Genomic DNA, 70,175 nt, shown 5'->3' on the forward strand with positions numbered 1-70,175 from the left:
AGTGAATATCTGTTCCATTTAGTAAAAAAAATGAAATGAAATCTGAGTTTTACGTCCCACGATTATGCCGGTTAGGCTAAAGGAGACGGTGATGATGAGTAATGAATGAAATGGTGGAATGAAGAAAGTGGGAGGAAAAGGAGAACCCCGAAAAAACCCACGCACACGGTGTTTGTCTACCACAAAGTTCACTTGGGGGTGGCGGGGATCGAACCCGTAACCCCAAGCACCAGAGATGAACGCTCTACCACTGAGCCACCGCGGCCCCCTTCCATTTAGTAAGTTATCACAGTTTTGATATGAAAGTAGTCTTGTTTTTGTCAGAAGCAAGTTCTTTATCATTGAAGATAGAAACAAGTTTTTTTAAAAATGTTAGATGTAGAAGAAAAATCAACAAATAAAGATAAAAGAGCTAGTTGCACTGGGATTGCAAACTGATACATTGAGATTGAAGCTCGATAGTGAATTCTATAAAAAGGATTACCATCTTTCCTCTGCAGGTGTGTTTGCTTTATCTTTCACTATCATAATAGATTAACATTTAAAGAAAAAAACAGACACAACGGAATTGCATTTTTAGTAAGTATTTAAGCCTTTCTGAGTGCGACTGCGCTTACCCTCATCTTTGTTGTTCATGCTGAAGTAGCATACTTACAATCATGACTTTTAAGTTTTGTTCTTTCTGGAGAAAGTGGAAGGCGGCAAATTAGGCCATTGCACGAGGCGACAAATTGACTAGGACCTGAATAAAGGATGACTCAATTTGAAGTAATGCAGGGTGTTTCAAAATTAATATTAGGGTTTTGAAACTTTGTAGTATCTATTACAATTAACTTACAATTATAAATATTATATCAGATGAAAGAGTAGCTCAAACAGTTTTGTACGCACACATGTACGTGCATTGTTTCTTCTGTCTGCCGTTAGAAAGAGCAAGTAGCAAAGATGAAGACTGTGTTTTAATAAAGACTGAACCTGTACAGTGCAACCGTCTGTGTGAAGAATATTAAGGAGACGCTTGCAACTACGCCTTTATTGTTTGCAGTTGCTACAGATCTAAAACCTACAGACTACGGTTTACGTGCCAGCAAGTGAAATATTCCTGCATAACAATGAAGATTTTCTGGATCGTGTCGTCTACAGTGATAAATCGATTTTTCACCTAAGAGCTAATGTGAACACTCATAATGTTTGCATCTGGCCGTCAGCAAATCCTCAGGAGATGGTACAATTGAAACGAAACTCCCCAAAATTGAATATGTTTTGTGCCATATGGGCCTTTCTCGCCTATCGACTAGATGTGTGCCGTGTGATGAATGAATCTCACATTGAACACTTGTAGCAAAGACTGTTTGAGGTGCTCTTTTACTTGATGCATTGCTTATAATTGTACGTAAAATGTAATAAGTACTACGAAGACTTAAAACCCCAAAATTTATTTTGAAACACCCTAAATTTCTCACCAATAGTGTTGGAACTAAGATGTAAAAAGGAGAGAAAATTTTCCTTATAAAGTTATTGTTTACAACGATATTATTATTAGTCGAGACTATAACTACAACAACAACACGAGTTAGTAGTGAAAAAAATGTAAACAAATGTGTACTCGGTGGCCCAGGTGGCCAAAGTGGCACACACAGGAGTGTCACTTGTTTAATTCGCTCCAGTGTGGACACTAAGTAAGATATCGGGATATTATTCTTGCAAAATGTGGTTGCACTATAGTTTATCATATTAATTTCTTTTTCTTCTGGTGTCGAATTTCCTTCTCAAATTTCACCCCAGTAAAAAATTCGAGAATTTTCTAATTTCGAATTTCCTTTACTTTTTTTTTTCCTGTAGCTTCCTTCGTTGTAGAAAGACATCCTTAAGACTTGCCAGGTAGATACCTCGGATGGATACCTAACTGTTGACATCAATTGGACGGGCCTCCACGCAGTGTTGCCAATTAGGGAAATTAAAATTCTCCTATATTTGGGCAAAAAATTAGAAATTTTTGTTTATAAATCCGTACCTATACGTCCGAGTGCAAGTCAACTTGCGCCAATCGAACATTTGTCCTTACTTAACAAATGAAAGTACAGATCGTTACAATGGGTTAATTAGGGGACGCACGTAAAATTCGTATTTAGGTTCTAGCCCTTGATTTTTCTAGTTTTTCCTTACTTTTCTGTTTACCGTAATATAGTTTTGGTAATTAGAAGCTTTGTTCCTTAAATATCGCCATAATACTTGTAGGATATATTAGTGGTGTACCAATGTTTAATTTAAGATAGTTTGCGTCTGTCCGGTTGCAGTGTTGCCAGCTACAGAATATTTTAATTCCAGATTTTAGGGGGAAATATTGGAAAAATTATATGTTTTGTCTATTATTTCACTCTTGTTGGCTATATCGGAACAAACGTACCAGTATCTGGAAGTCTCGTCTTTGCTCTACACAACGCACTGTAGAAAGTTTCAATAGGATAATTAGGGGAAGTACAGTTGAGGTTTACAGTGGACCTTGTTCTCTAATTGGAAAGATAACTGTGATTTTTTTTTAAAGGTAGAATGAGATATTTTTTATTTACATGCTTACTTTATTAGATATCGTCACAAAACTTGTAGGATATATTAAAGGAATACCAAAGCTTATTTTAAGATAGTTTCTGTGTGTCTGATAGTAGTGTTTTTTTGCTAGCCACAAAAAATTTTAATTTCAGATTTTAGGGGCAAATTTTGGGAAAAATTCCCTTTTTTATTTCTATTATTTCCTGCTTGTTGGCTACATTCGAACAAATGTACCAGTGTCTAACAGCCTCATCCTTAGCCTACACAGCGCACCATAAAAAAAGTTTCACTAGAATAATTAGGGGAAGTACAGTTGAGGTTTGTAATAAACCATGTTCTGGAAATGGTAAGAAAATGGTGAATTTCTGAGGTAGAATGAATTTTTTTTTTTAATTTCATGCTTACTTTGTTATACATCGCCATGATACTTGTAGGATATATTCTTTGAGTACTACGGTTTATTTTCAGATAGTTTTCGTCTGTCTGATGGCAGCGTTTCCAGCCAAGACAATTAATTCCCACTATTAGGTGAAAAATTCGGAAAATTTCCTTTTCCCCTCTATTATTACCCTCTTACTGGCTACATTGAAACAAACGTACCACTACCTGAAAGCTTCCTCTTTTCCCTACAGAACGCACCATAAAAAGTTTCAATAGGATAGTTAGAGAAGCTGTACCCCGGCATATTTGATTTTTGCCTCTGAGGCGTAAAAAGTGTCAAAATTTCATGTGTATGACAGAATTTTTTCTTTCCCTCTTTGAATGGAAGCCAGCGACTTCAGGATTTCCCTGTACCTTGCCAACACACCAAAGATTTGTTTAGGTGACTTGAACCCATATAGCAGCAGTGGTGCTAGATACAAAAAATTTTAGAAATTCGGTTAGGGATTTTTTTGTAAATTTTCACGCCTACATTTTCCTCAATAATTTCCCACCCGTTGGTAACACTGCAATGCAACTTACACCAAAGAATATCCACATCCATTTTCTTAAAAACAAGGCCTTAACCATATCAATCGAATGAATAGTTTTTGAGCAATAAGTCACTAACTGGAAATGTAGGAAAACGCCAAAAATGGCCTGGGACCGAAAGGAATAATCACACAATTTTGCTCGTATAGGTTCAAAGAAACAAATGATTTGTAAGTTACGAGGGCTTCGACTCAAGTTATGTTGATTATTTCAATAATCTGCAACATAAATCAATAAATAATAGTTGCCAGAAAAAAAAACAGACTTTTGAAAAAAACATGAAAAAGAACAATGTTTTTTATTGAAAAAAAACTTCACAGAAAAAAACAGTTTTTTTTTACAACACTATGCACATGTGGTGCCAACTCCCTCCAGCGACCTACAAAGGATCATTACGTCCATGCCAAGAACATTCGCCGTTGTTATCCGTGCCAAAGGTGGACATACGGACAATTAGGTAGATAGTCATAATATTCTGGCTGATGTGTGCGTATATTTTAACTCGTATATTTTGTCTCGACTCGAATTTCGAGACGTCTCGACTCGAATTCGAGTCGAGTCAAGACAGAGACTGTCGAGTCGAGACAGAAACATATTTTCGAGTCGAGACAACATTATCTCGAGTCGAGTCGAGACAGGCTTAAATCTCGACTCGACTCGACTCGTGCGCATCCCTATAAGCCGTCTTGTTGCAGTAGATCGGGAAGCAGGGAAATTCGCTATGTATCTCAGTAGCCGGAAGGTCGTGTGTGGTCTCTGCTATGCAACAGCAATGAGCCGATTATCTTGTTCTTATGTTGTTACACGATTTCTCCCACTACCTGGACGTCAAGCATATTCTCCAGTTTATCGATATCGCTTTACCCTGTAACCGCTTTCCGGATCTGCCTCCCTACTGTCCTACCAATGAGTACTTTCAGGAGATCTGAACTTACCTGGTTAAGACATCAAAGAACATTTCCAAAAAGGAATTACAGACCTTTTCCTGGGTCGCCCTCCGGTCTCAATAATGAGATGAGCATTAAGCACCGAGAGGTTAGGATGTCTCGTCTCGAAACTATCACGGACGTGCATCTTGATACTCAGACCACAGCACACACAAACATCATTCATACATGCAACAAAAACACGTTGAAAAAATGACACTATACTTATTTATTAAAACACTATTTTTAAAAATGTAGAAGAAAAACACAATCACAACACTAAACACTGAACATTTAACTATTTCCACCAACAAAATTACACTTCACATTTTATTAAATTATAGCCCTTTGTATCACATATATATATATATATATATATATATATATATATATATATATATATATATATATATATATATATATATATATATATATATATATATATATAAATGAAATATTACAACTGGAGTTTCACTAGAAATACTTTTCTCACACCATTAGCTGATACACATGGGGGATTAGCACTGTGGGGTAATCCCACGAAATAGTTTTGTAGCTGCTGCAAAATCCGCAAAAGTTGACTATGATTTCCAGCAAATGAATGTGTACAGCCTCACTACTAATTAAAGCCTTGGTATACCTGATCACTACTTATTCATACTCACTAATTAGGGGCTAGCCATCGTAGTGGAAGTCCTTCACCGGCTAAAGAACGTGTACCCCTTTACATACTGTTATATCAAACGCAACGAATGTGTTGGTTACCTGAAGACGTGGAGTAAACTCCTCGAGTTACGAGGTCCGAGCTGGATTGACCGACTGGTCAATGTTGTCAGTTCATTCTAAAATGCAATCAGGTTAAATCACCTGTGTATGTGCAAATTAACTGTTAAAAGAATTGGCATTAATCTACAGTCCAGTGGCCATGATGCACAAAACATTGCGATAACTTTGTTATGAGAACTTTAAGATAAAAACTGATTAAACAATACGGTTATCGCCGCTGTGGCGGGGTTGCAGCTGATCTGCTAATATTTCCGTAAGTGATTGAAGAAAGCACTTGATTTAGTTCCAAGCACTGCCTATGACCTAGTCTTTGATGAGTAAGGAAGAAACACTGAGAATCGAAGTAAGAAAAAAATGAAATGAAATCTTTTAAGTTTTACGTCCCACGAATATGCCGGTTAGGCTAAAGGAGACTGTGATGATGAGTAATGAATGAAATGGTGGAATGAAGAAAGTGGGAGGAAACGGGAGAACCCCGAGAAAACCCACGCACACGGTGTTTGTCCACCACAAAGTTCACTTGGCGGGGGCTGGGATCGAACCCGGGACAACAAGCACCAGAGGTGAACGCTCTACCACTGAGCCACCGCGGCCTGAATCGAAGTACATCTATCATATATATGTTTCAGAAAATGAACGTGTTCTTTTATACGTATATGTACAGGGTGGTAGGAAACTCCACCGACAAGATTCGGAAGGTGATTCCCGACACCGAAACAAGAAAAAAAAAGTCCTGTTGTACTTTTCTCTAGGACACATAGTTTCGGAGCTACATGATGCCGAAAATGTGACAAAATACACTTTAGAGCGCTATATCTTCTCTATTTCGAATGATAGAGGCAAGGCGGCATGGTCACCTCAAAGGAACGAAACCTGCTCTATTCAAAGATGGGTATATCGCAATCGTGAAATCAGTGCACAAGAGATTCCCCAAAGGAGCGTAGGGACTCCCGGATAAACTGTCAGGTCAAGATACGTCAAAATAGGCGTGAATGGATAAGTTTCCCACCTGGTAACCATAATTAGTTGTACCATGCCGAGATCTCAAACAGAGACGAAATTGTGGACTAGTCATATTCGCTGTGTGGTTGCATAAGGGTCTTCACCACAGCGAAAATTAAACTACCGCTAATTTTACAGTTTTTCTGTAAAATGTTCAAAATAAATACAAATATTGGGAAAGCAAAAACATAGTGTGCTAGATATTATGATTCTGCATGTGATACCGTCATCACAACTCACTTATCTGCTTTCCATTTGCAACTGCCGAAAGATTTAGCATTTTTTGCGGGTTGTGTAAATAACGGCACACCCAAAGAAGATAGATGAGTTGTGATAACGGTATCACATGCAGAATATTATCTAGTGCACTATGTTTTTGTTTTTCCAATAATGTTCTTTGTTTTAAAGATATTATAAAAAAAACTTTAAAATTAGCGGTAGTTTCATTCAAGGATCTGGCCTTACAACAAAATCTTGAAGCCATACGTCACAGTTTTGCCACCTCTACTCTGCCCACTCCGCTCAATAAGATCGCAAGGTTTTGAGCCAACAATCATGGCAGAAATGAAAGTAACCAATCAGACATGCCGATGCTCGGTTGTTTCTTGGCTTCATTAATTTAATAGGATGAAGATACATATAGGCAGATCCTCTATTTTATACATCCTTGGTTTCATTTCGCTATGGTGAAGATCCATAACCACCAGGCACTGATGATAACCAACAATACAGTGGTGTTAATTATTCCTGCCAGGGATACTATGTTATTTTCATTATATAAGCCGGGAATAAGCTTTTACGTGAGGGTGATTTCCCCTGCACCCCCTCGTTTATTCGAACACTGCTGACAGCAAAACATTGACTACTTTTGGGAACATTGCAGAGGGCCATAGCTACCATACGGCTAAACCACACTACATACGTACTTCGTTGATTTGCCTCGAGAGGACCCCAATTTGCCAGTCCAGTTCATTCCGATACACAAGGAGTTAGCACGGAAGAAACACTGAGTGCACAACCAACAAATAATACATCACCATTGAACAGACCTTACCTTGTTTGTCCAAGTCATCCGTGAAGTTGAAGTGGGCAACTACTACGTTGTGTGTTGTGAATCACGTTCATAGTGCAGTGTGTTGTGACAATGGCCCATTACACCAATCAAGAACAGGCCGATATGATTTTTGTTTATGGAGAAGCACATGGAAATGGTAGGCAGGCAGCCCGATTATACAACGATCGAGTGCACAACCGACAACGATCCGCTTGTGACGCTTTACGGTAAGAACCAGACACGTTTAGACGTGTGCGCCGGTCTGTGCGACGACGTCTGAATGCTTGTGTTCAGAGTGGCGGACGTCATTTTGAGCATCTCCTTTAATGTTGCCACAGGTAAGACTGTTGTAAGATTTCTGAAACCTTTAGTGTCATTCTTTGTGATACTTATTCATCACGGACACCAGTACGAGCTGTAGTGTATCATCCTTGAAAATACGGTCCATGTTTGCCTGTACGCATGCTTACTTTTGTCCATGTCTTCCATGCCTGTTGCCTACTCGGTAGGGTCTGCGTACTCTGCTTGTTGCGGAACCGCTGCACCAACACCCATGTCCGGCAGTGTTCTCTTGAATTGATCCCCACTTTTTCACAAGGCTATGGGGAATCCCTTTTTCCAGCTCTCACCCCACAGTTCGTACGTAAGCCATACGTAACACGTCATAGTACATACGTCTGTTTCACTTTTCACTGCCTCTACCATGTCTGCTTTGCGAAATCTCCTTCTTCCTGTATGGACTCCCATTGCGCAGTTCCATCTGCTCCATTCAGTTTGCACCACCATTTCCCTTGAGTATGATTTTCTTTCTCATTTTGTGAACCGACGTCACTATCTCAATTCGATCGGGAGATATTCTACTCCCACGGTGTGTGGGCAATCTTTTGCTCGGATCCTGCTGGAACACGCCGCCTCTTTCGACTTCTGTTTATGACTTGTTTCCTTTTTTCCAGATGTGGAGTCACCTCCCGAAGTGTATTCACCCACACTTCATATCCACTTCATTGTTGGTCACCATCAGTACTTGGTGGTTATGCAACCACACAGCGAATATGACGCGTCCATCAATTTGTCTCTCAGATCTCAACATCTAATTATGGTTACCAGATGGGAAACCTATCCATTCACGCCTATTTTGACGTATCTTTACCTGACAGTTTATCCGGGAATCCCTACGCTCCTTTGGGGAATCCCTTGTGCACTGATTTCACGATTGCGACATACCTATCTTTGAATAGAGCAGGTTTCGTTCCTTTGAGGTGACCATGCCGCCTTGCCTATATATATATATATATATATGAATGAACCATTAAAGACTCCTTTGTCCTATTGCGTAGAAGAGGAATTGTTCGTAGTTCCCACCGAAGAAAGAAATTATTTGCGTCGCAGAAATAAAGTATAAATCGAAGAATAATTATTGTCTTTACGAAATATACAGAGCGTCCACAAAAATTCTATAACCTGGTCACGGTTATAACCCATTGTTGATCAGTCCTTGTGGGAACTCCAACATTTATCGCGGCTTATGCAACGCTAAAGCCGGCATTTACGAGGGCTAAAATGCGATCTTTTGGATTCTCAACCATTATTTACAACAACGTGGTTTAAGCCACGTTGTAACTGTGCGAATGGCATAGGTACACAATATATTGACAGAATGCCAGTCTTAGCACTGAAGCTGCCCTTAGGCGAAAAATCACGTGGCATTTTACTTGTTTCTATGCTTTGTAACATAGTATTTAAAAAAGACAAACAGAAACAAATAAGAGCATACTTAGGTTCCCTTGGCGCTCTTCTTCCCATTGCCAACGAAAGGGTTAATCAGTAGGTTCATGTCTCATGTAGCCTCGCTCCTGAAAGGGATGTCCAAATGAACTCAAGTAAATTTTAAAAAATGAAAAAGTTTTGAACTGTTTTGGCGTATGCAATTCTACGTTAAATGATAGGAAAGCATCGTCAGAAATGCAATACCCAAGAGAGCAAACCTTTAAAGGAGGGTTTTGTCTCATGAAAAATACACCTATTGAAAGTAGCTGAAAAAGGTGCGTAATGCAGAAATGCAATTTTATCGCGTGTCAACTTGAGGCTTCTGGAAGCGCAAGTTCTGACCACACATATTAGCATACTTGATCATCCTAATATTAAAACCAATTCATATTTCATAACATTCACAGACGGTACGATCAAGCACTGAATCCATGGAAAACTTATAGTCTGCAAGTTCGTAATAATTATATAACTTATAGTTCGTAATAATTATAGTCTGGAGAAAAAACCTTACTTTTGGACCAAACCAAAAATTTCAGTATGTCAAATGTTTTTCAGCGGTTTTTACCTCATTTGAGGGTGCTGAATCTGAATCTGCCGGATGTACAAATGTACACCTTGAGCATTTTGAGTAATTCAAGATGGCGGCCAATATGGCGGCTGTAAAAGTGATAGGAAGATTGTTGTATATTTTATCAAGATGGGTGTCAAATTATATGTTTTTTGGGTTACAGATTCCAATAATAATGTCAAAAATGTTATGAAATTGATACAAATCGAGATATTCAATATGGAGCCCAATATGGCGGCTGCAAAAGAAGTTTATATTGTCATTTCTGAAAAATATTTTTTAAAAAAACATTTACTGACATTAGTAATAATAAATCGTAAATATCTTAATTTTGTGCTCACAGATGGCAGCATTTTCATAGAATTTAGGAAAAATATCTCAGAAACAAAATAACAGATATTTAAAAGAAAATGTTATGCATTTAGTTTCACCAAAATAGTAGTTATACTCCATAAATCTGTCTGGTACTCATGTCTGGTAGTGGCCTACAACAAATAATGGACTCTGCTTTTGCAGTTACTAACAGAATGTTGTCAGGTAAAACGTTTCCTCAGAGTGTGAGAGCATTACGTCTGGTTGTTGAAGAGTTACTTCGACCACTTATCTCTAGTACACGTCTTCAGAACTATGATGATATGATGGCATTACTGGAAGAAAGAGCAAAGAGCAGCCAAACCTGCAAACTTTGGTTGGATGTTGTAATTAAACCTGTTTTCATTATGATGCTTTACGTACGTGCAGAGAGAGAAGGTGATCTTCCGTTACATTTAGTTGCTGTATGGTAACATTTAGTTGATGTTACCATATTTTTTTTCCTGCTGGCCACGTTAATTACGCTAGATATAGTCTTCTTTATCTGCGGTCAATGGAGCGACTTCCAAGTGAAATACTAGAACGATTTATGAAAGGCGAACATGTTCTGCGTCACAAACCAGGTATCTGGAATACTATATGGTCAGACATGTTCATTGAGAATACATTTATGCGTTATGGCCATGGACCAGGAGAAATAATCGGACTTACACTAAATCCATCAGCAGTGAAGCGATGGGCTTTCAGCCTTCACACCTGCAGTCGTTTAGTAAATTATCTTTATGTCATGAGAGATGCGAGATATGGAAATAACTAAGCATAAGGAAAAAATGCCATCTCGAGTAAAAAGATCCTCTGAAGACCGATGATCACCCAAAAACTATTGTGAATATTCTGACAGGGAAAATTTGTTCCCAGAAAGTGAATGTTGATAATGCTGTTGAGATAGGTGAGAAGGCGTTGTGTTCTTACGAAGAAAAATTACCAATTGGTTTTCACGATCCAATCTCAACAACGGTTCGTAATGTTTCCTGCGATGACGTCAAAAGAACAGCTAGTATTGGTGTCATTGACACAGAACTCTTGTACACGCGTGCAATGTGTCTCACATCTACAAGAGGTGTTGATGCTACAGGAATGATTTCATATAAGCTTGCCGCTGTCCCCACATCTTTGTTTGATGAATATGGGACTCCCAGGTTCTGCAAAAGTAAGTCAAAACTGAAACAAATATTACATGTATGGAAGTCTATGAGATCGTACAAGCACGAAGATGCTATCATACTTGATGGTTGTGCTGTTTTGTGAGTGATCAACTGGTCATCTAACGGAACTGTTCTTGACTTCATAAAATTGTATCGGTCATATATGCTTGAAAAATTGAACAAATGCAACGTGTACCTGATATTTGACAAATACAAGGAGTACAGCACCAAAGGAAGAATAAGAAGAGTCAGAACAGGATCAACATGTAGCAGGTATCATAAATAGTCTTTCAACACGTCCTTGCCCTCCCAACAAGTTGTGCTGAATGTTACGAAGAATAAGGTACAACTAGTACAGCTGATCTGCAAGTATCTAATGACAGAAGGGTTGCCATCAGATTCCACCAAAAGCCTATTTATTACTGGACCTGACGATGTTACAACAGAAATAACTGCTGATTGTATCAAGGAACGTCCAGATATGAAAAACACGAAGAGGCTGATGTCATAATTATCACACAAGTAGTGATGTAGCCAATCAGCTGGACAGAAATTGTACAATAAAAGTAATTAGTGATGGCACGGATGTTCTTCTCCTCCTGATGTACCACTACCACACACAAAAACTTACTTGTAACATTTTTATGGAGGCGCAGCTCAAAGTCAGAGAGGAGTTATTGCCATTGGATTGTCTGTGTCCAAACACCGTGATAATGTTTCAAACTTACTAGCACTTCATTCTCTTCCTGGCTGCGATACAGTTCCTACTCTTTATGGCATTGGAAAGCAGAAAGCAATGGAAGTACTACAAAGTGGGAAGGAGCTTCAAAAGCTTGGAAATAAGACATCACAACTTGAAGATGTGATTCAGGAGGCAACTGAGTTTATAGCTTCTTGCTATGGTAGTAGGATAACTGGCCCTACAATGTCTGATGTCAGACGAGATGTCTGGCTAAAGAAATTGTCAAAGAAGACTGCCGTACATATGCCGAACTTGAAGAGCTTGCCACCAACTACGGAGGCATTCTCTGAAAATGTAAAAAGAGCTCATTTCCAGTCTTGAATTTGGAAACAAGCAGATAAACCAGACCCACCAGACATGGATCCGATACGTTTTGGGTGGTATTGTGATGAGCTGAACAAAACATTGGAACCAGTTATTGTACCACCGGGAACTGTGATGGCACCGAAAGACATCTTGAAGATGGTGAGTTGTGGCTGTTCTTCTGAAAACATGTGTAAAGGACGTTGTGGCTGTGTGGCAAATCATAATAGTTGCACTGACGTCTGCAATTGTGAAGCCTCTAAACGATGCCAGAATATCTTCACACGTCAAAATACTAGGAATCTAGAAGACGAAAACATGGATACTTCTTCTGACGAAGACTGACAAGTGACTGATCTGTGATATTTATTATTTTGTTGTGGAGCAACATAGAAACATCGGCATTTTGTATTGTAAATGTGGCCAGCAACATAATTCTTGATTAAGAAAACGTGCAGGAAAAAAAATATAATAAAATCTTCAAACGTAAGCTTGTGTTGTTTGTTTTCTTTTGCACACAGAAGGGAATGGTTTTGTAAATAAATATAGAGAAGTCCAAAATGTGGAAAAAAAATGTTCCGGAGCGCAAACAAGATGAGTTGCGGTGACGGAGAAAGTATCAACACCCAATCCAAAATTTCAGTGTATCAGATATTGTTCTAAGTATGTACCTAGCTCGAGGGTCGCGAATCTGAATATTCCATATTGAATATATTGATTTCTATCAATTTCATAAGATTTTTGAAGTAACTATTGAAATCTGCAACCCAAAAAACATATAATTTAATACCCATGTCGATACAATATTCCAAAAATATTCTTGTCAATTTTACGGCCGCCATATTGGGTGCCATATTGAATATCTCGATTTGTATCAATTGCGTAACATTTTTAACATTATTATTCGAATCTGCAACCCAAAAAACATATAATTTGATACCCATCTTGTTAAAATATACAAAAATATTCCTATCAATTTTACAGCCGCCATCTTGAATTACTCAAAACGCTCAAGGTGTACATTTGTACACCCGGCAGATTCAGATTCAGCACCCTCAAATTAGGTAAACGCCACCGAGATACATTAGCCATTCTGAAATTTTTAGTTTCGATGGATTTCCTCCAGGCTATTAACAAGTGTCTGCACTTTTTCTATTAAAGTTCATAGTATAGGCTAATACAAATTGTCACCCATGTAGTGTGCTAATGTAATTCGTGATTTTTTAAAATAAAAGTATATTTTTCTTTTTTTAAAAAAAGAAAAGAAAAGAAAGAAAGGAGTGAGGTGGACTCGAATTGCCGCGTAGAAGAATGCAATTTACAACTCGCCTCGCAACCCACCGGCCAAACACTTAGGTTATGCTGCTTACATTTTATTCATTCTATTTAAAGTATGGGTTAATCTTAAATTCGCATTGCCGATTCGGGTTTTCTAACGTGACATGAGCTATTATATTGTAACTTAATTTGGATGTAAAATTCTGACTTAATTAGCATTTAAGGATTTTGCAGTACTATGTGCATTAAAATAATAACATAAATATAGTGAAATCTCAGTTTCAAACTTCATGTCTGCCTTGATTCCAAATACCTTTGTTGTTATTTCTTTGTTCACTCAGTGTCGGTAGGAGCCGAAAGTTGCTATTGATTTCTATTTTTTGCTTATATCATCTTATTTCCCACTATTTTGCATAAAAATTTAAAGAAATATTAGCTACTAACTTCTTTCTCCCATGAACACACAAAGAAAAAGTAATACATTACGAAAACAAAATTATTGCGGGAAAATGTAAGTTACAGTATACGTGCCATTTTTTCTGAACATGGTGGTACAAGTAGAAATTTGGTTCAGAGGAAGATATCTATCAACGGAAGATTTACATAATGAGGAAGTTCAATATGTAAGTAAAACTGTCTTCAGCACAAAACGAAATCGCAGACAAATTACATAATAATTCTTAACATTTCATAGGATTTTTCACCTGAAATTATGTAACGGAATCTTTTCCTTGTGTTGTTAAACATTTTTAAAAATTAAATTTGAAACCAAAGTACAACAGAACAAAAGTTTAAAACTGGCTGGTCAAATTATTAAGACAAGAAAAGAGAAAAAGGGGACTAATTGATAACTCGCCGTAATTTATTACCCAGATTTGGAACCTAAGCAAAAAGTTATTGTGCAGCAGTGGCGTAATCAGGAGGTAGCCTAGGCGGCTCAATCAGTTATGCCTAAAAGGTCATATCTCATATACAAATCTGAGTTGTTCGTTAGCTACACAAATTTATACCACTGGCTTAGCATACTTCTAGGTAACTGTAGGAAAGATATCATAAGATATTCAGATTTTTCAACTTATTAACGTCTTCAACCCGTGTAACGTGGGTTCCTGTCACCACGGCATGGCGCGTCCTCAGGTTGCGGATCGAGGAGAAGGCCTCTAGATACAGAGGTTAGCTGCGAATATACTGAATAAGCAGTCGCGGACAGACGACTAGGAGTGGTCCTCCAGCTTGGGGGTTTGGGTAAGGCTAACACCCTCATCCTGTAAAAAAAAGGTACTTGTTCAGAAACATTCACAAAAGCCTCGGACAAGGACTGATAACTTGGCACGACATCAGCAAAAGAAAATGGACATGAGATTTGGAACATGGAATATTAGAAGTCTTTATAGGGCAGGCGCGTTAAAATCTGTAACGAGTGAGTTAGAGAAATACAGGATGGATTTAGTAGAAGTTCAGGAAGTTAGGTGGGAAGGAAATGGATCTGAGAATTCCGGAAATTTTACGTTCTTTTACGGGGAAGGAAATAAAAATCACCAGTTAGGAACAGGGTTTTTCGTTCACAAACGAATACTACCAGCTATTAAACGGGTTGAATTTGTTACTGACAGACTTTCTTTTATTACTCTTAAGGGACGGTGGTGTGATATTATTGTTTTAAATGTACATGCTCCAACTGAAGATAAGGGTGACGATATAAAAGACAGTTTTTACGAAGAAGTGGAACGGACATTTGACCAACTCCCGCGATACCATATGAAGATTCTATTAGGGGATTTCAATGCGAAGGCAGGACGAGAGGATATTTTCAAACCGATTATAGGGAACGAAAGCTTGCATAAGGAGAGATTTAATTTAAAGAAATTAGAAGAGAGCCAGGTAAGAGAGGAATACCAGATTGAAGTTTCGAATAGATTCTCGGTTTTAGAAGACTCGGAGTGCACTAGTGTTGAGGATACTTGGATTGAAATTAGAGATAGCATTAAAAGTTCAGCAATAGAAAAATTGGGACACGCGGAAATACGTAGGAACAAACCATGGTTCGACCAAGAATGCATTAAACTAGCAGAGAAGAGAAAACAGGCAAATTTACGGTGGCTACAAAATCCGAATGAAATAACTACACAAAATTTCGCAGATATCAGGCGGGAAACTTCCAAAACTTTTAGAACAAAGAAACGGGATTTTTTGAAAGCTAAATTAAGGAACTTGAAGATAATAGTAAAAATAAAAATATTCGGGACATGTATAAGGGGATCAGCGAATTTAAGAAAGGCTATCAACCTCGTGCTTATATATTAAAGAAATCTGACGGGACAGTTCTCACTGATACGGATACCCTCTTAAATAGATGAAAAGATTTCTTTGACGATTTGCTGAACACGCAGCCAAAAACTAATGTGCGTGGAGAAAAGGAGATACACACCGCAGAACCGTATATTGCAGAACCCAATCGAATAGAAGTGGAAGCCGCTATAAAGAAATTAAAGAAACACAAATCTCCGGGGGTAGATGAAATTCCGGCTGAATTAATTTTAGCTGGAGGCGAAAAATTGTGGAACAAGATACACAAACTCATTCTCCTTATCTGGAACAAGGAAGAATTGCCACAAGAGTGGAACGAGTCAATCATTGTTCCAATTCACAAGAAAGGCGACAAAACTGACTGTAATAATTATCGAGGCATTTCTCTTCTGTCAACATCCTATAAAATCCTTTCAAATATTCTTAGCTAGATTGACCCCATACGCAGATGAAATTATTGGAGATTATCAGTGCGGATTTAGACGAAATCGATCAACTATCGACCAAATATTTACCATTCGCCAAATACTCGAAAAGAAGTGGGAATACAATACCCCGGTACATCAACTATTTATTGATTTTAGAAAGGCTTACGACTCGGTTAGGAAACATTATACAACGTTCTTACAGAGCTTGGAATACCGAGAAAGCTAATTAGATTAATTAAGACATGTTTAAGTGAATCCCAAAGTAAAGTCCGGGTAGGAAAATTTTTGTCCACGAGCTTCCACGTCGAAAATGGCCTGAAACAAGGAGATGCGTTGTCGCCATTATTATTTAACTTTGTGCTGGAATACGCCATAAGGAAAATCAAAGATAGCAACCAGGGCCTAGAGTTGAACGGCATTCACCAGGTTATGGCATATGCTGATGATGTAAATTTAAAGGGGATGATAGGAGAACAGTAGAAATAAATGCAGAGATATTATTAAACGCTTGCAGGGACATGGGTTTCGAAGTAAATGCAGAGAAAACTAAATACATGGAAGTGCGTCGGGACCGTAATACGGCAAATTGTGGAGGCGTTAAAATATTAAATAATACTTTTAAAGATAAAGTGGATAGTTTCAAATATTTAGGATCAATATTAACAGACGAAAATCATATTCACGAAGAAATTAAATGTCGACTAAAAGCAGGGAATTCGTGTTACTATTCGGTTCAAAATCTCTTGTTGTCGCGAATTCTGTCGAGGAATTTGAAGCTTAAAATATATAAAACGATAATCATGCCTGTTGTTCTGTATGGTTGCGAAACATGGTCGCTTACTCTGAGGGAAGAACATAGACTGAAAGTGTTTGAGAACAGGATCCTGAGAAGAATATTCGGACCCAAGAGGAACGAGAATGGGGAATGGCGAAAGCTTCATAACGAGGAACTACATAGTTTATACGGTTTACCCAACATTGTTAGGGTCGTCAAGTCTAGGAGGCTTAGGTGGGCAGGTCATGTAGCTAGAATGGAAGAAAGTAGAAGCGCTTTCAAAGTCTTGACTGGTAGACCCATAGGAAAACGACCATTAGGAAGACCTAGGCGCAGATGGGAGGATACTATTAAGATGGATCTCGCAGAGATAGGAATACAAAGTAGAAACTGGATCCAATTAGCTAAGGATAGAAATCAGTGGAGAGCTTTTGTGAACGCGGCACTGAACCTCCGGGTTCCATAGGCCATAGAGTTAGTTAGTTAGTTAACGTCTTCAACGACTTTTTAAGTGTCGGTGCATGAACTGTTGTACGAAAGAGCTACAACTTTTTGTATTTTGTCCGATCAGCGCTAGATACTTCATAAGCTGGTAGCTTATATTGTTAAAAGTTCGTGATTATTAAAGAAAATATTGGTAGTTGGCAAGATAGATGCTACCATCCCTTATTTTCTTACTTCAATCCGAATGTACGTCATGATTAGAATTTTCATCAGAAAAAATATAATACTCTATATACTTTCTTCTTTCTACATTTTTTTACAAATAATAATCAATACCAAGAACTTTGAGTCACGTAAATATATGCTACTGAAAGTTTTAGAAGACATGTTTTCAGAAGAATCTTATTCAATTTATTCTTTCGGTTTCCTGGATGCTATTAATTTAAAATGCGCAAGAGTTGTTTGAATATGATGAAATATCGTATGAAATATTATGAAAATCGCTCTTCCTGGTAAAAGACTGTTACTGTGAAATTTAAAGTTTGCATTGTTATTTTCACTGCTATTTATGGAGTTATTTGTTATTTATCTCACGAATTATTTTAGTAGAAATATATATACACATAATGATACGGAAAATAAATTACATGTCTTTAGCTACTTCGCTGAAAAGATAATTGTTTTAAGGATCCTATCGAAAAAGCCACTCGTTACAGGCGCAGCAAAATGTATTAACCCATATCAGTTCATCAAAGTTTTACATTATTTTCTATGTTCTAACATAGAATAACTTCACTGTTTCATGAAGCTTATAATACTGCCACTGCAAGAAAATGTGATTTTACTTTATTTCCTGAAACCCTGAATCCTTTAGAACATATTTTACCACAAAACAGCATAATGTTTTCGAATATTATTTCTTGCACCATGTTGATTTCACTTGTTTTTTTGATGGATCGAAAGGTCGCAAACAATGGCACGTCATGGGGACACTCGAACTGGCAGTGAAATAATTAACGAAACATGTGAAACAGACGATTAGTCATCACAGTCTATTCTTACGTATGCTATTAGTTCTACTGCCATCTCTTTCTCTTTTTTAATCGTTCTAGTTTAAAATATAAATCATGCATCAACTCTGCGACTGAAAACTTCCATATTTTTACTATAGTGTTGTTTCCATTGTACATTAGGGTGTATCGAAAAAACATTTTTTTTTCGAAATCTTAGTGGCCATTTTTGGCCAGATGTGTTTAATGTAACATAGAAAAAATTCAAATAAATACCTCAATTTTTTGAGGTGCCGCCATTGGTTTGAAATTCGAAAAAATATGACGAAACCGTATATTTTTAAAACTAGTAAAATATTTATTATTTTATACAGTATTACCTTTAGTAATAATTGTTTTCCAAATAGTCCAAATATAATGAAGGAAGAAATTTAAATTCATCAGCTATTGTTGATCAGGTGCTGCCATCGCTTTGACTTGGGGGAAAAGCGATAAACTTATATTATTTATGTGTACCAGCTGTCTTTCCTGCAACTCAATTATCGAAACAAATAAACTCACCATACTTAGAAATAACAATCAGTTTGAGATTAATATTACATTTGAGTGTTGTGCTTGTATTAGTTTGGTAGCGTTGACCCATGATACTATTTTCTTGCTTGATCCTATTATTTACAAGCCTGTGGTTTTGTACATATATGTTTGTGAGTGCGCAATTGTTTTGATTGTATCAACATGGAATTGAAGAACAAGACTCGATTACGGTCAGAGGCCATAAAAGACATTATTCACGAAGACATTATTCTGGGTCTTTAGAAGAGTTTTGTTGTGTTCAACTGCCTACAATAGAAAGTGTGTTGAACAATTCCTGTGGGGAAGGGAAACAAAGAAGAGGAATTCCAGTTCTAGAAAGGACCCGCCAGCCAATGACATTAATGTATAGTTGCTTCTAAAATAATTCAAGTTTGGAAGAAGTCATCTATATGTGGAAAAGCTATTTTAAGTCAACAACGTATTGTTGACTTAATTCCTCAATGTTACGAAAAAGTTCGCCAGCTCCTAAAATCAGTGGAAAAAAAAAAAACTCAAACCTACATGTGATGCTAAAATAGTACAATTTCAAACATTTTCCAGAGAAACCTTAGTGTAAATGAGCTGATCCATTAATTCATTGTAAATGTGAAAAAGAAAAACGAGTGTCGAGGTTAGAAGTGCCATTTCTTCTTGATCAACAAAAAGAAAAATGGTTATAGGAGGAATAGGCAAAAGTGAATCAAAACGGCTTATGAAGCGTTATGAAAGCCAAAAAACTTGGAAATGAACATTTAAAACGATGGTAAGAGGGGCCAAATTCATACGAAGGACAAATTGGAATGACTTTACAAAACTGTGAGTCATTACCACTTGTTAATTTTGAACCTGTAGCTGTTAGCTGGATTCAGAACTTCAGTGCTTTGAATTTAAGCACGAATGAAAAATATCTTCTGAATATTTGTCAAGCTATTTCGTTGGGCCATTGCTTTGCAAGTTTGGCTACTCAAAACCCTGAAAAGCTACTGTATATCAGGTGAGATAGGTAACAACTGGTAGTAGAATTTTGCGCCTTTACATCGGAGCGCAAAATCCGTCAACAGAGATCAAGATTATGGTTTTCTTTATAATGAATGTTTATACTCCTGTATGATTCTATATTAAAAGCGACTATTGTGCACACAAGGAGTTAAACACTTATGGAAACTTATGTCATTTTCTAGATCTATGGATTCAAATACTAAATCAATCATAGATCTAGTTATAATTCGAAATGCATGGTTTAAACATCCCGAGAATTTACTTCTGGCAATGATATAGGACACAGATGCGAACATAAGAAGGTTCGGTTGGAAAATAATTTTGAAAGCAAGATCATCCTTATCTGAGATTCGAAAATTGAAATTGCTGAGAAAATTTGAAATTGCTGAGTTCAAATTAGACGCGAAAATCTACATTGACATGATAAACTGGTCTGAGTGTGTCTTGATAGAGTCACCACTAACATAACACCTAAGCAAAGATAACCTGCAACATAACATAAAAATTACCGTAGTTTCAAGTGAAGAAATGACAAGTTTTCCTTGCCATATTTAAGTTGTAGAGCGCATGATAAAATTAGTCACAGAAGCGGTTAGTTCTGTATGTGGTGAGACGCTCGACATGGACTTATTTTTTAACAACCTGAAAGTCTTGTGAGCGGATACCACAGTTCACAAAAAAAATCAGAATACAGATTAACAATACAACATTTGAGAACCAGTAACATGCAAATACGAAATTAAACGTAAGTCCAAGAATGGGAGGGAGAGCAGAACTCGAATTACACCCAATTCTTCTTTCGTGGTGAGATCTGGGTTATTTGAAATGTAATCAATTTACTTAAAAATAAGCTAAGAGCTGTAGGAACTATAATGTTGTATCTAAGCAAGTTTTTTGCAACTTTTAAAATGTTATACGTTTTCCAAATCTATAAATAATTGAACATATTTTATTTGATTGATTTTTGACTCCATTGTGTCTGATGCCTAACAGAAAAATCATAAACATATTTAAATATTTTTTACGGAATTTTTAGAAATATACATTAATATACAAGATCATTGACTTTTCACCCCACAGTTCAGAGGGATGGCGGCAACTAAAAAAATCGAAGTAGAGTCTTGAAATCTTTTTACAATATATTGGAACTGTCTGGAGAACAATTATTACTACGTAAGAGGAACATAGTATTAAGTTATAACTATTTACTTTTGTCTTTAAAAATCTACGATTTCATCATTCTTTAAAACTTTCAAGCCGATGCCGCACCTCAGAAAATTGAGGTATCGATTTTAATTTTTTTTCTGTTTTATTAACCACATTTAGCCAAAAATGGCCACTAAGGGTAACAAGATTTCGAAAAAAAAAAAAAAAAAGTTTGTTCGGAACACCCTATTGTATATGTACAGGCAACCAAATTACGGCATACATATAGTAATATTATCATTCAATTCCCAACCCTGTCTTTTACAAAAATGCAGACCTAAGGAAATTTGTAAGGATTTTGTTTTATTAGTCTCTACAAGGCAGTAGCTTTTTGGGACCAGAAGTGTACAACCCTAAAATATCACATATTTTTGTTATTTTTACTTTTAAACAGGAATAAATTATTAAGTATGTCCTTTGATACTGTCTCCAAATTACGCTTTAAGAAGAAAATTTGATTTGCTATAGTCAGGAACTTTTCTTGCAAGAGATAAGATGTTATGTATATGGTTCAATACCACTGATAATGAATATGCGAAAAGTTGCAAAGTGAAAAATGATACAAATCACTTGCGATCACTACAGAGAAATGAAATGATATCCATGTATTATCTACTAGAACACTGTCATTTATGTATAAGTACAGTGAAACCAGTTTATGTTGGTCGTCATTAGTTCCATTAAAAATGGCCATTTTAAGAGAAAAATGTATTTTGAAGCAAAAACTTATATTATAGATCATAATATACATATACTTGTAAGTAGTACTAATGCAATAACTAATTACGTATTAATTTATATTTTAAAAATAAAAACAAATTTTGCTACTTTTGTCACTTCGATTTAAACTTAATTTCAACGTGGTATGGCAAGTTCTACAAAATGCTACGGCACATTCTTTATTCTGCGTCATCTATGACAATGAATGTAGCTAAATTCGCGATTTACAGAAGTATCTATACTGTCTCACCCCTCTAAATAGATTAACACCACAAGTGGTCCTGATGTGCGTTTAGGAACAGTTACACCCTGCTAATGGTTGTTGGTCAACAAGTAACAGAACAAAACAGTTTATCCTGTAAATCTTTTTCTTTCTTTTTAACACTTTGTAACATGAATTCAATCGGTATTCGTTGTAAATTTCACGTACGCTTCCCAAAAGGTAAATGATTCGAACACATGATGAAAACAAAGGATATCCATAGCTCAACACATACATGTGGACTAGACTACCGAAAGTCTTGCAATATACAGAGCGATCGAAATGTCCTCAAATCCGAACTTGATATATATATATTTACAATTTTCAGCACGATGTGCTATGTTGCAATATAATACGAGTCGAAAGTGGTGTAGTAGTCTTGACTACAGACCTACACAGCAGATGACACTGGCACTAGTAGTCGTGGCGAAGAGAAAAAGTACGTGCGATGTGATGACCGTTTCAATTACGTTAATTGCAAGGATGAGTTTGTTACTAGAAGAGCGTGTCAAAGGCGTACTTCGAAACGAAATCGTACATTATAGCAAACGCTCAATTTCAGAATCGTTTCGGTAAGAAAGTGAGTAAATCAACTATTTATGGATTAATCGACAGGCACCGTAAACTCGGTAGTGTGTGGAATAAGGCTAGAAGTGGGAGGCCGACCGTTTTGATGAATGAGGTTTTGAACGACGCTGCTGCACAATTACAATAATCACTACAGAAAAGACTTCAATGGTTATCGTAGCAAGTAGAATTATCATGTGGCTCACTCCGAAGGGCAACATTATGTTTAAAATTACATCCACATCACGTGAAAGTGGTATAGAACTGTGCCCAGGTAACAATGATAATTGAATGAAATACTGACAGTGGTTTCAACAATTCATACGCAAATAATGTTACTGTAGTTGAGAACATATTCTTCACGAACAAGGTCTAGTTACATTTGACGTGTCATGTTAATCCACAGAATACTACATATTGGACCACTGAAAACCTACACATCTTACGCAAGATTCTCCTGCACTCGCAGAAAATTGATGAGCTGTGCCCCGTTCGCGAATCATTGGACCTATTTTTCTCTCGAAAATAGAGTGAACTCAGATGCGTACCAGGACATTATTGAACAGTTTGTAGCATTTTTGGAGTTGGTGAATGAGATACATAGTTGCTACTAGACTAATACATCAGGTGAAACATTTGAAATTTTTTTGGTAACGTTTGATTTCAAAAAAATTGTGGGCGGTAAGGCCATCTGATCTGACATCACCAGACTTCTTTTTGTAGGATTATTTACAATAAAAAGTCTACGAAAATAATCATAGGGATTTGCATACACTGAAAGATCACTTACTGCGTAACAGTAATTGGTGTGCCTACTTTGCGTCGCTGGGCACGAAACATGTGGTGTCGTGGCCAATTGTGTACCGTACAATAAGGTGGACACTTTCAGCATCACTTGCACACATGAAGTAACATTGTTTTACTTGTAGGATGTCTTACAGTTCTGGTTCGTGGGCTTTTCGATCACTCTGTTTATATACTAGGTGACAAAACAGACATAAAATCAATAAACAGTACACCAGCCTTCTGTATTTTTGGAAAACTTATTTTCAATGGACATGTCCCCTGCTTTCTCCTTTTTATTAGATCACAACGTCCAATATACAGAAGTAAACTTAACATTAACACAGGAATAATGTTGCTTTAATGCGGCAATATTGATAACTAACACATGTTTTACGGGAAACACATTACTTCTAGGTAACTCCTTGAACTGATTACTATAAATGCTAAAGTTCACTTTTTGTTTTATAACTTATAACTGGAAACGGACTGATTTTCCATCCTGTTTTTATTTTACAGGGTGTCTACTGGAATACCAGAAAGTAAATTCATGACCTTTTCATGACTTTTCATGACCTTTTTGTTCAAATTTTCATGATCATGGTGATAAAAAATTACCATTAGTAATAATAAACCCCTACCATCAGTGATGCATCGGTTAAGATGAAGATCACATTATGTTCTTATTTGTCTAATGTACATAATGTCGATTAGCTGACAACTAATTTTAAAATGCAACAGCAATTTAAAAGGCAGTAAACAAATTTTTAATTGCGGTTCAAGTATGGGTTTAAGGCTTACCAGGTTCTATAGATTTTAAAAAAAATCTTGTGAACAGTCCCGTTACATTCAGCTAGGTTTTTTATCTGCATTTTATGTACTCTGAATTCTAAATTTATAATTTTCGTTTACAAGAAAAGACTAATTACGTAAATATACAATTCTTTTCCATCGTGTCATATTTGAAATTAGCGTACATAAACATACTGATAAGACATACTGAATTTGTTCATAATGGAACCTTCATCCTGGATGGGGTCTGATGCCTTCTTTCTTCTCTTTTTTCAAGGGCACTTTTACAAATATTTTTTTCTCACAGTCTGCATACTAGTATCACATCAAAACTTAAAAAAAAAACTTCAAGGTCATACTCCACTCTCTAGGAGTAAGGTTGGGAGGGGGCGAGATTTTAAAAGTAATAAAAAACGACCGATATTAGAGTTAAATTCATAGTTTTCGAGGTCTCTGAGTTTAACGATATCAGTTTTCATGATGTTCAAGTTCATCGTCACCCCTTGGGGTGGGGGTAGGAGAAGATGACTTTTTCAGATAAGATAGCTAATTAATAACTACTGTAATTAGAGCGAATTAAAAACATTAACATATTTTCTCGTGCTTGCACGGAACTATGCGGGTTGCTAGTCTTAAATATCGCTTATTGTGAATCTTAAAGAAAGAATCTAAAATTCTGCCGCCTTGTGCTCGAGCACAGAATAGCACTTACCTAAATACGGGCCTGCTCTTACCAGTGAATCACTCTATACTGTATTTGAAGTTTTAATTCTGAATATAATTATCCATCTAGCAGAAATTTGTCTGAAATTAAGCACTCAGAGAACTCCCAAAGACAAAACAAATTATAAAAGAAACTCGTTTTAAAAAAAATAGATCATCAAATTTAAAATCTGCAAACTCAAACGAATAATATTATTTGCATAAGTCTAAAGTCCCAAAAATACACAATCTACATTTCTTAGAAGTAAAGAAATAGCAGATCAGAAAGTTGGACAGTAAAAAGTTGTTACTGTATTACAGAGACTAGAAGATGAAATGGGGAGCAGCTAGGAAGACAGTAAAGTACCAGTTAGCCAGCACTAACTGGTGAGAGAAATTCTCACAATTACTGACCTGATACAACTGTTTCAGTACATGCAGTATGAGGTATAAAAGTATGAAGTATAAAAATATACTCTGAGATTTCAGATTTTCATGACCAGTTGGGTAAATAAAGGACTTTTTCATGGCTTTCATGACCACTAAGCAAAATATATGACTTTTTCATGACTTTTATGACTTTCATGACCAGTAGACACCCTGTTTTATTTTATTTCTTTTTTTATTTATAGGCCCGCTACATAATCTCTGTTGCCATTTTTCAGTACTCGTGTACATACACATCCAGATGTGTACAAATTATTATTAAAATGGGCAACTGAAACACAGTTTTAGAAATAAATTTTTATTTCTCTAAGTCTAAGTACACATGGGACTAGTTATTGATACTATATTATGCGTCAGTACTTTACATACACTCCCTCCTCGTCTACTATTAAGACAGCAATCTTGTTGGCACATTTTCAACCAATGTTTTCCATAAATTCGAAAATTTAACGCCTTCTCTTTGGGGAGAATTGTTTCCGATTATCAATGTTGTGTACAATAGCTTTATTGTACCAGGAGACAAACAGGCAAATATAGATTAACGTAGTTTCTAGTGTGAAATAACGTAAATAAATATATAGCACGCATTTACTACATAATATAATATAATGCTCAAAATGAACTGTCATTTGTTTCGTGAACATTAAAAAGGGATCTGAGAATCTCATGAAGTGTAAACGAAACACAACAGGCATATCAGAGACTACAGTCATGCTCCAAATGGATCTAATACCACATCTTGCCCTGAAAAGGCAATTTTGTTAATATAATCTGTCCGCGTCTGTAAATACGTGTATTAATTGGAACAAAGGAATCCCAAAGCAGGATCAGAAAATAGTGACAATATAATCACACTATAAGCACTTCCGTTAAACAGATAAAGTAGGAAGAAAAGAAAGTATTTCATATCTCCCACGATTATGCGGTTTAGGCTAAAGGAGACAAACGATTGAAAATTAAATAATTACGAAATAATTGGTAGAACGAGAAAGTAGGAGAAAACCCTGAACACGATGTTCTACACCACAAATTGACAAGATCTAGGATCGGAGCATGGAGTCTCACTCCAGAGGCGGGCGCTCTACCACTGAACCATGACCCCCAGAAAAAATAGATAGGAAAAGTAACAGACCATGTGAAATATGGTCACGTGATAGTGTTCTCAGGTCAAAAGTATAATTGATGAAGGAAGATAAAATTAATGGGATGAGTTGGCTGAAATGGCGCTCACCAGGATGCTTCACAACTACTTTTCTGCTCATTAATTTTTTTTCTCTCCAAGTCTTCCTATCTGATGAAGCATTTAGTAAAAGAGAGTGTATCTAATTATTACAGAGATGAATTATACAGTAGGTGCAAAATTTTGGTTAAAAAGGTGCAAAAAAATTTTAATTTTTTTTGGAAATTTCAAATATTCATAAAAACAGTACCTAAAGTAATTGCATCATTATTAAGTCTGTCTAAAATAAGTCCCAGAACACAATGTTTGAAAATCACAAGTCCAGAAATTGTTAAAACAAGTAACATTTAATACTTCGTTTTTATTTTATTTTATATTTCATTGAGGCTACATCTCCTGTCACTATGTATGTGTACAAAACCAATCAACAATACACGTCTCTGATTGCCAGTTTGATATCACTTCTCTTCACTTCCTCTCAGTAGCTTGCAGCTAACGTGACTGAACCGAAGTGAAAGTAATGTAATTATGCACACATTCGGTGTTTCTTGCTTTGCTAGTTATTTATCCCAAATCTTCGGATCATATATCTAAAGAATATCTAAATAATACTTCTAGATGTTTATGGAACTTGCAACTGTTTAAATATTTTGTAGTTTACACAACATTGTAAGAATTAGCGTGCTTGCTTCTGCATTATATATCCAAAAAAAAAAAAAAAAAAAAAGAAAAAAAAAAAAGAAAGAAATCTTTATTAGATTTCCGTCCCATGGTTATGCCGGCTAGGCTAGAAGAGACGGTAATGATGAGAAATTAATGAAATGGTGGAATGAAGAAAATGAGAGGAAACGGGAGAACCACAAGAAAACCTACGCAACGGTGTTTGTCCACCACAAAGTTCAGTTGGTGCGAGCTGGGATCGAAACAAGGACCTCATGCACTAGAGGTGAACGCTTTACCACTGAGTTACCGCGGCCCACTTGCATTACATATGCAATAGGAATAAAATGCGAAGAAAAAGTGCAAAACTATGCTTGCATTGAAAAAGTGCAGAAAAGTGCGACTTTGCAAGACAAGCTAATTTGATCATTTTAATAGGGAAAAAATAATGTGCAACACCTGAAATTCCTAATAATGTTTTCACTATTTTCTAATGAGCAATCCCTTTTCTATTTCTGCTTTGGGATTCATTAATTTGATATATATATATATATATATATATATATATATATATATATATATATATATATATATATATATATATATATATATATATATATATATATATGTGTGTGTGTGTGTGTTTGTGTGTGTGTGTAAGCTGTTCCAATTATTTATATTAATACAAAGTAAAGTTATAAATGAACCAAGTGAATGCAAGTAAGTTATAAATTACCAAAGAAGGTTTTGATATCCAACAAAATTTACCTTTTCTTTGAATGTTAATTCATAATACAGGTACGTAAATGAATAGATCTCAAATGAGTTCCTTCTCGCCTGAAACAACAGATTGATTTTTATTAATAATAATAATAAATCAATATTTAACCCGCCCTTCGTAAAATTAATTCGTTCACACACAAAGCACTTCATTCATCAGTGTTAACTTATACTGACGTAGCCTAGGAGACCTACTCACAATTTATTCTTTCACTGTCACGATTTTTAATTTGTATTAATTGAATCGGTTGTCCTTGTTGTTTAACATACACAGATTCACCTACAACTACAGTCGGCATCTCACTCTCGTAATACGTAGCTGCAGAACCGGATATATCGCATTCTGATACTGGAATCAGCAAAGTGTGTTTATTTTCTTTTTCGGTAATTTCTTCAATATCAGTAACATCAGTGAAATGAACAGGTCCATCAATAATGACATGCTGGACTTCCTCCTCATGGCTTACATCACTTTTTACGGAATCGTTCGCAATGCTGGGAAGGTAATCCGGGATAATAACATGTTCTTCGGAGCCTTCGATATAGATTTCAGTTTGTCCATCAGTATGACTATTTTCTTGAGTAGCGGAATCGTTTGACAACTTCTGTTCAGGCAAAACAACAATAGATTGGTTTACTATTATTGTGTCGCTTAAATGCTCCATTGTTTGCATGTGATTAAACAAATGAGGTTTTCTCATAAATCCAGCTCCACAAACAGAACATTCATATGGTTTTTTATCACTGTGCACAAAACGGTGGGCATTTCGGTTATCTTTACTATTAAACGCTTTCCCACAAATTTCACATTTAAATGGTTTAACTCCTGTGTGAATGATCATGTGTTTTTTAAAATGTCCCGGATACACAAAACTGGCTTTACATATCTCACACTGGTAAGGTCTTTCGCCTGTGTGAACGCTTCGTGTATGGTAATCGAGCAACCGACGTCTCTTAAAGCCTCGTCCACACTCTTGGCATATGTAGCGACGATCATCATAATGAGTGGCTCGTTTGTGCAATCGAAGATTGCTGCGTTTTCCGAAACTGGTACCACATATTTCACACTGGAAGGGTTTCTCACCTGTATGGGTACGTTCATGATCGTCCACTTCCATTTTTCTAGTAAACGCCTTACCACACACACTACAAATAAACGGTTTATAACCAGCATGAATCATTTTATGGATTTTTAAATTATTCGAAGACGCGAATTGCTTTCCGCATGTTGGGCAAATATAATCAGTTTGTCCTGTGTGAGTTTTTTCATGGGTTTCACGGCGCTGGGCTGTTGAGAAAGTTTTCTCACAATAAGAACATGTAAACTTTGGACGATAATCATCTTTATGTAATCTCATGTGAGCACTGTAACTTAATTTTGTTGTAAATTGTTTCGAGCACTTCACACACTTATGCGCACCTTCTATTTCCATATGCGTTTGAACGTGTGTCTCTAGCGTTTCTTGATCAGTACAGTTCTCTCCGCAGAAAGTGCATACTAAACTTAAATCGGCACCATGCTCAGAAATATTATGCTGTTTGAAATCTTTTGAGCTTGTAAAATCTCTTTCGCACAATGTACATTTAAACTCACCTTCTTCACATTGCTCGTGTTCAATAAGATGGTACCTTAAATCAACCTCCTCACCAAATTCCAAACCACAAATGCGACACACGTGTAACACTACTTCATGATCCCTCTTTAAGTGTTCAGTGACAAAATACAACGAAGAGAACTTAGAACGGCAAATTAAACATACGTATTTATTTCCTTCTTTATTCACACACTTTTCATGTGTATTATTATCGTATATATGAGTCACTATATAACTGTTATCACCAACTTCACTCGGCGTGGTTTTTATTACAATAACTTCAACTTCTTTTTCTTTTATAGTCACACTACTCTTCGTGGAAATTTCCTCCGTATTGGTAGGCATCCCGTCAGCTAAATTCTGAAAGAAAAAAGTCAATTGAGTTATCTATCTTTCTTGTAAGATGTTCAGATATATTTAGGAACTTTACTGTTTATTATACTTCATGGCAATATAGACCTTTATTTCCATAAATTTACTCTACTAAAATATGCGCATGCATTGAGTACCGTTTATCCGCATTTCCGGTTTATACAAACCTAATTGTTGCTTAATAACCGTTTACCTGCCAATGTTCCCAATTGGGAACATGCTTTTAGAAATCCTATTGTGAGGTTGTAAAGTAACGATATGGACGAGATTTGGCCTTTTATAAAGAAGGAAGGTTGAAGCAGTTATTTTAGCTGAAATATTTAGTTGCTGAATTAATTTTAAGACTTTTAAAAAGAATATGAATTTTATGATTTTGGCACTCTTCGCCATACCTCTGGTGAACGATCTGTAATTCATGTACTATTACTATTTTTCATGAAAATGTCTGAAATGTTAACTGAGAAATGTCATTCTATATAATAAATACCACTGCACTTGTATACATTTAAAAGATGAAGAGTAACATACATTTCAAGGGTAAGGGGAAAAAAGAAGGAATGTCACAGAACTGCATTTTCGAGAAAATTGCGTTTTAATATTGAAAAGCTGTACAAAATGAATAGGGTTAGTCAAATCTTTTGCTCCTTTTTACATAGATATTTCTACGTTATGTATACATGACATATACAGTCAAATAGTACCAAGAGTCATCAACAGATAGGACAAAGCACGCGTTAAAGCACACACATGGACATTCCTTGTTTTTTTCCCCTTACCCTATGTTCCCAAGGGAACATTGGCTGTTGCAGTTTATATTCCCAAGCTAGAGTTGACGAAGGGGCTTCTAAGTTTTACGTCAGAAAGGTGACGTAATTACTTTGTTCTTCAACAGTGCTGCCTTTATTACTAAATGTAGTAGTGTTTGTTATTTTTGTCGACGTGAATTTGTGATAGTGAATGAGTGTAGTAATCAACTGTATGTAACAAAGCTTTCGCAACCTACAAGATGCTGCAGAATATTTGATGACTAGTGACTCTGAAGCACAACGTGTCTTCGAAGATGACGTAGATTTATATCAAATTCCTCCAGATAAAGACGGTCGCCTCACAGAAGACAAATGACATCATGTTGGACGAAGTAACCCCTACAGAAATTATGGACAAACCGATTTGCACGTTGGCTATAAATAATGAAGGTATGGGCCGCGTTGATGTTTTTGACAAATTATTGCCAAGTTACCACTCTAAACTTCGCTTCAAAAAATGGTGGTGGAACCTATTTTCTAATGGCTTGAATATTGCTGTGACAGCTAGCTGGCTTATGCATCGGGAACTACATAACACTAATGAAAGTGAATATTTTGAGTTCAGGAAAAAAAGTTACAATGACGTCTTATGCGCCGGATGAGAATCACATCAACACCAGGACCAAGAACAATTTCTCCATCACTTAGGAAAATTGATGGACATTCCATAATACAATGTGATTAAGGACGTTGTGTCCTTTGTGGAAGAAATGCTTGTTTGCAGCGTTTAGAATATAAGCAAAGAATTCACATCTATTGCTTTCCTAAATACCATTAAATTGGCGCAATGTAAAATGACTGTTGCATTTCTGTAAAGATTATAAAATTATATTGAATTTCCAATTGTATTATATTCACACTGACATGCTGTTATATTGTACTATATTCAAAACTACATTCCATTATTCTTCACAATAAATACGTATACTCAAACTTTATCCTCATTTTAGACTCATGACAAAATAAAGGACAAAACTCATGTAAAAATATATACAGTAAAACCTGTCTTCAACGGACCCTTTATTAAACGGAACGGAAATATTTCACGGTCCCGTGAATTTTGGAGAACAAAACGTGTAAAAAGTCCCTTGATTAAGCGGAAACTGTGTTACGCGGACAACGGAAAGAAAAATAAACATTTAACGGAAAATTCTGAGTTCCGGACTACAGCGTTTAGAAGATGTTTAGACATTTTGTGAGACATATACATTACACTGTCTGCGATAAAATGTTCGTTCTTTTGTTAAATATTTCCGGGCAGTGTTGACCTTCCCCAACCACTACTCATATTCACCCCTACAAATTGTCCTTAATCCCCGCAACTTAATCAAGAATCATACGGAATGTCGGAAAGAAGAAAACGAGATAGAGGAAGAAGAGAAATACGATACCGAGTTCGAAGAAGAGTGTAGAATAAATACATATCAAGATGCTCTCAGAAGTTTAAAGGAACTGCAAAAATTTGCCTTACGGAAAAATGATTCTGATTCACTTAGTATAATTTCTCAGGCTAAAGTGTATGCGGAAAGTCAAGCAGCCAAGAAACAATGTACACAGAAAACCCTGCTTGGCTATTAGAAAGATAAGAAAACGTGTGCATAGTATATTTTGTATTCATTTTATATATATATTTTTTGTGTGTGTGTATTTATTCGTAGAAGAAAGAAGTACTGTAATCGAACAATGTACGTACAGCAATATATTTTCTCAGTATGCCCCTTTATACGCATATATATATATATATATATATATATATATATATATATATTAAAAAAGAAAGGGCTACCTCCACTAAGCGGAAACCTGACTTTAACGGAAATTTTTGCAAGTCCCGCTCGATTCCGCTAAAGACAGGTTTCACTGGGAACACGATGTATTTCATACATGTAAAACACTTTTTGTAAATAAAAGCATATAAAGATCTATATTAACTTCCATTTAAAAGGAAACAAGTAAACTTTTTGTTAAATATTCAATTCCTTCTAAACTCGGCAGGTAAACGGTCAATGTATACGTTAAAAGGTATAATAAAACTTAATATGCTAAAACAAATGTATTATAGTATAGTAATTTTTTCGTTATTTTATTCTAAATTTCACAACGATTTTTTTCTCTCTCTCGAAAGAAATTGACATTGGAAAAAGAATAAGCTACATAAATCTATCCATCGTATTTACAAACAATTTCCCACCTGCAGAAACAGCGTCCTCATAAATTCTGCTAATCAGCGCTGGGGAAACTTATGCCAAACAAAGAGCTTCTAAAGGAGAGCTTTGTACTTTGAAGCCAAAACTGAGGGGAGGACGAGTGACCGTAGGTGAAGGGGAGGTAATTGTACGCATAGCACTATATTTTATATTACTAAAGAAGGAAAAGGGTTTCGTTGCAGTGCATTATCATTGCCTTAACCACCATGTGATTTGTCAATCGTGGTGATGCTAGGGCTTCCAGTCCGGCTTCAAAATCCCACGCTAATTTTCACTCTTTTACCAGAAACTTTGGTGTCAAACGTCTCTTTCCTTCGTAACATTATTGCGTTTCAGATTTGACTCCAGTGACTTATACACAGAATGAAGATGTGTGACTTGTTAATTGAGTTACTGTCGTACAGTGGTGAAGTTCATATTTTTGGATCTGTGAATAAACGATGTCCAAAGTGAAATCGATGCGTGAACGTTTAGAAAACTACGTACAGGAATTTAGAAACATATTTACCACCGACGGTAAAATCTTATTTTGTCAATCGTGTTTGAAACGTGTAAGTGCATATCGACGTTCCCAAGTAGTGCAATACTGTCAGGTAGTAGACATATCGCTGCTGCGTCACGTGTTTCATCGCGACAAGTTCTCATCGGAAAACCTACTGTACCCTCATCTTCCAGCGTCACAACAAATACACAGTATTATTTCGATTTATGTAAAGCGTTCGTTTCTGCTGATATATCCCTGTATAAGATACACAATCCCGAGCTCCGAAATTTTCTTACCAAATATATACGAACTTAAGTCCTCCAGGTGGAATCAACATTTCGGAGAAAAGTATCTACTTAAGTGCTAGGAAGAAACATTAACACAGATTATGTCAGTATGGTGAAAACGAAAATATTTGGGTGAGCATTGATGAAAACCAGTGATTCTGCTAGTGTTAGAAAAGTGGGAAATGTCATACTAAGTGTATTGAAAAACGATGAAATAATTTCGAAATAACATTTCTTGCTAGCCTCTAAAGAACTTTCAGTTACGAACCATGCGACAATTGCCAGGCTATTCAATGAATCTTTGCACATTCTGCAGCAAAATGGTATGAAATATGACAATGTTTTGATTTTTCTGACTGATGGTGCTCCTTATATGAAGAAAGCTGAAGCTCTTTCTGTATACTATCCTCATATGATTCACGTGACATGTGCCGTACAAGCCCTACATCGATTGTGTGAAAAAATCTGAACCGTTTATCCCAAAATGGACAATCGCAGAACCGTTTGTTATACCCAGATATAACAGTAAAATTTTCCCAGTTATAACCAGGAATATCCAGGTTTCAGATTCCTGAGGTACTTCCGTAACAATTTTTATAGGAGTAGTTGGTGAGTACTTCAAATTATATGCCCGTAGCCAATCTGCCTCTATAAAAATTGTTGCGTGAGTACCTTAGGATTCTGAAACATGTACTTTTGGATAGCACACATATTAGTTCCCAAATGAAGTCTTGACCCGACTACGGCAGTTCCCATAGTTTTGGCGCTATGGACCTTTGAAGTTCATTTGGTCATGTTTCCAGCAGCCTATAACTCCGAAATGAAGCACTTGTGCACCCATGTTGATCTATACTTTTCGTCTTATCTTAGTCTCAGGAATTATCTCCCAAACCTTGTCGATGCTGTTTTGTAACACCCTATATATACAGTGCAGCCACTTATAACGAAGTCGGAAATAGCGAATTATTGGATATTACGAACATAAATGAAATCCCCGTCATACCGCCTATTTAAAACATGGAAGAAATTACCGTGTATTACGAACAATATTTTCCGTAAAGACAGCTTACAGCGAAGTTTTCAGAACGGGATCGTGTTTTCTTTTCTTCTGCTCGTGGATAACTCAGGTACCGCAAAACTGGTTTTCATAGCTGTTGTCGATGTGCAAGCCAGGCATGTATCGATGTGCATGACTTACTCCTCCCCGTCCCACTCGGATGACAGCAGAAATCGCACCGGGTGCAGATATTTCCGGCAACGCGCGTCCATCAGAATTCAAGGTCGAGGTTAAAAAGAAATCCCTATTTTTACTGGAGTTCATTGAGTTAGGCGCGGAGAGGAAGTGAGGTGCGATTTCCGGCAGCTGTAAGGTAGGAACACGCCACAAGTTGATTTTATTAAAACTCGTATTTGTGCATCGCTAGATTGAAAAATGACAAACAAAAGGAAAGCCATATCTCTTTAGACAAAAGTGAAAATTATACGCGAAGTTGAAGAGGAAAAATTGAAGAAAAATGAGATTGCTAAAAATTATGAAATACCGCCGAACACACTCTCAACGATTTTGGGAAACAAAGTGGAAGTAAGAAAGAAGTTAAATGAAAACTGTTTGGTTGTGAATAGGAAGAAATTTGTGAGGTGCTGTGTATAGTGACGTTGAAGATGTCCTTTTTAAGTGGTTTTGCGAGATAAGGGCGAAAAGTATTTCAGTGCTCAAAGAAAAAGCAACGACGTTTGCTACCCTTCTGGATCACGATCGTTTTGAGCCTCAGAATGGCTGGCTGCAGCTGTTCAAAAGTAGAAACATCGGACTGAAGAGTGTTTGTGGTGAGAGTGCTTCAGTGAGTGATGTCACTGTACAGGACTGGAAGAAAAGGATGCTTTATCAAAGTTCGCCGCGTGTGACATCTATAATGTGGACGGGACGTTTTTTTTATTATTATTATTATTTATCTTTTTACAAGTTTTTGCCGCAAAGGACTTTCTCTGTTAAAGGAAACAAGTACAAAGGCGGAAAAAACAGTAAAGATCACATTATCGCGTTGTTGTAATGCAGAAGTGATGGGTCAGACTTGCACAAGTTACTTGTGGTGGGAAAGTGTAAAAATCCGCGCTGTTTTAAGGGAGTTAATTATCTTCCTCTTAAGTATTATGCCAACAAGAAAGAGTGGATGATGAAGGAAATTTTCGCGAGTAGCTTCTGGACTTCGATTCGAAGATGGAAAACACGGGACGAAACGTACTGTTGTTTTGGACAATTGCACCGCACATAACTCTGAAGGCTACAACCCTTCTTTTCCTTTCTCCTTCTTGCACTTTACAGATGCAGCCTTTGAACCAAGGCATCATAAATGCCGTGAAATGCCATTACCGCAAGAGAGTACTTGGAAGGATGTTAATTAACATCCGCCTTGATAGCGAAACTAGCATCTCTCTACATGTGGCAATTTAAAAGTTCGCAGCGGCATGGCGTTCGTTGAAGCCACAGGTCATTGCTACAAAAGGGGCGGAAGAGGCTGTTGATCCCGAAACTTGGAGTGAATTTGAGAAAGCAGCGACACAGGGAATTACGTTTGTCGAGCAATACGTCGCTGCACACGATGGGCTTGTAACTGAGGATACCGGTGTTGATAATTCAATTGTAGAAAGCGTGAGGGAGGATACGAAGGAAGATGAAACAGATTCCGAGGGAGAAGTGGAAAATGTGAAACAACCCGAGTTCCAAAGAAGTGATTCAAAGTTTGGAAAACTTGCATTTTGAACACAGCAACACGGTGTCAAACATTGCATTCTGGGCGTTTGAGGAAGTGGAAGCGGCGATGCTCCGAACAGCGGCAGCAGACACGGTTTAGAAGAACATTACAGACTTCTTCAAGCGTATTTGGACAGGTAGGAAGAATTGCAATATGTACGATAGGCTAGGTAACAACCCAATTAATAAAATTATCTTCTGATGTAATGCTATATCGCTGTATATTCTTTTTTTTTTTTTAAACGTATCTGTTTGTTACCTAATCCTTTGTTTTTTCCATAATTCGGAAAAATACATGAGTTCGTTTATAACGAAGTTCAGATATAAAGAACTCATTGTGTTGGTCCCTTGAAATTCGTTACTAGTGGGCTGCACTGTATATAGATATTATGTCCTGTAGGTTCATTTTTATACATTCAAAACTGCCCACACAACTGACTTACAGATTTTTTTAAAAAAGAAAAAAGAACGAGTGGATTTCATAACATATGATTTTAATATGATTACTAATTTTATGCACTATTCATTATTGTAAAGTTTGGTGTATGCAAGCAATGTGGTAACCGGAAAACCGCGAAAATGTCTCAGCGCTCTACAGCGAAAAGGAAGTCTTAACCTAAAACAGAATTGACAAAGTAAGATAGTCATGGAAAAAATTTTATTCAACCATGGACTGACAATGGTTTATGTATATTAACCAGTCTTTAAAACGGAATAATAGGGTTTGGAGAGGGTAGTGCAAAAGACACGCGAACATGAAGTACATCGAATGTGGGTGGGTTAAAATCCTCGCACGCCAACAAGTATGGACACTGATACACAGGCAGCGAATAAGGTAACGAAACGAACTACCTTTCGATCAGATTAAGTAATAAGCAATTGACGTGATAGTGAAATGAAATGAAATATTTAGTTTAACGTTCAACGGTTGTACACCGAGGTTAAGGGAGACGGTGGTGATGAGAAATCCATTAAATGGTGGAAAGAAGTGGGAGGAAACGAGAGAATCCCCCCCAAAAAAACCACGCTCACAGTGTTTGAAGTTGTAGTATATATATATATATATATATGTGTGTGTGTGTGAGAGAGAGAGATGGCTGAAAGGAAATTTCGACACTAATATCATAGAATTACCCGCAGGTTTAAGTAGTTCCGAGAGACTGCTAGCGTGAACGAAGAAAAACATCCTGGCAAACAAGAACATCAAAGTAAATTATTGAATAAATACGACAATCCTGCGTTCTTAGTCGATGAAAAATCTCTCACCCCGAAATACACAACTGAACCTTCCACCAACTATTTATGACGTCATGTGAAAGAGGTTACAACTGCTTAACTTCAAAATTCAGCTGGTGCTTGAAACCAAGCTAAAAATAAGCTTAAGCGAGTTGAATTTGTCGTGAAACATGGTCGCCACATAGATTATAAACCAAACATTTTTTATCTTTGATGGAGCAACATTCACTATAAACAATTGTGTAAATCGGCATAACCACAACATTTTGGGTCCGAAACAACTTCATATAGTACAAAAACATTTGAAACTCCCCGAAAAGTCAACGCTTGGTACGAACTGATGAACAAGGTTTGGGGACTCAATTTCTTTGCCGAAAACACCATAAACAAAATCACATACTTGACCATGCTTGAAACTTTAGTGCCTTCAGGTCGACGAACTGAAAAGTGATAAATATGTCGAGTAATTTTTCAACATGATGGGTCATCTTCCCAGTTTGGGTTGATGTGCGACGTGCGTTGGATCACAGATTCCTGAGATATTGATCGGAAAAGGAGAGCAAATGTTCATGGAATCTTCCCGGTTCTACGAGGAAGTTCTATATAGTTTAATATATCCTCCTTAATGTAGATTTCAAATTTATCTATATCTGAATGACTTAACTGATTTTTGAAGGTCGTTCATCCATCGTGAATGATGTAAGTACATATGTATCTTTGGCATCAATGGGCAAACTATTCGTTTTGTCTTTAAGAAACTGACCACGAATAATTTTGTGATGCTTTCAGGAATTTTAAGTTTGATTTGGATTGCAGAAGTTATATGAGTATTCTGTCGTCGTGGGTCTCAATTCATATTTGAAATTTACGTCCTCAAACGAAACTAGGAAACAAAATAAAAATAGGAAGATAGTCGTCTTCAGCACAATTAATACACGTAATGACTGAACTTAATTCTGATGGGAGGACTATGGTAATATTTTTGTTTTAAGCTTGTGTTTTAACTCTACAATTTGCATTTTAATTTATTTTTGTATTTTCTGAAAAGGCTACGAATTTATTTGAAATATCGAGAGAAACATCACAAATAAATACAATGTTCAGTTATGTGTGTTCTTTATGTTTTAGAGAATACTTTGCGGTAATGTGATAAAATGGAAGGAATCAACAGATTTTTCTTAGATCATACCATCTACATATGAAATTAATAAGTGAATGTACAGAATTGAGTAGCAAATCGAACTCGGCTAAGCAAAACAATATCCAGTCGTCTTCTTGGAATATCCACACACCACTGGCTATTGACTCCAAGTTTAGTAAGCGGCTCAGTCCCGCATTTTTTCCACTTTTCGGGACTTTATGGACGGTAGATAGTATGTTTAATACTGAATATGAACCACATCTTTCTCTTCTGCTTCGTAAATGAAAGTACTAAGGCATGGAATTACCACTTTTGAAGCAGACAACCACTGATCTATAGAACAGGTATATAAACCTTTTGAATATCTGAACGGTTTATGTCACGAAATGCAACTATATGTTATGATACATAATACGGATATCTGGACGACGATCACATATTTGGACTACGTAGTAATTTTTAATACCAAAAATGTCCCAATCACTACGTATTACATGTACGAGGGAGGTTAAAGTTTCCAGCCTAACACAGTCACACACAACTCATTTTTCAAAATACTTATAGTATGTTATGTAACTATATTTTCGAGGATGTTCTGCAAAAATACCGTAAATGTATTTCAAATGTTTCTCTCTTATTACAGGCTTGAAGTGTCCATGACGGAGTACATTGACTTTTACCAAATGTAAGAAGGGAGTGGTAATCAAAAATATCTTCTCAAAGAACATGGGAGGGAAGAAAAGTTTTGATGAATTGAAACAGATAATGGATGGCCAATGATTATCTTTCATATAGGACAGTGAAATCGTGGATAGAAAAGTTCAGGAGAGGCAGGAGGAGCACCGAAGATGAAAACATTGTCGGCAAGGTGGGTGTACAAACTCCTCACAGCTAATTAGAAGCGGACAAGACGGGACTGTGCACAGTGTGTGTTGCGCCGTTCTTCAGTGAGTGCTTCCAACTTTATTAAACAAATTGTTACTGTTGATGAAATGCAATTATATGTGTATGATCCCGAGACCAAACTCGGTGCCATAGTGAGTTACCAAGAAAAATTCGCTGGGAAAGTAATGGTGTCATTTTTGGGGATTGTGAGGGGGGGGGGTAATACTGAGCGAATATCTGTGGAAAGGCACTACACTGAATGCTGAAAGATATGTAAACCTGGTAGAAAAATTACATACTATATTGAAGGAAAAGAGGCGAGAAAAACTGTCCAAACGCACTACCTTCTTCCAAGACAATGCTCCTTGCCACAAACCACCCATCGCAATACACAAACTGTGTGAACTGAAGTTCATATCATTGACCCACTATTCTCCAGATCTGGCCCTCTCAAACTATTATCTTTTCCCAAAACTTAACATGCACCTGAAAGAAACTGAATTTAGAGATACTAATGATGTCAGCAGTTGTAGAAGATGGTTTGCAGCACAATACAAAATGTTTTATCATCATGGGATAAAGTTGCTGCAGGATCGTTGTATTAACTGTATTAACCTACAAGTCAACTACATTGAACAAAATGCTATCAGTGTGCACCTGGCGCCATATTTTCATTCCGAGGCCAGAAAAACTTATCTAGCCTCCCTCGTATACTAACAGAAATAGGAAGCGTTAAACTTACACAGCGCAGCGAAAAAAATGTGAAACGTTTACAAGTATTTTTTTCATAACTGAAAGCTGCAATCACTTTTATTTTATATATAAGATCTGGAGGAAGACATGTTGTACTCATGCCAATCGTATCACAGAAATCGCTTTACGTAAGAACTTCCAGAATAGATATCAAATAAATAAACAAAATAGACTGTGAAATAACGTAAAGGAACAAAGTAGTTTTCACTAATTTTCCTTATTAACAATACTGAAATAAAGTAAACAAAAAATAATTAGGGACTCTTCAATGATTTGGTTCCTCATGATTATGACCACTGCCTTATCTTAACAGGTTTGGTTTGTATCCAAAGACTCAGACCTTTCCCGAGTAACAGAGACAAGCTTAATTAATTAAATTTATATAACGACAGCATTGTTAATTGTTCTGGGATTACGTATATTGCTCACTCAATGTCAGTGTCTGCTTATTTATATTCGGACCTAAATAGAATCGACGAAAGAGAAAAGAAAGAAGATAGGAACATAAGTTTTAGTGAAATTTCGCTTACCTCCGACACATTATCCTTCGTAGCTTCACTTGCTGCTGCCTTATTTTCGTTTTCAGTATAATCTGCTTCCACAAGCGAAAGACAATTCTGTGTTTCACTAGAATCAGGCGGAACTCCATCACTGACAGATGGAAAGGCAGAATGATTCAGGTGGCTCAAAGTCAATTTATATAAGCGAGAGACTTCCCTTTTTAGACTATTTAGTTTCAATTCCAATTCATCAATATCAGAAAGCAGCTTGTAGCACTTTTTACAAATAACGAAACTATGAATGTTATCCTTTTCTATCGTACAATTTAAGACAATCGCGAGCTGATCAGCTAAAAACCTCTTCTGAGATCTGTTGATGCAAGTTTTAAATATATTAAAACTTCCACGTGCGGATGTTCCTACTACATCATCGCATATGAGACATTTCGTGTTCCTAGGTACTGTATTATGCTCCCTTTGTTGCTCAGCTGATAAAGTGTCTGAGAGAGACATCTGAAATAAAAGAAAGTAACAATTTTAATAATATTAACAATAATGTCCACTAGTTAGTTTATGAAAATACATTTTAGGAAACGTATTCATCTTTTTTGTTTACGTACTTGTATATTGATGCATAATAATAACGAAGTAAAATAAACTAAATTTTACCTTATTACATTTTTTTTTCTGCTGGCTGTTACCTTGGACAAGGAACGAAAATTGAGATTCCACTTGATTGCATTCCTATTGTTACACAACACTTCTAGTTCATTATCTTGTTGTTTAGATTTTTTAGTACACGATGGGAGTCCTTACTTCAAATTTGTATAAGTACCCTGCAGTATTGTGTACAAATACAGAAAACGGCAAACAATATGATTACCTTGAGCATGAAACACCCACTATTTTTTGACAATTTCTTGCAGTGTTGCCACATCCTAAGTCCAACTATTTCGTATTCATGAGTTGAAGAAATCCCCATCTATGTTAATGAGTAACGTATTATTTCCTGGGCAGTGTTCATTCCATGGTTTAGTATACTGAATTACGTAATCCCATTATTTATCTAATACGTCACTATCTTGGTTTATGTCTGGATTCCAGGTTCTAATAAAATATGATTTATGCGTAATTCTTTCAATTTGTAAGCAGGTATTTTTACCTTGTTTATGGAATGTACGCCTGATACTGCTAGACTTTGCTCCTTTGAGTCTCTCAGCTGTTCTTTTATTATTGAAGCTATATTATATATATATATATATATATATATATATATATATATATATATATATATATATTTCTTTCATGCCTATATAAATATGTTTACATTGGTATGTTACCGAGTAATTGCCCTAATTGCCTTGGTTGTCTAAGTAATAATTTTATAGTTAATTAAATACTTTTCTAAATTTCTAACTGACTTTACTGCTACTCTAAATCCACATTTTTCAACCACCACTTTTGTATTCGACACGAAAAGTTTAGGCTAGATTGGTAAAAATATTCAATTGTTCATTTTTCTTCCCTTTGCTTGTCCTTCCCCTCTCCCCTCTTACTCATAGACTTTTAACCTGTGCTTGCCACTTATTTATAGTTGGTGTGGAATAATCATTTTGTGTATTTAAATCATATTATAAACAAATAGAAGGTCTGCCTATAAGTAGTCCCTTCTTACTGCTGCTTGCCAACATCGTCATGAATCACTATGAAGCCAAAATACTGACGGGAAAATCGCTTAAATATGTAAAATATTGCAGTTTCGTCGACAGTAACTTGCTTTTCTGTAAAAATGATAAAGGAATGGAAATGGTGTTGGACGAATTAAACAAAATACATACAATCATAAAATTTCTAACAGAAATGGAAGATCAAAATAAAATTAATTTCTTACAGGTTAGGGAATAAATCTTACAGAGAAGAAAGAGTGTCAAATTTTTATCTAAATGAAAAATCAGCTCATACCTTTAAACTTGTTGGATAAAGTTTTTCCTTAGATTATATACACTAGTACAGTAGAATTTCTCTAATCCGTCACCTTTGGGACTGGGGGTATGGTCGGAACGCAAAAAAAGGTCGGATTATCAGAAAATAGGGAATATTTATTGTCGTAATGTTTACGTTTCACTCCTGACATATTGAGAAAACACTGTACTGTAAACAGGGTTCGCTGGTTTAAACCAGCTTTTTTTTTTTTAAAAAAAAAAAAAAAGAAGGGTTTAAACCAGCTGTTTTTTTTTTTTTTAAGTTTAAACCAGCAAAAAAAAAAAAAAAAAAAAAAGAACGAAAAATGCTTTAAATCGTATGAACTTCACGGTGACGCTTTTACATATCACGGCGTTTCCACATTTCACCTTTTAATCAAGGCGTCCCATGTTCAATTCTCGGTCCAACCATAACCCTTCTTTCAAGTGTAAATCAAGTAGCGGTTCGGATGTGTCTTCTTCGGTACATGACGTTTGGGTGCCGCCGTTTGGGCGCGGACGTTTGGGCCCCGCCGTTTGGGCACTGGACGTTTGGGCGCGAGTTAAAAAGTCGTTATGTTAGGCGCTGAGTACTAAGTTCGAATCAAGATATCACAAGGTGTCTACTGTAGTGGAAGTCCTTGAATTATACTGGATTTTGTTTTACATACTAGAAATACTGGAATTTCAAAATTATAAAAACTGAATTAACAATTAAATTTTGTAAATTTAAGTTTCAACGAAAGTTAAGTGTGCTTTTTATTTGATAACTTTTCAAGCCAAATGTAAGTAGACCAGACTACATATGATTGACTGCATTACATACATAGTGAGCCTATTCCATTAAAAAAGTTAAAGCAGGCCTTCTACTGTAGTTACGCAATAAGTGTGAATGTCAAACACATTTCTAGTGGCTAAATGACCAATATATGTACACTTAACTATTATTTTCACTTTGAAATCGTTTTGTTTTTTTTCTTTCGCCACTTTCTTTAATGCAGATTAAATGCTCACAATGGGACGAAAAAAATGTGTGTTAAGTTTTGATTTTTATATTGGAATGTTAATAAAAAAAGTGATACCAGAAATACGGCATACTACAATTCCTAAACTCAATGTGTTAGACATCCTGTATGCGAAATATGTCTTAGACACCATGTATGCAAAATATCTTTCCCTCAACTCGATTAGGATATAGGATTTTTAGATTTCTGGGCTCTCGGCATCTAAGGCCATTTAGCCCGTCACGTTTGAGGGAGCACACTATCCGGGGAAAGGGAAGGAAGAAAGGATTGGGGAAGGAAGGAAGCGGCCTGGACCTATAAATTAGGTACCACCCCGGCATTTGCCTGATGTGAATGAAGAAAACCCAGGAAAACCTCATTCAGGGTGGCTGGCCTGAAAGAGCGTGTTACACTTTTTCGACCGAGTGCCCCCACCGGGAATCGAACCCGGGACCGATCGCACCGAAGGCGAGAGTGTTAGCGACTACGCTGAAATCTTTTATTGGTAGTTCTTTATTGGAATTAAGGAAGAGAAGAGTTTGGCAAACGTAATACGAAAGAAAACAAATTTTAATATTCATAAATATGTAATTATTAACTTTCTTTAAAAAAATACAAAAATTAAAGCAATATGTTTTATTTAACATTAAGAAAATTATTAACACTTCGTCTGATTCCTTCATTTCCTAGCTTTCTTATATATTACAAAAATTAGATCAACATTAGATCAGAAGTACAAGAATCGTGAACAAGCGAAAAATCAATCCATGACGAGGTTAGGCAACCAATGCCAGAAACGCATTAAACTATTTAATTTAGATGAATAAATAAGATAGAAAATATACAGATAAGTGAGGTAAGATAAAGATAGAAGTGTAGGAAATATATATATCTTGATTGGCGCTTAGTTTTCAGTGCCTAGCTTACTTTATATGTCGTAAATTGTGATTTTTACTATGTACCTCGCGCCCAAACGTCTGGCGCCTAAACGGCTTTGCGCCCAAACGTCCGGCGCCAAAACGTCCTGTCCCGGTCTTCTTCTTACCTCGGTATTACATAAACATATTAAGCCTAACACACGAAACGAAACTAAATTGTATGCCTGAATGCCTGTTGTTTTATAAAGAAGTCTTATATATATTTATAGATATATAAGTTGCTTAAACATATTTATAGAATTAACAAAAAATTATCGACTGCCTAGGTAGCTTCCAACATTAGCTTGGATTGGACTTTCAGTTTTAAGTTAATTGAAGGATATCTAATTATTAAATTCAATACCTCAGTTTTAGCGTACTGATTATGATACGCTGACCATAAAATTTTATATGCCAAGCAATAACGGGACTTTTCCTTATTTATTTGAAGGCGGGAGTTTTCCGATTTATATATAATTCTGTATAATGGTTTCATTTGCGCAACTGTTTATCTTTTTGTCCTTCTGAAATGACTCTTGACAATTATATTAACAAGTATGTAAAGATTAGTAGCACAACATATTTTTATCAGGAATCTTAGTGAGCGAGTCGGCAGACTCATCGCAATTGTGGCCAATTGATTCCGCTTTAAGCTTATGTGACCTCTTCTAGAATAACCCCGTTGTTGCATAATAACACCAAGGCGAAACAAACTTATTACTGTCCATATGTAATATAAATACATAGAGCAAATCACTTAAACAAAAAAAAAAAAAAAAAAAAATTTTCAATAAAAAAATGGTTTTTGCCAACCCTGACTGTAACGAACACAGAAGAACACTGCTGTAAAACCAACGAATAGTAAGCACTAAAAACTGCACGATATGGTACAGAAAACACGGACAACGAAAGAAACTATACAAGAAATAACGGAGCACTAAAGCGGATATGCGGTAACAGCAAGTAAACAATAATACCACAACGGCAGTCAAAGACAATGGGCCTCGTGAGTTACCGATGAATCGGGACAAGTTCGGCTCGAGCCAACACCACCTAGATTTGAGAAGGCCAGATGGCTGCTACAGTGACGTCACAGCAGTGGTCTTACCAGCTGAGTAGAGGAGTTCTCGAGTGCTACGAACTTCATAGCTTTCAGAAATGGGAAATTACAATTTAGTATTACGCAGCACTCTTGCTCTATTTGTGCTCTTTTACGTGTTCTTTCTTAAACTACATACGTATATGCCTAATAAGAAGATGCATCAGCAATATTGTGACTTAAATCCCTGAAAAGGAAAGAAATTAGAGAAAGCAAAGAACTTTTGCCATGTTGCGACAAATAAGTTACTATTGTTTTCTAGTCAATATTACTGTACATTCCCCAAAAAGTTTATTGTTCTGTTATAAGCATAAAAGTATCGTTAGTGCAAGCGAAAGTTAGTATCATGACTTCACGTTCCTCGATTAACATTTATGACTCAATCACAATATTCATAATCAAATATAGTACAAATGGATGATTTACTAAATTAAAGAGAAAGATCAAAACACCTATTGTAATTAAGGTACATCACAAAAAATACATGCTACTTGAAATTAAGTAAGAAATTAAAGCATTACGACCCCTAACAAGGTGAATTAAATTTTTGTAAGTCAGTTTTATTGAGGAATGGTTTGCAATTTTATACCAAGCAAGCGCTTCAAACCATTCTTTTTCTTTTCAATTTTCATGCAAAAGAATAAAATATTTTACTATTTTGTACCTGCACTAGTTCATTTTCTGCATTAATAGTCACGGCAATTTTCAACATTGTTAATTAATATTATGAATATCAATTACGGTAAGAGACGACATACACTTTGGAGAAAGGGTCTGTTGTTAACACATTCTATACTTTTAACAAAATTCAACATTGTTCAAATGCATACTTACACAATTTTAGATACATGTATTAATACAACACATAGACAATATTTCCGACAATAAAAATATCGTCATTTTCTGAGAAGATCATAGGAAAATTTAACAACACTCTTCATAAACCAAAATCAAGACTGTATTCTCTTGTTACAATATTATTTCTTATATGTGTTTGATCTCTTTGAAACTTTCTTCCATTCCTAGTTTCAAGTTATTTCGAAAAACATAAACCAATGAAAAAATGCTATTGAAGAGAATCACTATTACTTATATTTGATCAGTCTTATGTAATTGGAATTTTTCGCTTACTTTTCGTTTTAGTTCCATTAATATCAATTCCGATGAAATAAATATAAAGAAATATATGGAATGTTATTATTACATCAGGTAAACCTAAATTTGGTATTCTATTCATACATTTAAAGCCCTATAATGTTTGAATATTATAAATTGATGTTGAACGTTATGATTGCAGTACATTTCTTCCAATCATATTTAGGTATAATGATTTAATTTCCAAATAAGAGCTGCAGTCAGCTAAATGGATTCTAATTGAATAATGTGTGGTTAGTCAATACCACCCAGAGAGAAGGCCAATGGGCTGTCCAATGGCACCATGTAATATCCTACTTGTAAGTAGACTTATTAACCACCGCTACATATTTGTTGTATGTACGTAAAAGGAAAAGAACTTATGTCATAGTACTCATACAAATCAAAATAGTTTGGTTTTGCCAACACTTCTGTCTCACAATTAAAAATATACGATTACTGTTTAATCTTAAATTTAGAGTATAACTAGTGTTATCATAGACATATCAAATATTTTAAACTAAATGGGTAATATTGGCATATAATACAAATTGAACAATATTTAAAGTACCTAGATAAGTGATATTAAGTCAATTTTGGATTTTTTCAGCATTGCATGGAATTAAGATTGTACAGTATGTTGTCAATAGCACTAGCAACCTCAATCCGCAATCAGAATTACACATTTGCATACTTACAGCTCATATTTGTTGTTGTTTACAAATAAATTTGATTCAAAATTCGGTAAATTCTATTGAACATATATTCCATCAATTTCAAGGAGTTATATTTGTAACAATTTCTGGAATTAGCATTGACTTTATAAAATTACTTATATACATACTCTAATGTTCAAATATTTGCGATATAAACTACTTTAAATAGAAGAATTGAAAATAAAAGCAATATATAACATAATAAAGTACAGAATAATCATGATACGCTGTAACACAACAGTAAATTGTTATCAAGTATTTTTTTTTAAATGTACAACAAATGTGGTAATATAAAAGAAAATTACAAGAAGTACCATAGCGTATTTACTCTCATTGTGTGTATTACAAAGAAAATAACATATACAAAGTTTTCGTGTTATATTGTAACTGAATCAATCTTTTGAAACACTACGTGTTCAAAAAGAAAGAAAGGAAGATGTAGTTTCTTAAAATTCTTTTAAGTCACTGATGCAGTATATGACCATGGCCAAGTATTACCATTTAACTGGCATTCATATGTACTTAATTACATTGTTCATTTTGCGCATTCACATTACTCATAAGGTTACGAACAAAGTTTACAAAAAAAAAAAAAAAAAAAAAAAAAAATCCCTTCCATCTCTCTCAAAAAGTAATATTTCCTACACAAATTGTTGCTCTTGGTTCAAAAAATATCTACATATTCAGATGTACTAATCTATGTTAATGAAATGTGACATTATATATATGCAGATTTAAAGAGAGTGCATGCAGATTTAAAAAATACTCTCTCAAAAAAATTTCGGGAAATTTTTTCAAATTTCTGCTGAATTTACCAACTGTGATGTATACGTGTGATATCATTGGCAAATCTGTTTAATTGTGAAGACTGTGACGTATGAACTACGAATCTAAGGAAATCAGGGTACGAGCATGAGCTTCTAATGATTTTTCTATATTCTAACATGTTGTAATATTTCTTCTTTCTTCATGAAATGAAGTAAAATCCTTAATTATGCTCTCTAGGATAAAGATGAATGATTAATAAATTAAATGGTTATGAAAAATGGTGGAATGAGAGAGTGGGAGGAAACGGGAGAAAGCCGAGAAAACCCACCAAAACGATGTTATCCTCCATAAACTCACTTGTCGTGGGACCGAACCATAGACTCCTCACGTGAACCACCGTACTTTCTCTTCTATTTCCATGCCTACTAACAGTACTCCAGTGAAAATCGGTAAAAATATAGCCTAAGACAGGAAATGTTTTTTGAGGTACTTTTTATTCAGGTATCAGTACTTGGTTTCCTCACTAATAGAGCCTAAAAAATATTTTTCGGGAATTTTTCTGGCGAATTTCTACGATTCTTGCATTCACAAGGCATGATTGTGTGGTATTGTTCGAAAACTGATTCATTCTGAAAACAATGATGTATGAACCATGAATCGAAGGTAACTATGATAAAAGCAGTAACTTCGTAAACAGTTTTCTTAAAAAAAAAAAAAAAAAAAAAAAGAAGAAGAAGAAGAAGAAGAAAGCTTTTATATAGAAATGTTCCTAAACAAAATAAATTTATGGCACGATTCACGAAGGAATAAATAATAAATAAGCTTTACAATAGTGAATGTTGAACCTGAAACCTTGTTTCGCGAAAGATTTTGTTATATTGTAGGAACAAGTTGGATTTTTCAAAAGACTGATTCAATTATATTTTAAAGATTTTTTCATACTTAAAATGAATACACCTTAAAGGACTCTATATACACACAGCAGTATATAAGTATATTATTTACATGCAATTTACAGAGCTTCAGTTCACCAAAGTTTGAAATTTTCTGTTCTTTACTTTGGATGTGTTCAAATTGTTGTTCACTTTTATGCAATAATTCTTTAACAATGTGTTTGTTGCACACTTAATGATATTTTGAAAGAACAAGTATACGTTATGATCTTTACAAGCATAATTAACTCCAAGGTAAAAATCATTGTCATCCATGACACCTAGTGTTTTGTTCATCAGTTCTTGTCTTTGATTTTTGCATCGCAGAAATTGTTGTTCATTGTGGGATTCTATTAACTTCTTTGCTACGATGTATGTAAAAGTCACTGCTGTTACAACATCCGGATGTGGACACAACAACCCTCCTCTATCCATGTTTCTCACAAATCTGTATGCAGTTTCATTTGCAGTTAAAGATTTGTCTAACGTGACAGAGCATTTGCATGCATCGCACCGTATTTTTTTAAGCACTGAATAACAGCAATAACCAGCCAGATATGTGAGAACTGGAACAATATGTTCTACCTCAGTAAAGTCTGATTCTTGTACGTGTATTGAAATAGATGTTTGTCCCTCGGACAAATCATCCAGTTCAGGCTCAGATACGAGATTTTCCTCATCACTCGTGTCAAAAGCCTCGATGGGAACATTTCCAAACACGCTTGAAGACAGCGATAGCGGTAGCAATGACTGAGTTCTGAGTTTTGATTCTGCTTCAAAAACTTGTCTTATTGAGATATTGTATTGTGAACCAGCAAGTTGTCTATATTTTCCAAATCTTGCTTCCAGTTCATCTGTTTGCACTTGTCCTGGAAGGAAATATTTCATTCCTAGTTCACAAATACAATATCTCGCCATTTCTATTAAACAATACGTTGTGTGCTTCAATGCGTTGTGGGTTTCTTTTGACAGTTTCCCCTCAGTAATGTCAACCTTTTCCCACAACTCGAGCCAATCTAGGAACTGATGTAAAAACATAATGTTTGGGTCTGTTTCAGGGGGACCTAATGGTTCCATTGAAGCATTTCTGAGTCTTTTTCCTTTGAATGGTGTCTTAACGTTAACTATGTCCCACCAACGAGAAATCAGTTTTATGTATTCTGCTGTCCCTTGAAAGTTCAAAATTTTGTGTTTCTTCCCAATTTCTAATAATCCTTCAATAACGAAGTTGTTAAAAATTTGGAGAACAAATTTTACATTCTGTTTCTCCAAATTTGAAGGACATAATGCTTTCAAAGTCAGTCCACGCCCATATTTGAGCAAATTATCATGTTCTATTTCAAACATTTTTGTGAGTGCTTGAAAAGATGCAGTTTCCAAAGTAATATTATCTACTGATGAATCAAATTTAGGGTAAAGCATGGACTGTCCAACATTTTTCTTATTTAACCAGTTGTTTCTTATACACTTTAAAATATGCACAGCATCTATAACAAAAAATAATGGTCTTGAAAAGTCGCAAGGATGTGGGAATACAATACTAACTTTTGATTCATTGGAGAAAAATGACATTGCTTTTCTATTAATTGAATTATTGTCACTAGCTACAGCAATCACTTTAAACCCAATGTCTTCCAAACCTGTGATCAGCTTTTTTATCATGTTATGCAGTAAGTTAGCTGTAAAGTTTCTTACAGGAAGAATGTGAATCACATCAGAATACGATGATAACAAACTTTTTATCATAAACACATAAGCAGATGTTGCTGCTAAAACACTATCAAATGAAGCCCCAACTATATTTCCCCCCTTATAATCGAAGAAAGCTTTCAAATGGATTTCATCCATCAACATTATCACTGTTCTATCATTTGTCCCCACAAACTGAAATTTGTCTCTAATATATTTAAGAAAATTTGACGATTGTTCATTTTGTGGGTTACAGTTTAGATTCGAGCATATGTTCTGAATTGTTTTATGGTGGGGAATAATTACAATTCCGGCGCTCCGTAAAAAACGATAAGCATGGGGAGAAATGGAATACAAGATGCTATATAAAATTAATAAGAGTGGAGAATATTTAACTCTGAATCTTGAGACAAACAAATTTTCAAGCTGTTCAGAAATGAAGTTCAGCACTCCTTTTTTTTCGTCTCCAACAATGTGTTTTACTTTTTGTAAAAGTGACTGTATTACTTTAATTTTATGTTCAATATTGCTTCCAGGATCAACATTTTCTAGTTTCTGAATTTCGGTCATTGTCGTGAACAAATTATTGATATTTTCAATACGGGAAGGAAATGATAAGTCACCAATACATTGCAATTCCGATCCCCTGTAATAGCCAGAACAGTTCAAATTTTTATCAATAGTCACAGCAAAAACTATTGTAGGGACACTGACAGTTTCAACTAGCATAAAAATTGCCAGCTCTTCTTTAAAAACAACATCCCAACCTTGTGGCAAAGATTTTTCTTTCAGTTTCTCCTGCATTTCCTGAACAGATGAAAAAATGTTCGATTTCCAATATTCTTCTTCCGAATGTAAGCTATGAGCAATAGCTTCCTGCACATGCTGATTTTCTATTCGGGCCCTTTTACTTTCTCTGCTCTCCCTACGTATTTTCTGAGTGCTTAAGTAAAAAGGTGCACCTTGAATTCGTGATGGTACTGCATCTTTCTTTAATCTTGGACGGGAAAGTGGAGCTGTTATCTTCATCCCTGTTTTGGGATCAAATTCTGTTGTTTCCCGGTCAATGTCACATTCTCGAAAATGTTTTTCACATACCTGGAAGTAGGAAACATTTAATTTTACCTAAGTATATACATACTTCTCAAGTAGTAGCGTTCAAGATTCTGCGGAGATTCTGGAATTTACGCAATTTTTGAGACCCATATACTTATTTAAACACAAACAATATATTTTATATGAATAAATTTAAAATGGTGGGGCTGATGAGAAAACGTGGTAGCGGGATTTTTACCGTCAGTTTGCATAGCAGTCCGAAAAGGAGCACAAATACACCATGATGAAAGTATATTTGTTATAAAAATTCCTGCTCTTTGAATAAATACTAAATACAAGGCCTATATTGAAAAACACATTTGCTGTAGTTTTGAAGTGCATTGTCAGTAGGTCTTAGAAACTTCCAGCATCGCTGTATCTGCATCTTCTCATTTATTGTATTTTCCACTAACGATCCTTTTTATGTGAGTTAAGGGGTAGTTCCCTGACTCTAAATGGCATATTTCTAATGCTACTTTCAATCAAAACAAGATCTCTAACTTCTGGGAAATGCCGCTTTGTAACCAAGTGGCTGACGTGTGTGCTCCTGATTCGATTCCCAGTGATGGTATTTGCTTTGGATTCAGTACCGAGTAGTAGTTTGAATCGAACTTTAAATAGTTGATTCCGTCTCATATAGCCCCAGCGTGAAGAAAAAAGTGGACGTAAACTCCAATCAGGTAACTTTTCAATTTACTGTCCAAATTAATAACAATATGTAACAAATGCGAGAAATACTGAAGAAATTACTTGCAACTATTAGCTATTATTATTATTATGAAATGAAATGTTTAAGTTTTACGTCCTACGGTTATGGCGGCTAGGCTAAACGAGACGGTGAAGATGAGAAATGAATGAAATGGTGGAATGAAGAAAGTGAACAACGAAAAAACCAACGAGCACGATGTTTGTACACCACAAAGTCCACACGGCGCGAGCTGGAATCGAACCAGGGATCCCAAGTACCGGAGGTGAACGCTCTACCACTGAGCCAACGTGCCCCCAATTATTATTATTATTATTATTATTATTATTATTATTATTATTATTATTATTATTATTATTTTAATGACAGAATATAAATCATCAAGTAGATTCGGAAGAAGCAACAAGGAAACACTATTAATGGTAATTCTTTCTTTAGTTTTCCCATTTTCGTGGTGGTAATACCTCATCTTTCATGCCACTCAAAGGTATAAAATTACGGAGATAAAGGAGCAATTAATGTAAATTATTATGTATATTAAATAATTTCAAATAACTTAGATTACTGTATAGCAGGACTATATTTCAACTATCGCTTATTTTTGAGTTCACAATCAAACAATGCCTCTTTCAGCACCATAGTTCTTACAAATATTCAAAGCAATACAAATGAGGCTGCAAGTAGTTGTAGAGCGAAGTTCAATTTCTTAAGAGTGAATATTGCAAAAAGGGGAAAAATAAACTTAAAACTATTTTTCCTTCAGAGATGATGGGTTTTAAGTATTATTACAAAACAATAGTGGCGTCGCCAGACACTTTTAGAGGCCACAAGCCCTAACAAACTGACTTCATAGCAATATTTACCTAAGTATTAAGCTATGCACTAAAATGAAAAGTCTTTCGATTTATTTTTAGTAATCTGAAAAGTATTAATTTGTATGGGTAAAAATGTCAAAGTAAGTTTATCTATTCTAATTTGATTAACAGCTTGTACGATTTTAATTCGTATGGTAAATTTGTAGTTTTTTCCTGCAAATTTTAACATTGTTCTCAGATCAGCATAACGTGGAGGGAACTTCGACTAAAATGGACAGAAGAGAAAATGTTTAATATTTACAATATTCAGGTAATAATAATAATAGAAGAAGAAACGGATAGATTAATTGGATACAACTAAATGGGCAGCGCCTATATTACTAGACTTTCTCCAGTCTCCAATGCTCAACTTCTGGCGACGCCACTGCGACATAATAGACTTAATAATATTTAGTACTATAAACGAAGAATATACTGTTACTTACCCTGGAGTGCTTTGAAGGTGTAAAACCTTCCCTCTTAATCGCATTTATCCACTTTGTTTTGAGGCTTTCTTCTTCTGGAAACTTAAAAACGTGAACCTTTGGCCCGTTGTCGTAGTTTCCATTACAGAGAGGCACAACACATCTATGAGGCATATTTAATTAACAAAATAACATTCCTCACTACACAACGGTAAACCTTTACATGTACAGAATATATCCACAATTAATATATAGAATATTTCAGCACATAACTACACGCATAAGAAAAACAGTGCACGTAACAAAAATCACAACACTCATTAACAGCTAAAGAAACTCTGGCAAGTCCGAGAGAAAAGGAATTTCCTTTGGGGAGACGCGCAATAAATAACTATACCAACACCTCCCACAACAGAGGGAGGATGACAGCAAGGGTGACAGCGAAGTTTGAGATTTCTGGACCAGACGACTTGTGCTGACGTCACAAGCTCCTCCGAATCCAGCACTCTGGCCTTCTCAAATCTAGGTGGTGTTGCTCGAGCACGGTCGGATCAACAGGAGTGGCAGACGAGAGGAGTTCTACTGTATCTCAAGAAAATAACATCCAATACCAAATAAATACAGTTTATGATTTAAACACACAAAATGGTTAATCCAGATCAATTTTAAACAAATAAATAAAAACATACGCATTAAAAGTCTACAAGAGTAAGAGGGAAGGACACGGAAAAGGAACCAAAAATGAACAATTGGATATCACTACCAATTTGGTCTGAATTTTCATATCGGTCCAAGAAGTAGTGCAGAAATGTGGATTTAGAGTAGCACTAGATAATTTAGAAAAGTATTTAACCAACAATAAAAATTATTTCTTAACCAATCAAACCAATCAGATCGCTTATTTGCAGTGACACTACACTAGGGTTTGAAAAAACGTTTTTTTCTTAAACCCAACCCACCTGGGTCCATAGGGGTTTTTGGGTTTCTTCGAAATATTTCCATGTCTTTGGGATAAAAGTGTTAAAATGTGATTTATATTTCAAGACTATCATTGTCGCAACTTGAAAAAATTTTCTATTCACTACTGTTTTGAAAAAATGGCCGCCATTTTGAAATTTTACGGTGGATTGCCGCCAATATATATATATACAGGGTGTTTCAAAACAACACCGACAAACGTTTGGGAGGTAATTCCTGACATGAAGATAAGACAAAAGGTATAGACCAACCTGGGTGCAGAAATCCGTCATTTCGGAGTTACAGCCTGCCAAAAACATGGAAAAAATGCACTTTAAAGATCCATAACTCCAAAACTATGGGATCTACCGTAGTCGAGTCAAGACTTCACTTAGGAACTAGTATGTGCTCTATCCAAATATCCATGTTTCAGAATCCTGTGGCACTTCCGACCAATTTGTATAGAGATAGTGGAGAGTACTTCAAATTATATGCCCGTAGCCAAATTCCCTTTATAAAAATTTCCTCGTGAGTACTTTAGGATTCTGAAACTTGGATATTTTAATACAGCACATACTAGTTCCTAAGTGAAGTCTTGACCCGACTACGGAGGTCCCATAATTTTGGAGCTATGAACCTTTAAATTCCATTTTTTCATATTTTCGGCAGCCTATAACTCCGAAAGGAAGCATTTGTGCACCCAGAATGGTCTATACTTTTTGTCTTATCTTGGTTGGTAAATATAAATGCAGCTAATTCCGAGTGTCTCGTGCTTCTACTCTGAAAAATTCTATTTAAAAGACCGAAAATTGTGCTTTGTAGCGTGAATACCCGCTATTAAAAAAAATGACCGCCATTTTGAAATTTTACGTTGGTATGCCACCAAAATCTATACAGGAAATTTAGTGTGTCTCGAGCTTGTACCTTGAAAATTTAAACTCAGAAGACCGAAAGAACAAATGTAGATCGAGTCATCCTAGGAGCCTTAGTAACGTTCGCCAAATATGAATACTAAATATATTAATTTAAAACAAAGATATAATTCATGTATTATAAAATAAATGGTTTTATTGTTGAAGTTCACTTCCGATACTTTGCGCGTTCTATTACGGGAATTTCCCTAAAACTAGCAAGACGGTTCTTTCCGGAACATGAATTTAAAACAATTAACAAAGAGTTAATTCACATTTTATAAAGTAAATGTTTCAAAATCTTACCGAGAATTTACCGAGCACTTCTTTCACGACGGGATTTACTGTACCGGTACATCAACACTTCCACAAGTACGGTCGGAACTCCGAGCAAGCTTCTTAAATTTGGCAAGAATTTTTCCGCTATGCTGTTGTTGATTCTACAGAATGCTTATTTGAAGAGCAGCAACTAATGACTGAACTAAACTACTGTACTGTTGATGGAAAACCAAATTTTACTGAAGAATATTAGTGTTACCATCAAATGTATTATATAATACTAACTTTTTTACTAAGTATTTACATATTTACCGGTGGTACAGGCACTTATGGCTTTAAACTCGTCAATCGTATGAGGGATAACGTCCCCCAGCGTCGCCGAGCACATTATTCACGGAGAGTATTTTCTAAAATATAAAATTCCATATTTTACTTCAAATAGGCTATAAACACAATCCATACATTAATTTTTTCTATAATTTTCTCAAGCTAAGGTAAGCTTTTTATTCATTCAGTGCATTCAGAACTTGCATATAGGTCTAACGTTCAATGTTGTATACTTTAACGTGAAAGCATCTAATTCGCCCAAGGAAAGTGTAAAATCTGATAAAAATCACTTTCAATGTGATCACTTTAGTTATATTATTAATATACTTTAAAAAACTCGAAAACCTGGGTGGGTTTTAAAGTTTTTTTTTTTTTTTTTTCAGGTGGGTTCAACCCGAAAAAACTCACGGGCCCACTTGGGCAAACGCTGTTAGTAGACCATGCATTTCACACAATTTCAAAACTAACACTTCTTATTTTTGTACAACTTGATAAAACTCAAACACGATATTATATCAGAATCCTGTCATTTACGCACCACTTCTACACTGCCTTTCCCATAAATCAAAACAAGGTACCTCTCCGCCAAATAGTCCTTTCTACTTCCACATTTAGTGACGCTTACAAGGTGTGTGAGAAATGTAATGAGACTGGCAACGTTGTCTACCGGCCTGTGCTAGAGCGGTTTGTTTATCCCTTCCACTTCCTCAGTTCGAGTTACTACTCCGTACAGCTAACACATTATTTTTGACGGCGCCATCAGTGAAGTTGTGCTTTTGTTGTGTACTACAGAAATGGATCATCGGAATTTAGAGCAACGTTGTGCAATAAACTTGGAGAAGGGTCTAGAACACAGGTCCCCCTATCTAGATTAGTAGCTAGGTTGGTTCCTTTCTGTACCAGACTTTAATATTTAATTCACACAGTATTGCTGACGAGCTTAAGCGAGTGAAGGCGGGTTAGAGCCCCGCAGGGCACTTGTTTTCTCTCTTTATCACAGCTAAATACGAAGGGGGAACCTGTGTTCTAGAACCTTGCCATAAACTTGTGCAACGTTGTGTGTTAAACTTGGTGAATCTGCGAGTGTGACTTTTGAAAAGTTGAAATAGGCCTATGGGGAACATTGCTTATCAAGAGCACAAGTTTTTCGCTGGCACAAATCATTTTTGGAAGGCCTAGAATACGTTGAACGTGTGAGGGCTCTTGTGAGATCAGACCGTCGTTTAACAGTAAGGATGATGAGTGAAGAGTTAAGTTTAAACACATTCACTGTACAAAATGTCGTTCTGACTTCTTCCTTTTCCCGAAATTTAAACATGTCCTAAAAGACGTCATTTTGAAACTCTGGAGAACATTCAAAAGATTGTGACCGACCAGTTAAAAGCAATACCAGTTGAAGACTTCCAGCGCTGCTACCAAAAGTGTGAACAACGACTCCGCCGGTGTATAGCTGCCCAAGGGAACTACTTTGAAAGGGATAACAATGTTGTTTGAAAAACATAAAAAGTTTAGTTAGTACAAAATCAGTCAGTACTTTTCTAACCTCGTACATCAAAAACAAGTATATTCTTAACTATTCCCCTCACCTGACTTTCACTCACTCTTTCTCACAAACCAAATTAAATTTTCCAATTCATCTGGTAAATTTTCTAAAACTGGTCCGGCATTACAGCATTATCACAAGCTTGTACTTGAAATTTTACAATTAAAGTGTTACCGTATTACTAATCTGCACCACATTATATAATCTACTATAATCTTAATTTCTTTTTCGTCATAATACTCACTATTTTCGTAACTTGAAGGTTTGGCACCATCAATATTATAAGAGTAAATTACACTGATTCACCATCATTTTTCACCTATGCTTTGGTACTTCTGTTTTTGCTTAACCATAGCTGCTTGTTCATAATTTGTGTGCCTCCGCTCGTTTCTCCCATCATTTCTTGTCTCAAGGTTCAAGGTTCAAGGTTCAAGGTATTTTCCTTCCTTCTCTTCGGAAGTTTGGATCCTGGAAAAAAAGAAAAAAAAGTAAGTACTGTTTTTTTTTTTCATTTAACGTTTTCCATTTTCTTTTTCCACCAAAATTCAAGAAGTTCTTTGGTTTTTTCCATTTCTTTTTCACTTAGTTCCCTTCCATTTACATTAAAGCCTAGCCTCCAAGCTAATTTAACCAAATTTCCTTCCTCTTTCATTTCATCGATCCATTTCCATTTTTCCCTGATTTTTTGGGTTTCTTCACATTTTAGCAATATGTGTTCTAATGTTTCATCTTCTTTAAAACATAATTGACATTTTTCATTCACTTCTTTAAATTTTTTCAGTCTTACCCCTGTTTCAAGGCTCCCTGACCTGGCTTTGAAAAGTAAAATGCTTCCTAAATCATTGTTCATGTAATTTATTTTCTCATAACTCTTTTTATGTGTGTATATTCCTTTTAAACTGCTCTTCTTTACAACTTCTTCATACCACTTTTCCTGCGCTTTCTCTTTAAATGTTTTTTCTGTGATTTTTTCCCAATTTTTATAATTTTCTTCTCTATGCCAGCGGGTAGTTTGATCATACTTTCTTTCTAATTTCCTAACTCTCCTAAACCATTTCGTGTTCTCCCCTTTTCTCATATGTTTAGTGGCCTCATGCACCACTTTTACTAATCTTGTTTCTTCCATAAATTTTAATCTTCCAAGATATTTTACTTTACTCACACCTTCTCTTTTTTCAAAATCACTCCATCCCATTTCTCCTGTTATTGTTACATTTGCACTTAATTTATTTGCTCCTAGGGCAAACCTTCCTATTTGATTTTGTGCTTGTTGTAAAATACTCCTGGTTTTTTCCGTTAAAGTTATTACTTCATTTGCATATGTTAGCGCCGGTACTGCTACTTGTTTCCATAATATTCTTGATACCTCATATCTATTGTATGACCACATTGCTTTATTTTTTATAATTGCTGTATATTTTTGTACTTTATTTTTCAGTTTTTTTTCATGTTCAACTAAGTATTGTTCTCCTTCCTCAAGTGTGATTCCTAAAAATTCTATTTTTTCAGTCCTGCTTATTTCTATGTTTCCTGCTTGTATATTTTTATTCTCTATGTCTCCACTAAAAACCATGAACTTGCTTTTTTCTTCATTTATTTTTAGACCAATTTCTTCTCCTTTCCTAACTACTGTTTCTAACATTTCCTTAATATCTTCTATATTGTTACTCATCAGAGCCACATCGTCTGCAAATAGAGTGCCAGGGATTTTTCTTACTTTTTCTTTTCCTTGCAATCTTAATTCTAACCCTCTGTTTGTTTTGATCAATGCTTCTTCCACTTCATGTATGTATATGAGGAATAGAACTGGTGATAGAGGACATCCTTGTTTCAAACCTTTATTACTTTCTATCCATTTTGATTTTACGTTTCCCATTTCATATCTGTATTTGTTGTTCTTATATAATTCCTTAAGGAGCATAATAAATTTCTTTGATATTCCTATGTTTTCCATTACTTCCCATAATATATTTCTCTTGACTGTATCATACGCCTTTTCAATATCTATAAATGCTACTATGAAATCTTCTTTTCTTTCTCTGCATATTTCTATCAGTTGTGTTATAATGTAGATGTTATCTGTTGTTCTTCTATCTGTTCTGAATCCATTCTGTAACTCACTTAAAATTTTGTTTTTCTCTAGCCAGTTCATTAACCTATCTCTTAGAATAATTGCAAAAAACTTATATACGCAGCTGGTAATCGCTATTGGTCTATAATTTTTTATATCATGTTTATCTCTACCTTTTCCTTTATATATTAACTTAATCTTCGTTTGCTTCCAACTTGGAGGAATGGTTCTTGACTCAAGTATATTATTCATAATATTCTTTAAACTTTCCAAATATTTATTATCTAAGTTTATTAACATCTCATTTGACACCTCATCTGTTCCTGTTGCTTTTCCTCTTCTTAGCTTTTTCCTAGCCTTCTCTATTTCCATATTTTCAATATCATTAGTTAAGTCCTGACTTTCTTCTTCTGCACTCTCATTACTCATTTTTGCTAATTTATTTGTTTCATTTTTCGGTTCTTCACAATTTTGTTTCATCGCCCAATCTGTTAAGTACGCCTCATCTCAGTGGCGCCTGACGCCTCATGTCTCATATTGTCGTCTCAGTGATGCCAATTCTTCCAGAGGCGTTTTCCCTTTACAAGCTTCAGAATTTCCCTTTACCGGACAAAATTTCCCTTCATCCAAACCGTTCAAGTACTGTATTTAGTAAACGCATTTTCAATCGTTTTCATTTCCACCCCCTCGCCCCAATCTTATAACCACATACAAGCAGATACCTGACAGCCTTCCTTTCAGCTTACGCTGAATTTGAACTTGATTTGTTGTTTAGGTATCTAAGGCGTCGCGATAGAGGAGTGGAAAGGATATGGAAAGGTGCAGGTCAGGACCTATGTTAAAGGTGCAATCTCTGCATTTGCCTGGTGTGACTGAGAAAAAACCCTAAATAATTCATAAAAATATAAAATAATTTGTAGTGGGGCCGCAAATTCGCAAACTATTTTTGCGAATAATTATTTCTTTTTTTTTATTTTTTTTAAACTGCGACAGAATTCGTATTTCATTTACTTCTTTTAAAATACAAATTCGTGTTGAGTGTTCTTTTTTTTCCTAGCTGGAAACCAGACATCCTGTCTGCCTTCACCGAGTTCCCCCTTTCTGACCTGTAGGTCAACAGCAGTTAAGATAAACATTCTCCCCTTCTGGTTCGATACAGAAGCTTAGTTTTTTTCTATATTGATGTAGTCTTTTAACAAGTTAGATTATTATTATTAGTGGTAGAATACTGTTAAGAAAACCCATATAGTTTGTGTATCTTTAAAATGTCATTTTTGCTTCTGAAAGAAGATTCTTTTTCGTTCTTCAGAACATTAAATATATATGTGTGTCTTTGGTCGAAAACAAGTAAGATAAACTGTTGAAGGGTCTTGAGTTCATTATGTATAAAACCTTTCAAGTTTATTACTTGAAATCTTTTATGTTTAGTATATGTTTATAGTTTAAGATACTATTTGTACCATTCTCTGTAATATCTCGATGTAATATCATTCTTCCAGAGAAAGGGGCTCACACACCTAAACTCAAGGACTACACATCACACGCACACGCATGCGCACACACAAAATCTTATCTTTTGCCTGGCTCCGCCCAAGGCACCTTGTTCTAGCCAATCTAGATGTTAATGGCATGGCTCGTTCCAATAGTTAGTCGCTCCACCCCTCAGAGTGGAACTCTTCCGAGGTCATCTGCACCCGAAACCGTGTGCAAAGCCAATAATCTTTCTTTTCAGGATACTGGTCCCCCTCGGGCTCCGCCCTAGATACTTTTTAGATCTCCACGCATGCTCAACCTCTGACCTTACGGTCCTAGTGCAACGTTTACACACGTCACTATTTTGCACACAGACCGTAAATTGGTGCCGGTTGCACCCCCGACCGAGGCCCTTAAAAACGCATGTTTTGGGCTCTCTCGTCGGACAACGTCCCTCTCCTGAACCCCTCAGAGACGTGCAGACTACGAGGAGTACGCAATTCGTTAGGTACGTCTCAGTTCAGGAACTTATCACGAAGAAGTCTCTAGTTGTCCATCCTTCTGCCTTCGACCTCTCTGCCTCTACGGAGGCCTGCCTACTCAATCTCTTGGTTACCTACCTCACTACCTTGGTTTACCCAGTACTTGGCAATCTGTTTCCGAAAGCTCGATGGCTCAGCCAGGGTTCTCCCATAATTGCTGGTCGGCTTAGGAAACTGACGGTCAAAGTACTACCCTACCTAATCCTCACAGTAACTTGGCAATCTGTTTCTGAAAGCAAGATGGCTCAGCCAGGGTTCTCCCATAATTGCTGGTCTGCTTAGGAAACTGACGGCTAAAGTTACTTCCTTCCGAACTTGGCAATCTACTTCCGCAAGTTTCGCTTCAGCCCGGACTCGCTCCAGAAACTGCTGGCAAGCTTAGGAAGTTGACGGCTAAAGTTCTGTCGCACCCCTATTTGATGTGTGTTTTGACAGACTCTAAGTTCATTGCTTAGCTGGCCTAAAACGCACGGGTAATCAAATAGTTACTCCCTGTTTGATGTCTGTTCGCAGACCGGTAGATCAAACGGTAAACCCTTACACCTTCCTTGTTTGATGTCTGTTCGCAGACCGGTAGATCAAACGGTAACCTTAATTCCTTCTGGTAACCAACTTTGTTTGATGTCTGCCTAGCAGACCGGTAGATCAAACGGTAACCTTTACACCTACCCTGTTTGATGTCTGTTCGCAGACCGGTAGATCAAACGGTAACCTGTTCCTAACCTCTGGTAGCCTACCCTATTTGATGTCTGTTCGCAGACCGGTAGATCAAATAGTATACCTCTTACCTACCTACCCACTAGGACTGATTCGTGCCCTCCCAGTCTAGTGCAGTTTTGTTTTATTTGTGAAAAGTGCTACAGTCAAGTTTGTTTTTTTTATCAGTGACTTTTAGTGAGTTATATTTTAACTACCTATTGGAACGCCGCCACGTAAGTTAAAACTCTTTTATATATAGACACAGTACTTACACTATCGCCCCGGCTCTGGTTCTTGTAATTTGCTTAGAGCCAATAAACTGCAGGCTTACTGCAAGGAACATATTTGTCGAGTTTTGTTTCAAGAGATATCCCAAAGGATTGTTGGTTATCAAACCTTAATCAGGATAACGATTCCATTGTTTCCATTAGAAGATAAGTCTTGGCCACGGCCAACGCTACCGTGTAATACTAAGATTCTTCAGGCTGTTTTGTTAGCTGAGTTCCTGTTTCCAGTATAACTTTGCCGCTCGAGTTATAGTTGGTGTTTTGCAGAAACTTTGGTTGACTAATTAGAAGTATTTTGGTAAATTACAAAACTCTCTTGTGTGGGTGCCGGTCTACGCAAACGTATACCGCCGGCCCGCCACATAATTTGGTGTCAGCTTTGTGGGATATCTTGAACAATCTAGGATATCTTGAACAACCTAGGATATCTTGAACAACCTAGGATATCGTGAACTTTTTGCACAGCCTTAGGATATCAGGAATAATCGTGACATCGTAAACTTTGATACCAGTTTGTTATTTAAGTGAACTGTGTTTTGTGCATGTGCATTTTGCATGTGTGATATTTATTGTGTGCTGAAAGTTTTCCATCTGTTAAACTTTCATTCCATCCTCCTTGGCGGAAGCGAAAAAGGGAAAAGGACGCTTTTGTTGTTTGACTGGCCATCAATCAGCAAAACATCCTGCTCACTGTATCGTGACGCCAGACGCACATTAGTGATTTCAGTTCATTAGTGTTTAAATAAGTGCAGTGCATTTTAGTGTTGAAATTAGGCATTTAAAGCCCCATACAGGTGATAAACCCATCGTAAATTTAGATTTAGTTAGGTTAAGTGAGAAATTCCTCTCAGAAACCATTATTGCTCAAACCTTTAAGTTTTCGCAAATCTAAGAGGTTCATTCATTTATTTCATTTGTTGTTTCTACGTTGAAACGTAATTTGAATTTTTAATCATGGCAGAAGCTGACGGAAGTAACGTACAGCCAGAATATGTTAAAGTTTCTCAGGCAATTCAGGTTATTGCAGAACCATTTACAGGAGATCGTTCTAAGTTGAGGCAATTTATTGATAGTTGTGAAATTGCTCAAGGGTTAGTTAACCCCCGTGATAAGCCTGTATTATTGAAGTTTATTAAGTCGAAAATTTTAGGAGAACCTAGAAATCGTATTTTAGTTAGATTGAACGTAGATACTTGGGAAGCAGTTAAGACAATTTTAGAAGAGAATTATGCTACACATAGATCTATTGATTATTATGCTTGTTTATTGTTTTCTGCCAGGCAAGGCAAAAATGAGGGTATTAGCTCATGGGCTAGCAAGTTAGATACAATTCGAGCTGATCTGAAAGCTGCTGCTTCGAAAATATGTAGTGAAACTGAAAGAGCTGGTGCTCATTCACTTATTGATCATTTGACAAAAGCATCTTTTGTCCAGGGAATTAGCGATCCCCGCATTCAAACAGTAATTCGTGGTAAAAGTACAGAAGATGATAGTTTCGCTCAATTAGTAGATTTCGCTCTAGTTGAAGAATCGCACATATTGTCTCAGAGACGAAAGCCATTAGATTCTAAGAATGAAGATAGGGCAAATTCTTCAAATCATAACCATAAGTCAGAGAAGAAAGGAAATAGGAAATTTTTCCCGAAAAAGCATTCTGAAAGTAAATCTAGAGATTCTCATAACTCTTCTCATTCCCGTAAGGATAGAAGAAATTTTAGGAAAAAGGTTCATTGTTTAGAAGATTGTGATCATTCAGTAGACTCGCATGAAGAACCGCATGATAAACATTGTAGTGAAAATAGTGATGAATTTGAGGATTCCAATTCTTGTTGTGCTTTACGTTGTACACACTCATATCATTGTCGTGAAAAGCGTACCCATACTTGTGCTAAGAAACGTATCCATGTTTGTACCCGAAAGAACACAAGTTCTCCGCGTTGTTCTCATCACCGACAAACGCGCAGTCCTTCTCCGCGTAGTTCTCGTTGCCGCAAAACGCGAAGTCGTTCTCCGCATCGCATTCAGCGTCGCCCAGCCCGAGATTCTTCTCCGCGCCATCCTCAGTGTCATCGCTCAGCGTGTACTCATTCTCCGCGTCGCACTCAGCGTCGCCGATCGCATAGTCATTCTCCGCGTCGCACTCAGCAACGCCCAGCGCATAGTCCTTCGCCGCGTCGCCAAGTGTATGTGTGTCCCCAGCGCCGTACACCGCGCAAACTTTCTCCGCGACCAAAACCGAATAATGTTTCACCGCGTCGTCATCCCGTCGTTGACACGCATGATTGTGAATTGAAAGAGAAATGCCGTGCTGACCACAGCACCAAGCCAAAATCTTGTAGCAAGAATAAGTCTTTATGTTGTTTATCGAGACACAACTCCTCCAGAGTTAAATTAGAGAAACGTTTTGATAATAATAGAAATCAAAATGATAATGTTAAGAAGATTTTCCTTTGTTCCACTGAACAAACGAGTGATAATTGTACGAAGGTGTCCCCACCTCAGAAACCTGATCGAAATTCTGTTAAGTCTGATACAATTGGACGTTACGCACAATTATGCGAATGTTCCACTAAGAGTATAATCGATGAAAAGGGTAAAATTAAAGTACGAATGATGGATTTAAATAAGAATTACGAAATGTTATTAGATTCAGGCTCAGATCTATCACTTATTAAGTATAGCCATTTACGTGAGTCAATGTTAAGAAAGATACATAGATGTGACTCCACCCCAGTGCATGGATTCAATAATTTTCATGCCCATACTTTAGGTACATTAGATCTTAGATTAGAAATAGGCAAGAACAGAGTGACTCATACTTTTCATGTAATGCGTAGTGACTTATTACCTCCTAATGTAGCCGGTATAATAGGCAGAGATTTTCTTCTTGAACATCATTGTGTAATTTCGTATGACGGACAAGCTGAATTGAAAATTGATGTAGGAACTAAAGTAAAGATCCCAGCACGTACTGAAAAGCTAATTGAAGTTAAGACTGAAAATAATGGGATAGGATTTTTGTCCAAACGTACTTTGGCAGACGGTGTATCCCTGCCAGACGCTATAGTTAAAGCATCCGATAACAAATGTGTTACTAGCATTTTGAATTTGACTGAAAATGAGGTAGACGTACAAATTCCTCCAATCTCTTTAGATTTTGAACCACTTCTTGATATGACAAAATCTCATAGTGTTTATGCATTGAGCAAATCTGACAATGCAAGTCAAACTAAAGGATTAAAATCGCGTTTAGAATTACTTAGGCAGAACTTGCGATTAGACCATTTGAATCCAGAAGAGAAAGCGTTAATACTGTCGCATTGTGAAGAATATCATGATTTATTTTATTTAGAGGGAGACAAACTCTCCTATACTGATGTGATTGAACATAGCATCCCCATTCATCCCGACAAACGAGGTACAGTCGTGACTCAGAAACCGTACCGTATTCCCGAGGTACATAAGGCAGAAGTACAAAATCAAATCGACAAGATGTTAGATGAAGGTATAATTTCCCCAAGGAAGAGTCCTTGGAATTTTCCAATATTAATAGTGCCGAAAAAGATGGACGCATCAGGCAAACCTAAGATTCGTATATGTTTAGATTTTCGTAGGCTTAATCAGATTACTATTGGAGATAGCTTTCCTTTACCGAATATTACAGAAATACTGGATCAGTTAGGGCAATCGAAATACTTTACGACCTTGGATTTAGCCAGTTCGTACCAACAGATTAGAATTAAACCTGAAGACCGTAGTAAGACCGCCTTCAGTACACCATATGGTCATTACGAGTATAATCGCATGAGCTTTGGATTATGCGGTGCCCCCGCAACATTTCAGAGAATGATGAATATTGTTCTATCCGGATTGCAAGGATTAAAGTGTTTTTCGTATTTAGACGATTGTTGTATCTATAGTAGAGACTTAAAGGACCATATGTCAAGATTGAAACTTGTATTTGATAGGTTTCGAACCTACAACCTCAAACTTCAGCCTGATAAGTGTGAATTTCTTAGAAAAGAAGTAACATATTTAGGGCATCAAATAACAGATCAAGGTCTGAAGCCAGACCCTCGCTTAATTGAGAAAGTGTTACATTTTCCGCATCCGAAAAATGTCAAGCAATTGCGTGGATTTTTAGGATTAAGTTCTTATTACCGTAGATTTATTGAAGGCTATAGCAATATAGCCAAACCTCTCACTCTTTTGTTAAAGAAAGATGTTCCATTCAAGTGGGAAACCAAACAAGAACTAGCGTTCCAAACTTTGAAGGAAAAATTGACATCACCACCTCTCCTTCAATATCCTGACATGAGCCGTCCCTTTATTATTACCTGTGACGCCTCAGAAGTCGCAATTGGAGCTATCTTGTCTCAGGGCCAAATTGGTCAAGACAAACCAATCGCTTACGCTAGTCGTACACTTAATAATGCTGAAAGAAATTACTCCACAACCGAACGTGAATTACTTGCGATAGTTTGGGCTGCCAAACTATTCCGCCCATACATCTTTGGAAAGGAAACCACCTTTGTGACTGATCATAAACCTTTGCTTTGGGTGTTTAGTGTAAAAGATCCTAGTAGTAGACTTTTAAGATGGAGAATTAAGTTAGAAGAATATAATTATAAGATTGTTTATAAAGCAGGTGTCCGTAATACCAATGCTGATGCATTGAGTCGTATTGCATATTTAGACCCCGATCCAGAAGGTCAACCTTCTACCCTTGACGAAGAAACAAAGAGTAGGATTCTGAAAGAGTTTCACAACCTTCCTGCCGGTGGACACCAAGGTATTCATAGAACTATAGCTAAAATCAAAGCGTACTTAGAATTGAACAATATCGATCCGAAATCTTGGAAAAGACTAAACACCGATGTCGAAGAATACATAAAGAAATGTGAGTCGTGTCAAAAGAACAAACTCACCCAACCTAATGTCAAACTTCCTATGGTTTTGACCACCACTCCTGATGTAGTATTTGAGAAATGCGCTTTAGATCTTGTAGGGCCGTTTCCTGAGAGTTCTCTCGGAAACAAATACATCTTAACATGCCAAGATGAATTATCGAAATATTTAGTGACCATTCCCCTACAGCAACAAGATGCAGAAACCGTAGCTGAAGCATTTGTGACGAAATTTGTTTGTGTTTTCGGTATACCCCAAACCATTTTAACCGATCAAGGAACTAATTTTATGAGCGATACCTTTAAGAAAATGTGTCGCATATTCCAGATTAGGAAACTACATACTAGTGCATTCCACCCTCAAACTAACTTCGTTGAAAGAGTTCATAGATCTCTTGCTGAGTATCTGAGGCATTATGTGTCTGAAAACCAACTGGACTGGGACGTCTGGTTGCCATACGCTGCTTTTGCTTACAATACAACTCCGCATTCAGTAACTAACTATACTCCACACGAGTTGATGTTTGGCCGGATGGCTAACATCCCTGGTATATTACAGAAACAAACTACCGACATTAATTACGCGTATGATGATTACATCAAAACCCTAAAGCAGAAGCTTCAGAACAGTTACGAGTTAGCTAGATCAAAACTGAAACAAGCTAAGGTTAAAAACAAAGAACAATATGATAAGACCGCCTCTCATAAAGAACAATTGTTTAAAGCAGGCGATCAAGTGTTACTTAGAGATGAATCTGTTAGAAGAGGACGATCCAAGAAATTGGGTTCACAGTGGATCGGTCCATACAAAGTAGTTAAAGTTAAAGGTGTTAATTGTACTATTGCTAATCGAAGAAAAACATTTGTAGTTCATGCTAATAGGTTAAAGTTATATTATTAGTAGACTATTAGTAGGTAGTGTAGTTTCCATTTTTGTTCGCAGCCATCATGAGACATCCTCTCTCCTTGTCTGCTTGTTTGATTATATTAAAAAAAAACTTTTTGTTATATGTTCTGAGTATTCTCATCGAGAACTTTAATTAAATGTAATCACCCGAAAACTCCACAAGGTTGAGCAAATTTAAAAATACATACATGGTGAAAAACCAAAGAGGAATATTTAATTAACTTCATAAATTTAATTTGGTTGTTTGAAATCTAAAAATTCTCATTTTGGTATTTCAGATGTTAATTATCAATGACTCTTATTTAATTATTTACGATAATTAAATCAGATGTCATTTCATATGTTATTTATTATTAAATAGTCTTTTGAAAACTATTCATGACACTGTGTTGTCTATTAAACGTAGTCAATACTTGTAGTCAAACATTGATGAAATTCCAGGTCATACATTAATAAAAACATCTAGATCCATTGTTTTTTTTATCAATCAGAAAATTCTTGGTTATGTTATTAGTTTACCTTTGACTGATGGTTTAAGATTTAATATGTATAAATTAATTCCATTTCCAACTGAGCTTAAAGACAATAAGTATTTCTTTATACAGCCTCAAAATCCGTATTTGATTATTGAAGTATCGAAACAATATTATGGTAAAATTGATGAACATATGTTTAATACTTGTAAGGAATTAACTTCATTTTCAAGGGTTTGCAAACAAACATTTCCGTTAAAACCTACACATAGTAATGAAGACTGTGAAGTAAAACTTATTGATTTTGTTAAATCAATTCCAGCAGATTGTAACAAACGTATAGTAGAATTAAGAAATATTTTATGGATTTCATTAGAT

The 70,175-nt window shown here is 36.0% G+C and overlaps 1 protein-coding gene across 1 annotated transcript; it reads right to left on the minus strand.

Annotated features, from left to right (window-relative positions):
- Positions 1-25,765: 25,765 nt before the first annotated feature.
- LOC145660594 (uncharacterized) lies at positions 25,766-58,864 on the minus strand. Its single transcript, XM_081725850.1, has 3 exons — positions 58,683-58,864; positions 41,152-41,634; positions 25,766-30,058 (listed from the first exon to the last, which is right to left on the minus strand). The coding sequence occupies exons 1-3, from the start codon at positions 58,710-58,712 to the stop codon at positions 28,295-28,297; spliced, it is 2,277 nt and encodes a 758-aa protein (XP_081581976.1). The 5' UTR covers positions 58,713-58,864; the 3' UTR covers positions 25,766-28,294.
- Positions 58,865-70,175: the final 11,311 nt, after the last annotated feature.

The sequence above is a fragment of the Thermobia domestica genome, chromosome 9, assembly GCF_964235325.1.
Source record: "Thermobia domestica chromosome 9, izTheDome1.hap1.1, whole genome shotgun sequence".
Lineage (NCBI taxonomy): Eukaryota > Metazoa > Arthropoda > Insecta > Zygentoma > Lepismatidae > Thermobia > Thermobia domestica.

Bases quoted from the DNA above. Each gene is read 5' to 3' on its own strand.
- LOC145660594 (XM_081725850.1), bottom strand. From the start codon at position 58,712: ATGGTGCCAAACCTTCAAGTTACGAAAATA. The intron at 41,635-58,682 runs GTGAGTATTATG...CTTTTATTTCAG, and splicing joins ACCTTCAAGTTACGAAAATA to ATGTCTCTCTCAGACACTTT. The intron at 30,059-41,151 runs GTAAGCGAAATT...TTTTTCTTTCAG, and splicing joins CGAAGGATAATGTGTCGGAG to AATTTAGCTGACGGGATGCC.